General features: G+C 43.3%; 1 long non-coding RNA gene across 1 annotated transcript; it reads right to left on the bottom strand.

The window, feature by feature from the left end:
* Window positions 1-25,973: 25,973 nt before the first annotated feature.
* LOC145361595 (uncharacterized) lies at window positions 25,974-65,026 on the bottom strand. The gene is made up of 3 exons (XR_013889849.1): window positions 64,926-65,026; window positions 62,274-62,356; window positions 25,974-26,617 (listed from the first exon to the last, which is right to left on the bottom strand). It is a non-coding gene; the product is annotated as an uncharacterized LOC145361595 (long non-coding RNA).
* Window positions 65,027-72,089: the final 7,063 nt, after the last annotated feature.

The following is a 72,089-nucleotide window of genomic DNA, read 5'->3' as shown; positions in this document are numbered from 1 at the left end:
GTGTCAGTGATAAGGAAGTCTAGCAATGTGGGGCCACTATGCATGTGCTAATCTCCGCTCCAATAAATCGGCGCATGCACGATGGTTCGCTCAAAGCTATGCTGCCGGCGTCTCATATGGGAATACGCCCCGCCTCCTGTTTTCCAGAGTGCATCATGCTAGGGCACTCTGCAGTATTCAGGGTGTGGGAAATTCATTCTGAAACTTCTGCTAAAAAATTGGGAGTTGTTCCAGTTTTCACGCAAATTTGGCACTTAGACTTTTTTTGGGAGAATCACCCCCTAAAGGTCTGAGGATTGCAAGTGTTTTTGAAACCAGAAAAAAGTTGATGAAGATGGGGGGAAAAAATGGAATGTATGCTAGCTCAAAATATAGAAACAGATTGGAAAAATTTTTACAAACGCATAAAAGTAAGAGAGTAGCCAAAATGAATGTTATTTCCTAGGTAGAGACAGGAAAAAATAGCTTTGGGTTTGGAAAATGGCTGAAGCATTAAACAAACATTTTGGGTGGGATTTTCCAGTCTTCACTGCTCTGTGATGAAGGGTCACCATTGGTGGGACTGGAAGATGCCACCATTGGCTGTAAAACCCTGCCCTTTATGTCTGTATTCACAGTAAAAGAAACAAGTTAAATATTGAAAATAGAGTATAGCCTAGGGGCTTAGAAGAATGAGGAAATTAAGGATATTAATATCAGCAGGTAAAAAGTACTGGAAAGATTAAAGGGACTAAAATTCAACATATCTCTAGGACCTGTTAACCTACACCCTAAGGGCTCTAAAAGAAGTACCTGCAAAGATAATGGATGCTCTGTTTGTAACTTTCCAAAACTCCCAGCAGATTTGAAGTCTAGAAATGTCATTCTGTCATTCAGTAAGAGAGATAGAGAAAACAGGAAACTATGACCATTTAGTCTGACAATAATCATTGGAAAAGTGCTGCAATCTACTATTGAGGAACTCTTAACAATGCACTTAGAAAAGCATAGTATTTTAGAACAAGTCAGCAAGGTTTTACAGAAGGGAAACCCTTTGACATATCTATTAGAGATTTTTGAGGATGTAATTAGTAAGATAAAACCAGTAGATATAGCACATCTGAAAATGTATTCAATAAGATTCAACACAAAAGATCCATCCACACTTCCTGCTGCCTTGGGAGAGCAGCCAGCTTAATCAAGGACCCCACACACCCTGGATATACTCTCTTTCACCTCCTTCTGTCAGGAAAAAGGTACGATAGTCTGAAGGCATGCACTAACAGATTCAAGAACAGCTTCTTTGCTACCATTCGACTTTTGAATGGTCCTATCATATATTAAGCTGATCTTTCTCTTCACTCTACCTGTAACTGCAACAAAATATTCTGCACCGTATCCTTTTCCCCGATGTACTTCAAAAATAGCATGTTTTGCCCGAATAGCATGCAAGAAACATTGTATCCCAGTGAAAATATAGACAGGTTAATTGAGTTGGCAACAAGGTGGCAGATATGAGGAAGTGTGCAGTTATTCAATTTAGTTGTAAGAATAGAGAAGAGGAATATGTTTTGAAGGGTGCGAAGCTTGTAAATGTTGATATTCAAAGAGACATGGGTGTACTCATACAAGGATTGCATAAAAGTAAATAGGCAAGCAATAAGGAAAGTAAGTGGCATGTTGGCCCTTAATATAAAATGATTGGAGGATGAGAATAAATAAGTCTTGCTACAATTGTACAGGCCTTTGGTGAGACACATGGATTACTGTGTGCAGATTTGGTCTCCACATTTAAGAAGTATATATGCAAATTGGAGACAGTGCAGTGAAGGTTCACTAGATTGGTCGTTGGAATGAAGGGGATTGTGCTATACTGGGAGGCTGAGTAAACTGGATCTATATCCTCTGGAGTTTAGAAGAATGAGAGGCGATCTCATTGAAACATTCAGGATTTTGAAGGGGCTTGATAGGGTAGTGAGTATGACCATTTAGGACAGAGATGAGGAGTAGTTACTGCATTCACAGGGCTGTGAATCTTTGAAATTCTCTATCCCAGGGGGTTGCAGATATATTTGAGGCTGAAGTAAAACAATTTTTATTGCTTTATAGGATCAAGCGGCATGTGGAACAGATAGGAAAATGGAGTTAGAGCTGAAGATCAGCCATCATCACGATGAAAGGTGGTGGAGGCTTAACCAGCTGTTACGTCTTCTTCTGTTCCTATTTAAATGTTTTTACATTCTTACATTAACAAGAAATGACTGCACTCCATCCAGCTTGCCATCTACCACTCACCTGATAAAATGGTAACTGAGTTCTTGATTAATAATAGTAATCAATCTCGACCAATTAGTCCATTACAAAGCTATATATGAGGTGAGGAAAGCCCCAGCAGAGAGCTATGAGAATGATAGATCCAAAATCGCCAGTTCCCATCTGTCATGTCTCAAATTACTTTCTACTACACCCACATAACCCTGAAAGAAATGTGACAGAAGCAGTAGAGTTAGAAAATTCACTCCAGCTGTAAAAATATATGTTGAGAAATGAACACGCACCGTACAGCATTGTGGCTGCCAGGAGGCAGTTTGTAGGCCTTTTTACAATCTTACATTCTGCTCACCTTTATAAAGAGATTATGATGCCATTGAACAGGGGACTTGAAATCTTCCCTACAATAAAACAAAAGGCTTCAAGTGAGGAAAGGTGGTCTTCTCATGCCTTAAGTTACCTTTAATGAGTTAATGTGGCATACGCCACTTAATCTATGTACAACATGTTCCAATTGGTGGGAGGATAATACCGGGTGTTCAAGTTGTTCTCTTTGTTCAAGCTTAATCTATGTGCTAATTATGAATATATTTTCCGGCTGATTATTAATCATACTAATTCCCCCTATTTCACACTTGGGCTCAAAAAGCACTCAGACATTTAGTGGGAGCACTTTATACACTCACAGTGCCAGTCAGTAAAAGTCTTCCTGCATCTCAGCGATTCTGAGTTGCTTTAATTCGGTATGCATTTATTTTTGTATACACTGCTAAATTGCTTCTGGAATTAAATACCACTAATGCACTTTAATGGACAGAAGGTCGTTATTACTTATAATGTAGCCATCAAAGCAAAGCAAAGAAGTTTACTCTGCAATTGCTTCTCTCACACAATGTTAATTCTTATCAATTAAATTTGAAACTCAATCATTGTGGCAAGATGTCAGGGAAGAAAGTACGAAAGGGCAGCACAGTGCAACAATGGTTAGCACTGCTGCCTCACAGCACTAAGGACTTGGGTTCAATTCTGGCCTGGAGGTGACTGTCTGCATGTTCTCCCTGTGTCTGTGTGGGTTTCCTCCGGGTGCTCCAGCTTCCTCCCACACTCAAAAGATGTGTGGGTTAGGTTGATTGGTCACGCTAAATTGCACCTTACTGTCAGGGGGATTAGCAGGGTAAATATGTGGGGTTATGGGGTGAGGAAGATCCTGCTGCAGGCTAATGGCAGGCTACCCCCGCCACTGTTAACCAGCTGTGGAGAGGGTGGAAAACCATGCCCAATGTGAAAGGGCTCCTCAGTAAAAGACTGTCTTACTCCTTTAAACAAGCATTCAAGTTGATTACTCCACAACTGGGTCAATTTATTGAGGATTCTGAATAGACTGAGAACTTCCTCGAAGCTGCTCCCTATTCCTCACTGTACCTTTGCTGGGAGTGTCTCAGACATCCTGTTGATGTATGCAAATTGGGTTTCTGATATCCATCTGGCTAAGGTACAACTCTGAGAAAATTCCTGCCCATGTGCTGCCTTGGTAGTTAATGAATAGTTCAGCACCGTTACGATAAAACCTTCCTCGTGATGTTGTACACTCATACTTGCAGCAAAATAGATCTGTTTTTTAGATACAAATACAGCTGAATCTCCAAGAAAGTCTGCATGCTGTGGCTCAGTTGGTAGTCTCTGAGTCACAGAGTGGCATGGTGGCACAGTAGTTAACACTGCTGCCTCACAATGTTAGGGATCCGGGTTCACCTCCGGCCTTGGGTGTCTGTGTGGAGATTGAATGTCTCCCTGTGTCTGCGTGTGTTAACTGGTTTCCATTCACAGTCCAAAGATGTGCAGGTTAGGTGGATCAGCAATGCTAAATTGTCCCTTAGAATCCCAAAATGTGTCGGTAATTACATGAGGTTACAAAGATAAGGACTAAATAAGATGCTCTGTCAGAGAGTCAGTGGAGACTGAATGGGCTGACTGGCCTTCTTCTGTACTTTAGGGATTCTATGAACTATGACGGTCCTAGGTTTAAGTCCTACTGTAGGGTTTGGGTACAAAATGGTGGAATAGTGGTTAGCAATGCTGCCTCACAGCACCACAGACTCAGGCTTGATTCTGGCCTTGGGTGGCTGTCTGTGTGGAGTTTGCACATTCTCCCCATGTCTGCAAGGGTTTCCTCCAGGTGCTTTGGTTTCCTCCCATAGTCCAAAGATGTGCAGGTTAGGTGGATTGGCCATGTTAAATTGCCGCTTGGTGTTAGGAGGATTGGCAAGGTAAATACGAAAGGGGAGGGGGCAGGGATAGGCCCTGGGTGGGATTTTTGACGGTGTAGACTTGATGGGCTGAATGGCCTTCTTCTGCACTATAGTAATTCAATGATCTATGATTATGATTACAATCAAACCTGACACTCCAATGCTATATTCATGGAGCACTGCATTGTCAGAGGTATTGTCTTTCATCCGATCTACTTGCTTGGGTGAATCTAAAAGTTCTTATCGGCCACTTTCCAAAGGAAAGTAGAAAGAAACTTAAGCAAAGAGTAAAAAGGGCTAAAAAGGATTATGAAAAAGCATTGGCCAGCAGGATTAAGGAAAATCCCAAGGCTTTTTAGAGAAAGAGGTTAGCCAAGGAGAGGGTTGGCCCACTCAAGGACAAGGGAGGAAGAGGAGTGGAGCCAGAGGAAATGGGTGAGGTATTAAATGAGTACTTTGCATCAGTATTCACCAAAGAGAAGGACTTGGTGGATGATGAATCTCGGAAAGGATGTGTAGATAGTTTGAGTCATGTTGAGATCAAAAAGGAGGAGGCATTGGGGTTCTTGAGAAACATTAAGGTCCCCAGGACCTGATGGGATATACCCCAGAATACTGAGACAGACAAGGGAGAAAATTGCTGGGACCTTGAGAGAAATCTTTGTATCCTCACTGGCTACAGAGGAGGTCACAGTAAGAAGTCTCACAACACCAGGTTAAAGTTCAACAGGTTTACCTGATGGTAAATGCCACAAGCTTTCAGAAAGCTGTTCCTTCATCAGGTGAGTGGCCACCTTCATCAGCCATTCACTTGACAAAGGAACAGCATCCCAAAAGCTTGTGGCGTTTACAATCAAATAAACTTGTTGGACTTTAACTTGGTGTTGTTAGACTTCTTACTGTGCTTACCCCAGTCCAACACCAGCACCTCCACATCATGACTACAGTGGAGGTCCTAGAGGATTGGAGAATAGCCAATGTTGTTCCTTTGTTTAAGAAGGGGAGAAAGAATAATCCAGGTAATTACAGGCCAGTGAGCCTTACATCAGTGGTAGGGAAATTATTGGAGAGGATTCTTCGAGACAGGATTTATTCCCATTTGGAAGTAAGTGAACATATTAGTGAAAGGCAACATGGTTTTGTGAAGGGGAAGTTGTGTCTCGCAAACTTAATTGAGTTTTTCGAGGAAGTGAAGAAGATGATTGATGAGGGTTGGGCAGTAGATGTTGTCTACATGGATTTCAGAAAGTCCTTTGACAAGGTCCCTCATGGCAGACTAGTGCAGAAGCTGAAGTCGCATGGGATCAGAGGTGAGCTGGCAAGGTGGATACAAAACTGGCTCGGTCAAAGATGACAGAGGGTAGCAGTGGAAGGGTGTTTTTCTGAATGGAGGGTTGTGACCAGTGGGGTTCCTCAGGGATCAATGCTGGGATCTTTGCTATTTGTAATATATATAAATGATTTGGAGGAAAATGTAACTGGATTGATTAATAAGTTTACGGGTGACACAAAAGTTGGTGGATTTGCAGATAGCAATGAGGACCATCAGAAGATACAGCAGGATATAGATCAGTTGGACATTTGGGCGGATGATGACAGATGGAACTTAATCTGGTGAGATAATCATTTTTGGAAGGTCTAATACAGATAGGAAATATACAGTAAATGGCTCAACCCTTAGGAGTATTGATAGGCAAAGGGATCTGGGTGCACAATTACACAGGTCACTGAAAATGGCAATGCAGGTGGAGAAGGCAGTCAAGAAGGCATACGGCATGCTTGCCTTCATTGGCAGGGGCATTGCGTTTAAAAATTTCCAAGTCATGTTGCAGCTTTATTGAACCTTAGTAAGGCCGCACTTGAAATAAAGTGTTCAATTCTGGCCACCACACTACCAGAAGGATGTGGAGGCTTTGGAGAGGGTACAGAAAAGATTTACCAGGATGTTGCCTGGTATGAGGGGCATTAACTATGAGGAGAGGTTGGAGAGATTTGGTTTGTTCTCACTAGAGTGACGGAGGTTGAGGGGAGACCTGACAGAAGTCTACAAGATTATGAGAGGCATGGACAGAGTGGATAGTCAAAAGCTTTTTCCTAGGGTGGAAGAGTCAATTACTAGGGGCATAGGTTTAACGTATGAGGGGCAAGGTTTAAGGGAGATGTACGAGGCAGGTTTTTTACACTGAGAGTAGTAGGTGCCTGGAGCTCGTTGTCAGAGGAGGTCATGGAAGCAGATATGGTAGTGACTTTTAAGGGCATCTTGACAAGTACATGAATACAAGGGAATTGAGGGATATGGTCCCCGGAAAGGTAGGCGATTTTAGTTAAGTCGGACAGCATGATCAGTGCAGATTGGAGGGCTGAAGGGCCTGCTCCTGTGTTGTAATTTTCTTCGTTCTTTGAGAGTAGGAGATTTTCCCTGTTGTCCTGATCAGTATTTATCTCTCAAACATCACAAAAGGAAATCTGATTATCCAGTCCTTGTCACGTTTTTTTTTGTAGTAGTTTGCTGTGTGCATATTAGCTGCCTTGCTTCCTGCATTGCAACAGTGACGACACTTATTATCGTTTTTTTTAATTTTATTTATTAGTATCACAAGTAGGCTTACAGTAACACTGCAATACTGTGAAAATCCCCTAGTTGCCACACTTTGGCGCCTGTCTGAATACACAGAGGGAGAATTTAGTATGGCCAAAGCACCTAATCAGCATGTCTTTCAGACTGTGGGAAGAAACAGGAGCACCCGGAGGAAAGCCACGCAAACCCAGGGAGAAGGTGCGATCTCCACACAGACAATGACCCAAGCCGGGAATCCGAACTCGGGTCCCTGGTGCTATGAAGTAGCAATGCTAACCACTGAGCCACAATGCCTCCCTTCAAAAGTACTTAATTGGCTTTGAGCAGTCTAGTGGTTGTGAAAAGCATTATGTGCATGAAAGTTTTCTTTTTCCTGTCCTTTAAGTGTGTATCATGCTTAGGAGAATATAACACAGGATTAACAATTGAGTTTCTACTGTTGGAATGTAATCTCTAGTGTGGCAGTAATGCTCACAGATTCATTTTAAAAACCACCAAATAACAAACAATCCGCCTGCTATCTTCAGACTCAGATCCAGTTGAACCACCAGAACTGGCATATAGAGAGTCAATTCATCCATAGGATTGCACCATTCTTGGCACGACACTTGAGATTAAACAGTGGTTGCTTCGCTGCCTCACGTTTCACTAGCTTTGGACCATTAGTCTCCCCTCAGGGAAACCACTTTTATTGTCAGAATTTTTCTTTGCCTAGGTTCTCCTGAGCAGTCAGTGTAAATTGCGAGAAGGTTGGTGGAAAACTCCATGCAGATGTGTAGATGAAGTTTTCACCAAAGATTATTGTGGTAGCGTCCATGTGACCTGCCCGGGGCCTACTGCTTGGAAACACGCCAACCTCAACCAATTGTAAGAAAGGGCGCAGATCCAGGGAGCAAGCAGCCCTCAGTGTGAGCCCAGAGTCAAGTATTAAAGACCTGTACTGTAGTTGCTGTTATTGTATATAATTTTACCTCATTGTTGTTTGAATAAACCATCTTGTGACTTAATCAGTCTCCTCATTCATGCTATTACAATTATGATGGTCGATTAGGCAAGCTGTTGGGGAAATTCTTGGTGGTAATGTGCGATGAAAATCTACCAGTTAAAAATCTATTGTCCTTCCAGGAACTCAAATTTGTATCTCCCCTTCAAACGAAACTTTTTCATATCGGCTCATCTGCGAATCATTTTCCAAAACTAATTGTTAAAAATCACCACGTAGACCCAGATTTTCACCATGAGGGAATGGCTCATTAGCTGTGAGATGGATAAAGATACCTGATTTAATGAGAAAAAAACCCGAAAGGATCCATTTTTTTTCTCATTGCCGTTTAAGATAATGGGCGGAATCTTCCCCCCAGTGCACAGAGTGCTGGCCAAGGTGGGAAAACCGGTGTGTAACTTGGAGGGGAACGTGTAGATGGTGGTGTTCCCAATGTCTGCTGCCATCATCCTTCTAGATGGTCAAGGTTACATGCTTGGAAGGAGCTATCAAAGAAGCCTCGGTGAGTTGCTGCAGCACGTCCTTATATACGCTATGCATCTGGAATGAATGGATGTTGAAGATGCTACATGGGGTGCCTGTTGGGGTGAATATTGGCCAGGGGTGTGACTGACCAATGTTACTGATTTAGCCCACCAAGTTCAGGTCTTCTGAGGCCTAGTAAGGCATAGTTAGGAAAATCAGCCCCTCCAATTACCAGTAATCTAGCTAATGATAATGTTTTTATAACCTTGACTCGTGTCATGTGGTGCTCAATCTCAAAGGCCAGTTGACAACTGGTAATTCTTTACCCACAGGAGATAAGTGAGTTTATAGTAACAATCAACATTGCCACTTGAACTTATGACATTTTAGCTTGCAGTGAAATGTAATTTATCTGCCTTCCGAACAACTGATCCACTCTTCCGATGGCTTGTGTTGTTTAGATTTTTGAGTTAATCTCCAATAACTTAGATTTTGCTAATTGCTAGTAAACATCCTGGTACATTGATGTGTTCAGGCACATATTCAATGTTCAGTTCAGTATAAAGGATTTTACATAAATCGGCAAATTTTAACATAAATCTGTGATCAGCAGCTGATATAAACATAACATCAGGGTAGTGCCCGAGGCTCAACCATCTTCTGTTGCTTCATCAATGACCTTCCTTTCATCATAAGGTCAAAAGTGGGGATATTCGCTGCACTATATTCAGTACTGTTCACAACACCGCAGATACTAAAGAAGTCCGTGTCATATGCAAGAGGACCTGGATAACATTCAGACTTACACTGACAAGCAACATTTGCGCCACATAAGTGTTAGGCAATGATCATTTCCAACAAAAGTGAATCTAACCATCTCCCCTCGACATTCAATGGCTGCAATTTCCACTACGGTTGGGTAGTTATCATTGACAAGAAAATGAACTAGAACAACCATATAAAAACAGTGGTCACAAGAGTAAGTCATGCCAATATTGTTCATGCCAATGAAGGTAAGCATGAATACTCCAGGTAATTACAGGCTGGTGAGCCTTACGTCAATGGTAAGGAAGTTACTGGAGAGGATTCTTCGAGACAGGATTTACTCCAACTTAGAAATAAGTGAACGCATTTGAGAGAGGCAACATGATTTGAGAAGGGGAGGTTGTGCCTCATTAAATTGATTGAGTTTTTCCAGGAGATGATGAAGATAATTGATGGGGCAGTGACGATTAGGGGATTTTCACAGTAACTTTATTACTTTGTTAATGTAAACCTACTTGTGACACCAATTAATAAATAAAAATAAAATAAACCTTGAAAGTAAGTATAGAACTGCTTAATTGGGGGGCAAAATGAGAACATGTAAATCCAGCTGTTTGGTGAAGGAAACTGTCAGAACTCTGGTTGACCATCATAGAATCCCTACAGTGCAGAAGGAGGCCATTTGGCCCATCAAGTTTGCATCATCTCTCTGAGAGAACATCCAACACACGTCCTCCCCTCTGCCTTATTCCCATAATCCCATTCATTTATCATGATGGGGTTATGGGAATACCCTTCATTATCCACTTAACCGACACATCTTGGGACACACTAAAGGACCTATTAGCATGGTAAATCCATCTAACCTGCACAGCATGGTGGCACAGTAGTTAGCCTTCCAGTGCCAGGGACCTGGGTTCAATTCTCAGTTTGGGTCACTGTCTGTGTGGAGTCAGCATATTCTCTCTGTGTCTGTATAGGTTTCCCCCAGGTGTTCTGGTTTCCTCCCACATTCTGAAAGACGTGCATGTTTGGTGCATTGGCCATGCTAAATTCTCCCTCAGTGTACCCGAACAGGCGCTGGAGTGTGGTGACTAGGGAATTTTCACAGTAACTTCATTGCAGTGTTAATGTAAGCCAACTTGTGACTAATAAATAATAAACAAAATAAGCCTTTAGACTGTGGGAGGAAATTGGAGCACCTGGAGGAAACCCACACAGACACAATGAGGACGTGCAAACTCCACACTCCCAAGGCCAGAATTGAACCCGGGTCCCTGACACTGGGAGGTAGCAGTGTTAAACAGTGTGTCACTGCGCCATCCACAAGGCAAAATGTTAGAGATTGAAATGGGACTGGCAGAGTGAACTATGTTACATGCTATGTTTCCAACAGATCTAAATAAGAATTAAATTTTAGATTAAATTTTAAGTTACATTCAGGTTTGAAGACTGCCAACAGATTTCTAAATTTTGATTTGTGCGAGCTGATGATAGGCTGCAGGTAATGTATAGCCAAGGCCGCGAGACAATGTCCTCACCATATTCTCAGTCTATCGGAATAAGTATAATGCGAGCAACTTTTATGTTTGAGCCTCACTATATGCAGCATGTCACAGCAGAAAGGCAAAGCTGCGAGACGTCATCTCGCGATGAGCAGTACATCTGGCTAGAATTGAATCTAATGGAGCTCCTGTCAGCATAGCTGGGAATGTGAAGCATAAACTTTCGTTCTCATGACATTACTCAGCTGAGCTGGCAGGGAAGGGAATAAATCATTTGCCTTTGTAACCAGAGCTTTTGGTTTACTGTAGTGAAGAGCTCTTGACATTGAAGGATGACCTAATCCCCACAATATCCTTGACATGAAGCTGGGGGAAAGGGACGGTAAAAGACTCAGGGCTCAGCACTTCAAGCATGATCACTCTTTGAGGACTTCTTTCCAAATGTTTGCAAACAAATCAATTATGACCGAGTTAATACTGAGAGGGGATCTAAATCTCTTCAGGAGATCAGTGTCAAATAATGAAGGGAATGATGCCTTTGTGAGAATGCTTTCTCTCAGGCCTCCTCTCAAGCACTCATTAACAAGGTAGCGGAGAGTCATCTTGCCTGTAATTGTGCCAATTCTAATTTAAAGGGTAATTACTTGCAGAGTTACATTGTTTCTAACAAGCTCCTCATTAAATTATGAATTTGCCGAATACTGCATGCCTTGAAAGTGGAACAATTATGGCACATCTGAACAGTCATTTGCGATCGTAGGCGAAAAGGGAATTTTAAAGTACAGATTAAGTTGCTCAGACATTGGCGTAAACCAAAGCAGGAATCTACTTTGGTGGTTCAATGCACCATGTGTGTGTAATTTTGAAGAGTAGGACCCTGCTTAATAATGATACAGGGCGGCATGGTGGCACAACTGTTAGAGCTGTTGCTTCAGTACCAGGGACCCAGGTTTAATTCCCAACTTGGGTCACTGTCTGTGTCTGCGTGGGTCTCCTCCGGGTGCTCGGGCTTCCTCCCACAGTCCAAAGGACATGCAGGTTAGATGCATTGGCAGTGCTCAGTTCTCCCTCAGTGTACCCCAACAGGCACTGGAGTGTGGCGACTAGGGGATTTTCACAGTAATTTCATTACGGTGTTGATGCAAGCCTACTTGTGTCACTAATAAACAAAAAAAGGTTAGGTTGACTGGCATGCTAAATTTCCCCCTTAGCGTCCAGGGTAAATATGTAGGGTTATGGATGAGAATGGGGTCTGGGTGGGATGATTGTGGGTGTAGGCTCAATGGACCGAATGGCGTTCTTTTGCACTGTCAGGATTCTATGATTTGGAGGTGATTCATAACCATTTTCTGCCGTGACTCAGTCACTGTACATGGCCTGGTTTTGTTATTGCTGCAATTCAGCTTGCAGCGAGGGTTGCATCATTCCCGATGTTGGGAAAGGCCCAAAGCACAAATAGACAGCTTTCCCAGAAAACAAATCTCCAGACGGAGCAGGTTATCCAGTGCAGCTCATCTGCTACTATATATTGCGATAGCATTTAACAGATAAGAATCTGAATAATCTTCAGTCAATCTTTCCTCCATTCCCCCACTCATATCCTGAAGCCAGCAGTTGTCCCATGCTCAGGCCAGAAGGCTATTCATCATCTGGGGGCTTAGATAGTGATCAGCAAGCTATTCCCGTCATCAGAGGCGGAACAGACTGAAAACATGGCTCAGCTATACACCTGGTTGTGAAGTGCTCACTGACCCATCAAGGATAACATTTATCATCTATTACAGCATCTTCCATTTTAGTTTGTGGCTCTGCATACTGTAGTACTTAGAATCATAGAATCACTATAGTGCAGGAGCAGGCCATTCGGCCCATCGAGTCTGCACCAAATCTCAGCCGGAGTGTCTTACCCAGGCCCTTTCCCTCTAATCCCACATATTTACCCCACTAATTTCCCCAAAATTGGGACACTCAAGGGGAAATTTAGCATGGCCAATCCACCTAACTCGCACATCTTTGGACTGTGGGTGGAAACTGGGACACCCGGGGGGAAACCCATGCAGACACGGGGAGAACATGCAAACTCCACACAGACAGTCACCCAAAGCCGGAATTGAACTCGGGTCCCTGGTGCTGTGAGGCAGCAGTGCTAACCACTGTGTCACTTGTTGAATCATGCCTGTTCATCATTGCTGCAGCAAAAATGGCAATCCCTAGAGCATTCGCCATTACAATCCAGGACTGCAATGCTACCTATTTCCCTATCATAAGCCGTTTGAACTCCAGTCAGAATTTGTGCCTACATAAGTTTTCGATCTTGTTGAGAAAACCTTTCTGGAATAATAATGATCAGACACAAACTTTGTGACAGTCGGGACTAGTCCCAAGGAAACCAAATTCATTTTTCTGACTAACATGCCACAATATGCTGTTTGTGATAAGCTCCGACTTATTTCAAATGCACTCTTAAGCTCATCGAATTGAATTCCTGCATGCCGGCTGTATTTCATATGCTCCGGGAAAAAAAAATTAGATTTATTTTAGAGAAATCATTTGAATCTGGGCTATTGATTCCTTTGTAGTACTAACATTAATGGTATCACTTTCCAGCTAATATATCAAAGGCACTTTTCCACCACACCGGAATAAAATAAATCACTCTGTAAACACTAAGTGGAAAGCGATTGAGACTGCGCGGTTCTCACAAGGGTTGAATATGCAAAAACTAAGCCTCAGCCAAAATGTTGCCTCTGTATCAACATAGCTTTCATAAGTGTTCCAATTTAAATTAAGTTCTTGCATTGTTAATGGAGCAAGAGCTGAAGGGCCTACTGGTTGCTTTTGTCTTAATTAAATGCCGTGTGTTTGACTAGATTACATATTTTATTCATTGTCTGTCACCACTTTCTTACACTTCAAACTACCCTTGACTGCATCTGGTTCCATTTTGTGTGGTCTTTTCACTACGGGGGAGAGACTATTTTTTTAACATCGCAACTGAAAATAATGTTACAAGAGGAAAAAAAAGTCAAACCCAGGCCTAGAATTTGTTGCAGATTTGCCTTCACAATGACTAATGGATGGTGCGTTGTGCAGTGTGGGAGGTTATTACTATTTGATAATCCATCTGTCTATTAATAAGCCAGAGTAAGTGCCTCTATTGTTGTCAGTCTACTGATTGCAAAATCTGTCGGCAAATAGGCTGTTGCGGGTGGCTGAGAGTTATTGTCCCCGCCTGACATTCAGCAGGTTTGGACTCGCTTTAATTTGATGATGTATCCCAGCCTTTTTACTATCAGTAGTATTTTGCTTTGCCCTTGCGCTGTGTCTGACTCCAACCCAGGAAACACGGGGTCTTCATCTTTATATAGGTAGATAGGTGAATACTTCTCTGTTAGTGTTTCGAGATTGCTGCTTTTGACATTATGGGAGGCTAATACTTGAAGGCGTTTTGGAGATTTATTGCTAAAATAACTCACTTGACCGTACCACATGAAACAAGATGACATTTTCAGTGTTGTTGAAAATGAATGTGTGAGGGATATTAGCTCAGGAAAAATGACTTTGCTTTGTGAAGTGAACATGTGTAAATAGCTCCTAGGCCAATCACGAATGGCCAATTTAACTAAGCGTTTAATCCTTTTGTGGCTTTTCTGTGCCCAGTAAAAATCAACCCACAATGATATGAAGACTTTAATTTGAGAAAGGTTTTGTCATTCCAAATGCTTAATTCTGTTTTGTTGTAATGAATTATCGTGCATAACTGTCTGGGAAACTGAGGACAGAAAAATCCAGCTTGTTTCTTCAGCCAGCTGTTTATTGTTTCCTCATACAATACAGTATTAGGGCAGCAAGGTAGCACAGCAGGTGGAACTCCAGCCTCACAATGGCAAGGACCCGGGTTCAGTTCTTGACTTGGGTGACCGTCTGTACGGAGTTTGCACGTTCTCCCTGTTTCTGAACAAAGAACAAAGAAAATTACAGCACAGGAACAGGCCCTTCGGCCCTCCAAGCCGGCACCGACCATGCTGCCCAACTGAACAAAAACATCCTACCCATCTGGGGACCATATCCCTCTATTCCCATCCTATTCATGTATTTATCAAGACATCTGCGTGGGTTTCCTCTGGCTGCTCTGGTTTTCTCCCATAGCCCCAAGAGGACACAGGTTTAGGGTGCTGGGGAGTAGGTACAGAGGAGATGTCAGGGGTAAGTTTTTCACTCAGAGTGTGGTGGGTGAGTGGAATCGGCTGCTGGCGGTGGTGGTGGAGGTGGATCCGATAGGGTCTTTGAAGAGACTTCTGGATGAGTATATGGGACTTAGTAGGATTGAGGGTTATAGGTAAGCCTAGTAGGTAGAGACGTTTGGCGCGACTTGTGGGCCGAAGGGCTTGTTTGTGCTGTAGTTTTTCTATGTTCAATGTTCTAGTCTGAATGACATGCAGATTAGATGCGTTGGCCACGCTAAATTCTTCCTCAGTGTACCTGAACAGGCGCCGGAGTATAACGACTAGGGGATTTTTACAGTAAGTTCATTGCATTGTTAACCTAAGCCTATTTGTGACACCAATGAATAAACTTAAACTTAGTATTGCCACCCAGTTGCAATTTCAGCTTCTTAACTCAGAGCTTCTCTATGAGTTTCAGTCACTATCCATTCACTAGAACATGCTAAGCGAGGTACTTGATTAATCAGCTATCTATCACATGTTGAGGTAGCTTCAGAACATTTCCTTACTCAACCTGGAATGGCTAAGCAAGTGGGCGAGGACCTGGCAGATGGAGTATAATGTTAGCAAGTGTGAGGTTATCCACTTTGGCAGAAATAATAGTAGGAAGGATTATTATTTAAAGGGAGAAAAGCTGCAGCATGCCACGGTGCAGAGGGACCTGGGGGTCCTTGTGCATGAGTCGCAAGAACCCAGTCTGCAGGTGCAGCAGGTGATCAAGAAGGCGAATGGGATGCTGGCCTTTAGAGCGAGGGGGATAGAATATAAAAGTAGGGAGGTCTTGCTGCAACTGTACAGGGCACTGGTGAGGCCGCAGCTGGAGTACTGTGTGCAGTTTTGGTCGTCGCACTTGCGCAAGGATATATTGGCCTTGGAGGGAGTGCAGGGGGGTTCACTAGGCTGATACCGGAGATGAGGGGGTTGGACTATGAAGAAAGACTAAACAGACTGGGTCTGTACTCGTTGGAGTTTAGAAGGCTGAGGGGGGATCTTATAGAGACGTATAAGATAATGAAGGGGATGGATAGGGTAGAGGTAGAGAGATTCTTCCCGCTCAGAAAGGATAGCAGGACTAGAGGGCACAGCCTTAAGATAAGGAGGGGCAGTTTAGATCAGAGTTGAGGAGGAACTTCTTCACTCAAAGGGTGGTGAACCTCTGGAATTCTCTGTCCGTTGAAGTGGTGGAGGCTGCCTCGCTAAATAAATTTAAGTCACGGGTAGATAGGTTTTTGACAGACAAGGGGATTAAGGGTTATGGGGAGAAAGCGGGAAAGTGGAACTGAGCCACTTCAGATCAGCCATGATCTTATTGAATGGCGGAGCAGGCTCGAAGGGCTAGATGGCCTACTCCTGCTCCTATTTCTTATGTTCTTATGTTCTTAATCCCACTCTTTGCAACATAGACCTGCTCATTTTCTGGTGGGCTTGTTGTAAAAATGCACTGCTAAATTACAAGGAATGCATTCAGGCTCTGACCTTTTCTGGAGGGAAAGTGACCTCTCCCTGTGATCATTTATGTTTAGAGATGGAGGCAGAAGGCGTCCAAAGTCTCTTTCTAGAAAGATCTGTGCAATCCCCACTAGATTGTAACTCCAAGCCAGCCCCAAGAGCAGCAAAAATTCAAAAAATTCCCATCTTTAAATTCTTCCTCATTCTGCAGAAGGCCTTCAAACAGGTTCTGTCTCCAGTTGGAGTCATTACTTAGCAGAACTGGGGAGCCAGCTACCTGCAGGCAAATGACCCCACAAACAGATGCTCACCAAGGGTCAGGGGAGCATCTCCATGGTGAGTATGAGCCTTCTGCTCTAATCAGACAACCTGAGGGCAAAAATGTTCAGCTAGTCAGAGTACTGATTTTTCAATTCAGCGCATTGACTCTTCCCATTTCAGAATGATTATCATAAAAGAAACAGCAACAATAGTTTGGAGAGGTGTGATATTTGACAGTAGCTAATTTGGGCCTCCTCAGCTAAGACATGCTACCGACTGTTGGCATGGAGGGATTGCAGGATGTGTTAGAAGCCAGAGTTGTAGGAAAGTAAAAATGCTCCAAGGGTTATAACGCTGAAGGCTTTGATTTGGTTTGATCTATTATTGTCACTTGTATTGGCATACAGTGAAAAATATTGTTTCTTGCGTGCTATACAGACAAAACATATTGTTCATAGAGAAAGAAACAAAAGAATGCAGGATGTAGTGTCACAGTCATAGCTAGTGTAGAAAAAGATCCATTTAATGCAATGTAAATCCATTCAAAAGTCTGACAGCAGCAGGAAAGAAGCTGTTCTTCAGTCGGTTGGTACATGACCTCAGACTTTTATATTTTTTTCCTGAAGGGAAAGAGAGAATGTCCAGGTTGTGTGGGGTCTTTAATTATGCTGGCTGCTTTGCCAAGGCAGTGGGAAGTGTAGACAGAGTCAATGGATGTTACAAAAACAGTGAGAATCAAAGTGACAAAGGAACTTGACTACGTGAATTTTAAATTTGACGCATTGCTGGCTTGACAAATGTTGTATTTAATTGTTCAATTGTTCAATGTTGGATCAGCCTTGATCCTAGTGAATGGCGGAGCAGATATGAGGGGCTGATGGCCGACTCCTGTTTCTATTTCTTATTGTCTTACAGAAAGATTTTTGATCAATAAGGGAATCAAGAGTTATGGCGAAAGAATAGGAAAGTGGGCGTGAGGAATGCCGGATCAGCCATGATCCTATTGACTGGTGGAGCAGACATGAGGGGCTGAATGGCCTACTTCTGTTCCTTTCCTTTATGGTTGATTACTTGTGTTTCTTCATGCTACACCATTCTGTGTGCTGTTAATCAAGCCTGGATATGGTTACAAAGAGATAGAAACTAAACTGTAAACAAGAAACTGTAAGCAGGAAAGTGGCAGATATTTGTAAGCATTGAATTAAAGCTCCTGTTCAGATGTAGGAACTGGTGTATCATCTCTGCATGTCTCCAAGGTATAAGTAACAAGACCCAGTATATGTTTGCAAGCACTAGGCTGATGGGTGAGCAGGACTTGGTGAAGGTTAGAATGTAAGCAGCAGGGTTCTGGATGAGGCCAATTTTATGGAAGGATTGAGAATGAAAACTTCTCATTAAAAACATGGATAGAGTTTCAGAAACTACTAGGCTAAGGCAAGAGTGGATAAGGGGACCTTAGAGATGCTGTCTTTGGAATTTGATTTGATTTGATTTATTATTGTCACTTGTATTAGCATACAGGGAAAAGCATTGTTTCTTGTGCACTATACAGACAAAGCATACCGTTCATAAAGAAGGAAACGAGAGAGTACACAATTTACTGTTACAGTAATTGGTAGGGTGTTGCGAAATATCAACTTAGTGCAAAGTAGGTCAATTCAAAAGTCTGAAGGCAGAAGGGAAGAAGCTGTTCTTGAGTCAGTTAGTACATGACCCCAGACTTTATACCTTTTCCCTGACAGAATAAGGTGGAAGAGAGAATGTCTGGTGTGTGTGGAGTTCTTAATTATGCTGGCTGCTTTGCCAAGGCAGAGGGAATTCTAGATAGAGTCAATGGATGGGAAATTGGTTTGTGTGATGGACTGGGCTTCATTTAATACCCTTTGTAGTTTCTTGCAGTCTTGGGCAGAGCGGGAGCCATACCAAGCAGTGATACAACCAGAAAGAATGCTTTCTATGGTGCATCAGTAAAAGGTGGCCAGAGTCATAGCTGACATGCCAAATTTCCTTAGTCTTCTGAGAAAGTAGAGGCACTGGTGGGCTTCCTTAACTAGGTTGTCAGCATGGGGGGACCTGGACAGATTGTTGGTAATTTGGACACCTAAAAACTTGAAGAATAGTGAGGATATGGGATTAAGAGTTTAGTTCAGCGTTACATAGGATGGAACTGTCAAGAAAAGTCAGATTCAAGTTGAGACAGTAGTTGTGGAGAGGAATGGAATTGGTAATGAGGGAGCAGAGTCTGTGGTGATGCTTGGAGGAAATGATTTTGGTTTCCAGAGAAGAAATTCCAGCTCATACTGAATTGGATATTGGGCAAGCAGGCTGATAACACAGAGGCAGAGGAAAGATCGTGAGAGGTGATGGTGAGTTGTGTGGCGTCTATATATATGCGGAATGTGAATGTCAGGTCTTCAGTGAGGGGTAGTATCGAGATGAGAAACAAAAGCAGATCGAGGATAGGCCTTTTGGGGATTTCAGAGGTAATAGTGCAATGGAGACCAGGTAATTACTTGCCTAAAACTGGCAAAGTAAGGAGTGGAACCAGACAAGAGCAGTCCCACACAGTTGGATAACAGAGAGGTGATAATCTGTATGAAAGAGAAAGAACATACATCTATGTAGCACGTTTCCCAACTTGTAATCACTATTGCAATGTAGGGAAATACAACAATCGATTTACATTCAATGATGTCTGAGAAACAGCAGTGACCTAATAATGATTAAAAAATCTCGGGGTGATTCTTCTAAAAAAATTGTAAGTGCCAACTCTGGAGTAACTCCTGCTGATTTTGCTTTGGCTCTGAGCACTGCAGGGTGCACTAGCATGAATCACTCTCAAAAATGAATGGGCAGGGCCTATTCCCACTGGAGAGGTTGGCAGCACAGTGCTGAGAGGGCCACTGTACATGCACCGATCTGTCATAGTGGAGGTTGGCACATGCACAGTAATCCCGCACTGCCGCCCTCCCGATCACCGGTCAGCCTGCCTGTTGGCCAGCCTCGTGACCCTAAATCACTGCCCCCTGACTCCCACTGCCCCCAATCACTGGCCTCCTGGACCTCTCTGGGAAAGCCCCATAACCCCCCCAACCCCGCACTGGCAGCCGCAACACCCCTCCCCACCCGGACGACCAGCTCTGACCACTTCCTTCCCTTCCTCTGCCAGTTATCCTCTGGCAGAGTGGGCAGCAGGACCACCCCCACCCCTAATAGACCCCGTACCAACTGGCGCCACACCCTTTGCACTGCCCAATGTCTGGTGGGCCAGGCTGGCACAGCCCAAGGGGCAGCCCCCTTTACTCCTGACCTCCGGAGGAGGGGGTGGCCAGGGGGGGTGGTGGGGGGGACGCGGGCTTTAATGGCCTCTGTTCTCAGGTTGGCCACCTGCTCCCCTTTATTGGAGGGGCTGCTGTAAACCCCACTGGAGGGAACCACTCCTGGCGGGGGAGGTGATGCTAGCGGGCCTGGAGACTTCATCCTGGGCCTACTAATGGGCAGGCTCGAAGGGCTAGATGGCCTACTCCTGCTCCTATTTCTTATGTTCTTATGTTCTTATGATAGGCAAATATGAATTTAAATATTCAAATCAGCTCTATGCTGATTTCTGGTGCCAAGCTAATTGCCCCAAAGATCTTGGAGCTAGATGGCACCCAGCAAGGAGCCCCCTCATCAGCCTCCACTAATGTCACCTGCCCCACTGCGCTGCTGGAGCAGCGCATCAAGCTGGGAGAATCGTCCCCTCTGATATTCACCAGGGAAGCAATTATTGAATGTAAGATGTTTGGGACTGGTCAGATAAACTACAATGGTCTCTTCTGGTTGTGTATATATCCCAGTATCCATTTGTGAATGTGTGCTCGTATAAAAACTTCTTATCGATCTGCTGCCTCTCTGAAATCATGTCAGGTTCCACATATACAGTTGACAACACCTATCTCTATCTCACAACCGCTCTTCTAATCTCTTCACCATCTCTAAATTCTCAGACTGCTTGTCTGACATTCGCGACAGGATAAAGAGTAATCTCCTCCAACCAAATATTAGTGAGACCCTAGCCGTTATCTTCAATCCTCATCACTCCATTTATTCATGCTATCATCAGGACCACTACTTCCCTCGCCTCAACATTTTTTTATTATTTGTTCATGGGATGTGCCGGCTGGACCAGCATCGTTAATATGGCATGACAGCACAGTGGTTAGCACTGCTGCCTCACAGCATCAGAGACCCGGATTCAATTCCCAGCTTGGGTCACGTTCTCCCCGTGTCTGTGTGGGTTTCCTCCGGGTGCTCCCGTTTCCTCCACAGTCCAAAAGGCATGCTGGCTATGGTGCATTGGCCATGCTAAATTGTCCCTCAGTGTACCTGAACAGGCATCGGAATGTGTTGACTTGGGGAATTTCACAGTAACTTCATCGCAGTGTTAATGTCAGCCTACTTGCAACAAACAAATAATTGCCTGTGAACTGCCTGTCAACTGAATGGTTTGCCAGACCATTTTTGAGGACATTTAACAGTCAACCACATTTTTGTGGATCTGGAGTCATGAGTAGGCCAGATCAGGTCAGGATGACAGATTTCCTTCCCTAAAGGGTATTAGTGAACCAGATTAGTTTTTGCAACAATCGACAATGTCCTCAGGATCATAATTGTACTTTTAATTCTAGATTATTTTACTAGATTCATATTTCACCTTCTGGCATGGAATGATTTGAACGGAAGTCCTCTGAGCATAACCCTGGGTCTTGGGATTACAAGTCCCATGACAATACCAGGATATCACTGCCTCCCTTCATATGACTCAGCTCATCTGCATCTTAAACCCTCGTTCATTGCCTTAAAATTACTATTCCAACACATTTCTGGCTAGCTTCCATTAAGCTAAGTTAATCCAATGATTTGCTGCACATATGCCAATTTGCATCAAGACCCATTTATCCAAATTCCCTGTGCTTGTGATCTACATTATCTCCCAGTCCAGGCAATGCCTCGATTTTGAAATTATAATCCTTGTTTTCAAGCTTTTCCATGGCCTTTCCTCCTCTTTATCTCTGCAACCACCTTCAGCAAGACAGCCTTCCAAGATCTTGTTCCTCCTCCAAGATCTTGACCTCTTGCACACCTATTTTAATTGGATCACCATTTGAATTTCCTCCTAAGACTGTCTGCCTCATTCTCTCTCTCTTTTTTTCTCTCGCTCTTTAAAAAGAAAGACTTGCATTTATGTAGCAATTTCACAGCCCCAGAACACTACAAAGTAGTTTACTACCAGCAGTGGCACAGTGCTTAGCACTGCTACCACACAGCACCACGGACCTGGGTTTGATTCCTGGCACAGGTCACTGTGTGGAGTCTGTGTGGGTTTTCCCCAGGTGCTCCGGTTTCCTCCCACAGTCTGAAAAATGTGCTGGTTAGCTACATTATCCATACTAAATTCACCCTCAGTGTACCCGAACAGATGCCGGAGTGTGGTGACGAGGGGATTTTCACAGTAACCTCATTGCAGTGTTAATGTAAGCCTACGTGTCACACTAGTAAATGAGCTAAATCTTTTTCTTTGGCAGAGTTGTCACTGTTGCAATGCAAGAAGCACAGCAGCCAATTTATGCACAGCAAGCTGCCCCAAACAGCCATGCAATTATGAGTAGTTAATCTGTTTTTCCTTAGTGATGTTGATTGAAGGGTAATTAGTGGCCAAGATACCAGAAATAGCTCCTGCACTCCTTTTCAGGGAGTGTTTATAGTGACCTGAGTGGGCAGAAGATTGTGGAGAATACAACAGGATATAGATAGGCTAGCACTGCTGCCTCACAGCACCAGGGACCCAGGTTCGATTCCCGGCTTGGGTCACTGTCTGTGCAGAGTCTGCACGTTCTCCCGTGTCTGCGTGGGTTTCCTCCAGGTGCTCTGGTTTCCTCTCACTGTCTATAAGAAGTGCAAGTTAGGTGCATTAGACATGCTAAATTCTCTCTCAGTGTACCCGAATAGGCAGCAAAGTGTGGCAACTAGGGGATTTTCACAGTAACTTTGTTGCAGTGTTAATGTAAGCCTACTTGTGACACGAATAAATAAACTTCAAGCTTTGAAAAGTCCACTGATATTGCACAGTTAAACTGCACCGTATACTTGTTTCAGCAATTATGCTTTGTTGAATGGACCTATTATATATTAAGCTGATCTTTCTCTTCACCCTATCTGTAACTGTAACACTATATACTGCACCTTCTCTCCTTCTCCCCTATGTAGTCTATGAGTTGTCTGGTGCATAAGAAAAAATACTTTTCATTGTACCCCAGTACATGTGACAATAATAAATCAAATCAAAATCAATCATTGTGGAAATGGTTTGCCTGCAACTTCCTTTTGAACAGTTACGTGGATTCATTTTCTCCCTACCGTTTATGACAAAGTTTCTGCATGACTACCTGGCCTGCCCCAGTGCTGGTTTTCTCTGACAACTTTTTCTGTTAAATTACTGTGTGAGTAAACAGTGCTGTGGGGCTTGGAGTCTCTCGCTCTTCTCTATGACTGTCACAATGGTTAATGGTGTTTGTACTTTTTGTCTGTCAGGCAAGTTTGATAGCACACTCGGATGAAACAACAGAATATTGTTTTTATTCATTCACAGGATGTGGACATGGCTGGTTAGGCCACCATTTATTGCTTATCCCTTGAGAAGGTGCTGGTGAGCTACTTTCTTGAAGTGCTACAGTCCATGTGGTGTTGGTACACTGACAGTGCTGTTAGGGTGGGATTTCCAGGATTTTGACCCAGTGATAGTGAAGAAATGGTGCTATGTTTCCAAATAGTCAGGAAGTTCCAGTTGGTGGCCTGTACACACACATTTCTGCTACACTTGTCCTTCCAGTTGGTGATTGTCTTGGGTTTGGAAGATGCAGTCTAGGGAGTCTTGGTGAGTTCCGACAGTGCAGTTATCAATTGTACACGTTGCTGCCTCTTTTCTTTGGTGATTTAGGGGTGGCACAGTGGTTAGCGCTGCTGCTCACAGCACCAGGAACCCAGGTTTGATTCTGGCCTTGGATGGCTGACTGTATGCTCACACATCCACCAGTGTCTCTGTTTTCTCTGGGTGCTCTGGTTTCCTCCTACAGACCAAAGATGTGCAGATTAGGTGGATTGACCATGTTTGATTGTCTCTTCGGGGGTCAAAGATATGAATATGAGGTGAATTGGCCATAGTAAATGCATGGGGTTACATGGGTTGTTGTGGGGGCTGGGGGGGGGGTGGGGTGGGGAGAGCTGGGAGGGGAAGTGGTAGTTGTGGGGGTGATCCTGGATAAGATGCACTTTCAGAAAGTTGGTACAGACGCAATGGGCTGAATGGTCTCCTTCTGCACTGCAGGGATTCTATGATGCCGGAGGGAGTGAACATTTGTGGATGGGGTGCCAATCAAATGGATTGCTTTGTCCTGGATGGTGTCAAGCTTCTGAAGCGTTCTTGGAGCTGCACTCATCCAGGCAAGTGGAGACTATTCTACCACAGTCCTGGCCTTGCAGATTGTGGACAGGCCTCAGGAAGTCAAGAGTTAAGTTACTTGCTACAGGATTCCTAATCTCTTACCTGCTTTTGTAGCCACAGTATTTACATGGCTGGTCCAGTTCAATTTCTGGTCATTAAATATTGATCCTAGGATTGTGGAGGCCCCAGGCTACAGGGAAGCAAAATGGGAAGGATTTGCAAGGAAGCAAGTCGGGGATCAGAAGCCAGAGTGCCAGTGGCTTACATTTTCCCTCTCCCTGAGACCCCACCCCCACCCCCGCCACCCCCCAGCTCCCCCAATCCCTTTCAAACACTGATTGCTTTTGACCAAAAGCCCTCCCCCAAACAGGTGACAAGCGACGCACGCAGGTTCACCTGCAGACAGGGCCTACTTGCAGCTGGGTTAATTCTTGTGGACGTGGGATGAGACAATTAAGTGATCATTCATTGACCACTTAAAGCCCTCAATTGGCAGTAGGGCTGGAAAGTCCCCCAGGGACCCTCCTGCCCAGAGCCTCATTCAGGTGGAGGTGGTAAAGTGGCACCACCATACTGCCTGAGTGCCCTTTCACTTCCAAGCTCAACATCAGCGAGAGTGCAAGATTCCACCCTGCGTGTGTTCTCAAGCTCTTCCCCGTCAACCTCCCATCGACAGTTTATGCCCGTGTGATGTTTGACAAAGAAGCGCAAACCTTTGAGGACGCTTGTGTACAAAACACACCTTTTACCTTTACAAAGGTAAAATACCGTGAATGCTTGAAATCTGCAGCTAGTGGTGTTCTGCAGGGATCAGTACTGAGACCTCTGTTGTTTGTAGTGTATATAAATGGTCTGACGGAAAATGTGGGTGGCCTGATCAGTAGGTTTGTGGAAGATTGGTGGAATTGCTAATAGTGCCGAGGATTGTCAGGGGATACAACTTGATATAGATTGATTGGAGACTTGGACACAGAAATGGCAGATGGAGTTTAATCAGGACAAACGCAAGGTGATGCATTTTGGAGGATCAAATTTATGTATGAATACATAAATTTATATATTATATATATATTCATGTGTCGAACTCTTTCTTAGGAATATTAACAAACAGAGGGATTTGGGTGTGCTGGTCCACAGTTCCCTAAAACTGGCAACACAGGTGGCCACGATGGTTAAGAAAGCATATGGCATGCTTGCTTTCATCAGCTGGGGCATTGAGTAGCTATATGGCACCTTGCAGCTATATAAAGCCTTGACTTGGCCACATTTGGAGCATTGCATGCAGTTCTGATCACCGCATTATTAGAAGGGCTTGGGAGCTTTGGAGAGAGAGCGCAAAAGAAAGTTCACCAGGATGTTGCGTGGTCTCGAGGACGTTAGCCATCAGGAAGAGATTGACTAAACTAGGATTGTTTTCCCGGAAAGACGAAGGTTGAGGGGAGACCTGATAGAGGTCGACAAAATTATAAGAGACATTGACAGGGTGGATGTCAGAGACTTTTTTCCCAGGATGAAAGTGTCAATTACAGGGGGAAAGAGGTTCAAGGCGAGAGGGGGAAAGTTTAAGGGAGATGCGCTGGGGATGTTTTTAAACGCAGTGGTGGGTGATTGGTATGCATTGCCACAGGATGTCGAGGAAGCAGGCACATTAGCAACATTTAAGAGGCATCTGGATGGGTACATGAATAGGGGGGAAATGGAGGGAAACAGACCGAGTAAGGGCGGAAGGTTTTCTTTTTAGTTAGGACACCATTATCGGCACAGGCTTGGAGGGCCGAAGGGCTTGTTCCTGAGCTGTATCCTTCTTTGTTACTTGAAAATGCTGGAAAGCAGTTGCTTCCAGGATTTTCTGCTGCTCTTCTGTTCTTATCTTTCTCTTGCTGAAGTTGTTTTTTGGTGAGAAGAACGTATCTCCGGGAGTGCTAGTAACTGTGTCTGGACTGCAGAATCTAAATGATTACGTTGGATCTTCATCTTGTTTGTGAGTCTGAAGCAGTGCTTTCAAAGAGGCTTTTGCTCCACGTTTTTTTCTCTGTATGGCATCCCGAGCAATGTAAACAACAAACAGTCTGACTGAGGCATAAAGAAAACTCACATTGGTGTGAAAACTGAGCCCCTTGTCTCAGTCAGATCCCATTACTTATCATGTGATAAAAGCATCCAAGGAAAACAGAATATCCTTTAATCAGGATGACACACATTTTCTGCACAGTTCTTAATATATTTCTCTTCAAAACACTGGTGCCTGCCAGTAAACCGAATGACTGAGCTCCTCATTTATCTTGCGGCTGAAGTCCACATCGAATCAATTCTTCTCTGTGTAGCAGGACCTTGTCTTTGTCCTGCATCGAAGATTACGTTCAACAATCTTCCGACCTTCTGACTGGAGTTCAAAGAACAAAGAAATTAGAACTTTGGGTGATTTTTTTTTTAATACAGGAAAGGTAATTGCTTACCGTTGAGAAGGGGCTTTTTTTTTGCATGGTTTGGTTTTAATTTGGTTTTGATGGAATTTATTGTTGCCATGGAAACTGAGAATAAAATGCATCGATAATTGACATTGATAACTCATCCTGCATTCAGTAGTGACCTTATTTCACAAAGATTCTGCCAATCAGTCCAACATGAGATGTACTGCTGCCTGTTTTTACCCTTCTGGCTGATGTATGTTTTCCAAGTGGGAAGCTAGGCTCAATCATGATTTTTTTACACTGTCTGACCTTTGGTGTATTTATTTTCTGCCATCTTAAAGCTACCTGAACTTCCTCAACATTATAGTTGGTGTTTCTGTGGTAAAGGAAGCTGCCATCTGCTCACAATGCCTCTGCCAGCGATGCACTGCCAACGGGCAGAATAAGCCAAAAGATCCGCAGCCTGACTGACACCCTGCCACCATAACTCTGCTGGGAGATGTGCCACAAATTAGTCTGATACCTGGGCCTGCCAGTTCTCACTGCTTTCCCCTGGTGTTTCTGTGAGACACTGTAGGGGAAGGAGCTAGGACCTGTTGCCTGTCCCAGACCAAAGCCAGTGATGCAGTTTACAGGCTGAGGGCAGGGAATCCCAGCCAGAAGTCATATAGGAACATCGGAGCACAGAAATCTAGGAATTCGGAACAGAAGTAGGCAAGTTCAACTCTTCAAGCCTGCTCCGCCATTTAATCAGATCGTGGCTGATCTCTCCCCAGTCTCAAATCCATCTCCCACCTGTTTCTCATTTCCCTTTATCCCTTTTTTGAAAATCAGAAATATGTCTATCTCCCTCTTGAAACCATTCAACGGTTCATACTTCACCGCATTATGGGGCAGCGAGTTCCACAAATTCACCACCCTCTGTGAGAAGTAGTTCCCCCTCATCTCAGTTTTAAATCTACTGTCTCGCAACCTTTACCTGTGACCACTTGATCTAGATTGCCCCACAAGGGGAAACATTTGACCTGCATTTACTTTATCAATCTCTTTTAAAATTTTATATACTTTGATCAGATCCCCTCTCATCCTCCCAAACTCTAGTGAGTACAAGCCCAAACATCCTACAAGGTGTGATCTAGACAATGGCACCCGGTGAGTTGAGTGAAAGTAATCATAATGAGCATTTCTATTTTAGTCGTGGGACCAACCTGGATTCCAAGCTCTCAAAGTGAAAAAAAATTTTTTAAAATGTTCCTCCCTTCCTCTCATAAAGGGTGGAGGGGCAAAGCGAGGAGTGGGGTGGAGGATGCATGGATAAGATGGGCACAGTAAGGAATTCCTCCTCACCACACAAACCTGTGTGGGTTCAATGCCAGAGATCTTAGGAGGTCAAGTCTTCTCATTATCTGTGGGAATTGATCCCACAGGTCTTTAGCTGCTCATCCCCAACCCCCATGGGGAGTACGATAGGATGAGAGAGGAATTGGCAAATGTAGATTGGGGGCGCAGGTTGGTCGGTAGGACTACTGAGGAACAGTGGAGGATCTTTAAGGGGATCTTTTTCGGTGCTCAGCAGAAATATATTCCAATGGTAAAGAAGGAACGTAGGAGAAGGGATAATCAGCTGTGGTTATTGAAGGAAATAAAGGAGAGTATTAAATTAAAAGCTGATGCGTTTAGAGTGGCTAAAAGTAGTGGACGAGTAGAAGATTGGGAGAGGTTTAAAAATCAACAAAGAATGACTAAGAAGTTGATAAAGAAAGGAAGGATAGACTATGAAGCTAAACTAGCACTAAATATATAAAAGGACAGTAAGAGTTTTTACAAATATATAAAGAGGAGGAGGCTAGCTAGAGTGAATGTTGGACCCTTAGAGGATGAGAGGGGGGATTTAGTGGTGGGAGATGAGGAAATGACTGAGGCCTTAAATAAGTTTTTTGCCTCGGTCTTCACGGAGGAGGACGCGAATAGTTTGCCGGATATTAAAGATAGAAGGATGGTAGGAGTTGAGGGCCTGAATGCGATTACTGTCACTAGAGAGGTAGTGCTTGATCGACGAGTGGGACTGATGGTGGACAAGTCCCCAGGACCGATGGAATGCATCCCAGGGTGCTGAAGGAAATGGCAGAGGTGATATTAGATGCCTTAGTGATTATTTACCAAACTTCGCTGGATTCCGGGGATGTGCCAGAAAATTGGAAAACGGCTAATGTTACGCTGCTGTTTGAAAAAGGTAGCAGGCAAAAGGCAGGGAATTATAGGCCGGTTAGTTTAACGTCTGTTGTTGGAAAAATGCTTGAATCTGTCATCAAAGAAGAAATAGTGAGGCACCGAGAGAAGAACTGTTTGATAGAGCAGACGCAGCACGGATTCGTTAAGGGGAAGTCGTGTTTGGCAAATTTATTGGAATTCTATGAGGATGTGACTAGTGCGGTAGACAGAGGGGAACCGGTAGATGTGGTGTTTCTCAATTTTCAACAGGCGTTTGAAAAGGTGCCGCACAAAGGGTTGCTTCAGAAGGCTAGGGGGCATGGAGTTGGAGGTAAGGTGTTAGTGTGGATAGAGGATTGGTTGTCTAATAGGAGGCAGAGAGTTGGTATCAATGGGTGCTATTCTGATTGGCGGTTGGTAACTAGTGGAGTGCCGCAGGGATCGGTGATGGGGCCTCAGCTATTTACCATTTATATAGATGATCTGGAGGAGGGGGCTGAGTGTAGGGTGACGAAATTTGCTGATGACACAAAGATAAGTGGAAAAGCAAATTGTGCGGAGGGTGTGGAAAGTCTGCAGAGGGATCTAGATAGGCTGAGCGAGTGGGCGAGGACCTGGCAGATAGAGAACAATGTTGGCAAGTGTGAGGTTATCCACTTTGGCAGGAATAATAGTAGGAGGGATTATTATTTAAAGGGAGAAAAGCTGCAGCATGCTACGGTGCAGAGGGACCTGGGGGTCTTTGTGCATGAGTCGCAAAAACCCAGTCTGCAGGTGCAGCAGGTGATCAAGAAGGCGAATGGGATGCTGGCCTTTATAGCGAGAGGGATAGAATATAAAAGCAGGGAGGTCTTGCTGCAACTGTACAGGGCACTAGTGAGGCCGCAGCTGGAGTACTGTGTGCAGTTTTGGTCACCACACTTGCACAAGGATATTTTGGCCTTGGAGGGAGTGCAGAGGAGGTTCACTAGGCTGATACCGGAGATGAGGAGGTTGGCCTATGAAGAGAGACTAAATAGACTGGGTCTGTACTTGTTGGAGTTTAGAAGGATGAGGGGGGATCTTATAGAGATGTATAAGATAATGAAGGGGACGGGTAGGGTAGAGGTAGAGAGATTCTTCCCGCTCAGAAAGGACAACAGGACTAGAGGGCACAGCCTCAAGATAAGGGGGGAGCAGTTTAGAACAGAGTTGAGGAACTTCTTCACCCAAAGGGTAGTGAATCTCTGGAATTCTCTGCCAGTTGAAGTGGTGGAGGCTACCTCGCTAAATAAGACACGGGTAGATAGGTTTTTGATAGGCAAGGGGATTAAGGGTTATGGGGAGAAAGCGGGAAAGTGGAACTGAGCCACTTCAGATCAGCCATGATCTTATTGAATGGTGGGGCAGGCTCGAAGGGCTAGATGGCCTACTCCTGCTCCTACTTCTTATGTTCTTATGTTCTTATAATGAGGGTATGACACACCTTGAACATTGTCAAATCTCGACATTATCCAACCTCATTTGGCAGAATCCATTGACTCTGTCTACACTTCCAGCTGCTTTGGAAAAGCAGCCAGCCTCCACGCACTCCGGACATTCTCTCTTCCACCTTCTTCCTTCGGGAGAAAGATACAAAAGTCTGAGGTCACATACCAACCGATTCAAGAACAGCTTCTTCCCTGCTGCTGTCAGACATTTGAATGGACCTACATCGCATTAAGTTGATCTTTCTCTCCATCCTAGCTATGACTATTACATTGCATTCTGCACTCTCTCCTTTCCTTCTTTAAGAATGGTATATTTTGTCTGTTTAGAGTGCAAGAAACAATACTTAGTGTACTAATACATGTGACAACAATAAATCAAATCAAATCAAACCAAGGAATGAGGTGGGTTGTGCTGAAAATAATGGAGCATGTACTCAAACAGGGTGTAAGCTGAACAAGCACCCCAGATCGATCCCATTCCCACTGATTGGCTTCAGTTCAAACCAGAACTTTTGTTTCCAGAAACATGAGGTACCCATTTTGAATTCTAGCGAACTACAGCAGAGAACATGAGAAGCCCCTAATCGCATTGATTCAAGATTTTTAGTTTCCCTTCCTTTGACTCGAACACAGTTTTCCATTAAAAATAAAGGCTTGGTTGTAACTATCGGAAAATTGTGATTATCATATGAGGGTTGCAACAATCATGTGAACCAACTGGCTCAGTGAGACTGGGCCTGTTCTCCCTGGAATACAGCCACAATGTACTCTTGTGAAACCTCATCCTTTTGCTTTTCAAGGTTACACCATTTTTTAAAATGTTGCAGCCATCCGTTTAACAATAACCCTGCTTCTAATATAGCCTGCATCAACAGAGTTGAGTAACAGGCTGTTGTGAATACTGACTGACATTAACAACTGAATGACCAGAACATGCATATTTATTAAGAAAATAACTATGCAGAAAGTCTGGAAAGTGGAGAAGCCATTTGGCCAAATGAATCTGTTTCTTTTAGTGTTTTATGTAAATTGGCCATTCAGCCCAATTGGATCACTGAACCTCCACACAAGCAGCAGTCTTAGTTCCCAGAAGCTTTATCCGCATTTCCCTTAGCCACCTTTCTAACATATTCTGAAATGCATGGGATCAAGTTCTCGCTCTCAAATTCGGAGTAAAGAATCCACAAATTTCCCAATGTGGCCTGATTTTCATTCCTGGGGTGTTGTGTTTACAATCATAGAATCCCTACGGTGCAGAAGGAGGGCATTCGGCCCGTCAAGTCTGCACCAACCACAATCCCACCCAGGTCCTATTCCCATAACCCCACATATTTACCCTGCTAATCATCTGATGCAAGGGTCAATTTGTTATGGCCAGGCAACCAAACCCGCACATCTTTGGACCGTGGGAGGAAACTGGAGCACCGGGAGGAAACCCATGCAGACATGAGGAGAATGTGCAAACTCTACACAGGTAATGACCCAAGGATGGAATTGAACCCAGGTCATTGGTGCTGTGAGGCAGCAGTGCTAACCGCTGTGCCACCATGCCGCCCAGTTTGGGTGTTTGGAGGTTTGGATGTTTAGAGGTGAGGGGAGAAGGGAACGGTGTAGGGGCCATAGTGGGATGGGTGTGTGGTTGTGCTAACTGGATTCAGACCTGCCACTCCCAGAAGGAATTTGGAGGCAGCCACTGACTGTCATGTGTGGATGCAGGTTGTTTAAAAGACCTGACTCAATGTTATCAGATTGCCTCAGTTGTGAAGGAAAAGCAGTGAAACTAAAAACAGCCCTCTTACCTCTTCACCCCCATACTCCCTATGCCCCATTCATGCCAACTTATTTCCTCTCCCACCCACTATGGCTCCTCATACCTTCAACGGCAGCTTCTTCCTCTCCAACCACACCCAGGGACTCTCATATTCTCCATAACAACTTAGTGCCAGCTCAAGTCAAACCATAAACTCACACTCATCCTCATAGCCCTTTACAGCCCCTGTGCCAACTTAGTGTCAACTCATACAAATCCCATGATGCCTACTCATCTCAATAGCCCTTTATAGCACCAATGCCAACTTAGTGTCAAATCATGTCAACCTACATCAATGCCAAGAGGTTGTTCTGGTGTAATCCTCCATGGATTACACCAGAACAACCTCACTGATAAAAGCCATTCAATATAATTAAATCCCTTCAAGTACTGAATCCCTTATAAAACAAGCATTTATATTTATGGCTCCACATGAAAGACAACTAACCTCTTGATAACCAACTGGAGCCATCGGTCAAACTGTGGATTTACGGGCTCTTATTGTGATAATGATAGGTTATGGAAGCTGTAAACAAGCAACTAAGTGGCAAGCACTGTTTTGTTTACAACTGTAGGCTCCATTGTTCTTTTTCCCAAAATGTAAAGGACCTGTGAGTTTTAAAAAACAATGACAGCTTGACAGCTCCACAGAGTTTATCCTCTTTTTACACAGATTCATATCTACTCTTAACAATCCCAAGGGATACCTGACTACCGCAGAACTCTGTTGGGTTCCGACATCTTCCTCAAACATCTAAAGCCCACAAGCCTGGCTTTGGAAATCCCACTAATGAAAACGTCTTCTGTTTGAAGGCAACTGTCCTTTTTTTAATGTGTCGCTATCTCTATGAACCATGCGGACTCGTGAAAAGCCTCCTGCATCCCCCACCCTAATTCCACCACCCCAGCATCCCCTCCACCGTCCTCTTCCAGCGAAATGCCGGGTTTGCGAGCATTGGGGCCCTGGCACCATTTTAGCTCAGGCATTTAATCTAACTCCAAATTCATTAGAAATGGATCAGTCATAAGAATTAGATGAGCAAATTTGCAAAGGTTTAACTTTTGAAGCTTGGAGACCTTCCAACTTTACCAAAATTCAAGCCACGTTCTCAAGCACAGACTGCAGGCTCACGGTCCTCTGTGCAGAAGAGGTTTCACCTGCTCCCTGTTCTGCATCTCCCTTATTTAGTTTTACTTTAATGTCCCAATCAGCCTTGACTCTCAATTTCATGTAATGTTCTGAATGTGAAAAATAACCACAGGTAGACCCTCAAAAATCAAATTATAAAGCCTTTGCATGATCGTGAAGGCAATCAGGATGTCAAGTGATCATTTTTTTGACGCTGCCAACAGTTGCTGCCTTTTCTTTCACAACCTGAGCCATAATGCTCAGAGGATTTTTTTCCATGTGTCTGTGCATGCCCTTCCATTCTTCCCAACTGTCCTTTTTAAAGGTGTTGATTGACAAAGTACTGAGTAAATATGATATCGCCTATTAAACATAAGGGAGGGGGGAAATAACAATTAAACTTTCACTTTTAATGAGATTAATGGTTCCATGCTTTAATCACAAGTCTGCAAAACTAAAGTAGGACTGGATTGTGAGCCCAAAATAACATGGTCTTTTTTTTGTTGAACAACTCTTTAAATATTTCTATTAAAATTTTAGCTGAACACTCTGCCATACCCAGCGAATGCATAGAAAGCCAGCTGCTCAAAGTTTTGAAAAATCCTCATCTGCATGTGGGAAACTTTTTTTCATTTATTAGTGTCACAAGTAGGGTTACATTACACTGCAATGAAGTTACTGTGAAAATCCCCTAGTCACCACAAGCTTGGGTACACTGAGGGAGAATTTAGCATGGCCAATGCATCTAACCAGCACGTTTTTTGGACTGTGGGAGGAAACTGGAGAACCCAGAGGAAACCCACGCTGATATGGAGAGAATGAGCAGACAGTGACCCAAGCTAGGAATCAAACCCAGGTCCCTGGCGCTGTGAGGCAATAGTCCTAACTGAGCCACCATGCTGCCCATTCTATTTGGTGAATGCATATAAAGCCAGCCGCTTAGAGTTTTGAAAAATCCTTGCCTACACTAGGGGAACATTTTGATGAAATTGCCCATGACCGTTTCATTCGCCCATGGACAAAAATAATTTATAAAATCAAATTAAATCACAAAATCATACACCAAGATAACTACATCTGGAAATCCCAGCCATGGTAGGGGAGAGAGATTGGAATCTGGGACAGGACAGCTGAATTTTCGGCCTATTTGGGTTACAAGGGAAGTTCTTTGGCCGAATTTCATGTCTGGGCATCATTTTCTAGGCAAGCTTAAGTCATTGTACTTGATTCTTCTGCGGGTTGAGAAATGTTGTGGAAGCAATAAAATACAATTCCTAATTGCTGAAAGAATTAACACAAGATAATCGGGACGTTGACTTTGGTTGTTTCCAGCACGCTGTCCTCCTACTCTCCATGGAGACTGAGGGGATTCTTTCAGTGCTTTTTTTCTGCAGCCTGACAAGTGCTGAGCATTGGAGCACAATTCCAAGTTTCCACTGGTCCAAAGGGTGCGTGCCCCCACTGTAGAGCAATATGGATGCCAGGACAGTTATTGAAATCATCCAGTTACAGGCTTCATGGTGAGACCAAAACGATGTGAATAAGAAAAGTATTACTGCACTCACTTTTGCCACATTTAATGAGTGATTCTCTCATGGCTAAATTCATGGAATCCCTACAGTGCAGAAGCAGGTCATTCGGCCCATCGAGCCTGCACCAACAACAATCCCACCCAGGCCCTATCCCAATAATCCCAGCTATTTGCTCTGCTAATTCCCTGGCACTAAGGGACAATTAAGCATGGCCAATCAACCTAACCCGCACAGTTTTACACTGAGAGAGGAAACCAGAGCACCCGAAGGGTACAAACCCGGGCAGAATGTACAAACTCGGCAGTGGCACAGTGGTTAGCACTGCTGCCTCACAGCGCCAGGGACCTGGGTTCAATTCTGACCTCAGGTGACTGTCTGTGTGGACAGTCACTTGAGGCCGGAATTGAGCCCAGGTCAATTCCAGCCTTGGGTAAATGGTCTTCTGCACTGTAGATTTCATGATTCCGCACAACCAGACACCCGAGTCTGGAATTGAACCCAGGTCCCTAGTGCTGTAAGGCAACAGTGCTCACCACTGTACCACCATGGAGTTTGAGCATTTTCCCCGAGACTGCATGGGCTCAATTTACTGTGAGGATGGAAGACTCATAGGCTGGAGTTTTACGTTCGATGTGGATAGCGAGAGTTGGAAAGTTACCTGACTCGACAACCCAGCCTTCAGAGAGAATACCTCAAAATGTGCAGATTTCCATTCTGGGGGAGCAGGGTATGTTTTCATAAAATTCATTCATTCATTGGATGTGGGTGTCAGAGCATTTTAAGTGACCACATTGTTGTGGTTCTAGAGTCACATGTGGGCCTGACCAGCTAAGGATGGCAGATTTCGTACCCTAAAGGACATTAGTGAAACAAATGGGTTTTTGATTTTTGATTTGATTTATTATTATCACATGTACTGAAATAGAATGAAAAGTATTGGTTCTTACGTGCTATACAGACAAAACAAACTGTTCATAGGGTACATAGGGTAGAAGGAAAGGAGATGATGCAGAATATAGTGTTACAGTCATAAGAAGATCAACTTAATGTAATAGAACATTGTCAGAGAATTTAAAAGAGGTAGTGCACAGTTTTAAAGATATAGAAAAAGAGTAAAAGATAAAATCAGGCCTGGGGACAGCTTGCAAGCAGTCACCTCATTTTGGTACTGGCTTGATTGGTGAATATCTTACAATGGTTTTATGGTTATCAGTAGACTTTTAATTCCAGATTTTTATTCAATATTCACCATTTATGCTGTTGGGATTTGAACCTGTTATCTCTGGGTTATTAGCCTAGTGACAATACCACTACACCACAACATCTCCATACAGGTACCCAGCCAGAGTTGGGCCCACTGCTTTCAGAAACAATTCAGTGACAGATACTGATGCTTATGAGGCATGCTGGTTAAAAGGCATGTCTGGTTTCTCTGGGACTGTTACCTTGGTGACTGTTGTCATGTGTCATTATATTTATGTTTACCAAAGAAAAACAACCAAATCATTTCAATAAGAGAGCCAGTCTCTATCCCTTTGCATTGTTGTTAATAGAACTGAACTTCCAAAAGTTAAACCTTTGCAAATTTGCTAATCTAATTTATCATGACTGATCAACTTCTAATGTATTTTGAGTTTGGTTAAACGAGTTTGCATTGATTGCCTTTAAAAGCCTATCTATCTGAGCATTATAGACAAGCAGGAAAAGGTCACAAAGACTAGACAGATCAGCAGACAAAATCTCAGCTAAAAGTGAATATAGGTGGCTGGAGGGTGTAAGCTGGAAAGCAATATTAGAAATAACACTTCACCTCCCACCTTGACGGCTCAACAAACCCTTCTGAGGCTCAGTTAGTGAGGCCACATATTCCAGAGTCACTCCACCATCCCAGGCTGATTCCCGGAGTCAGTCTTCTAAAGAGAGAGTGGAATCATTTAATGAGTCAAAGGACATGTGTTTGCAGCTCCTAAGGCAGAATGAAGGTATGTGTGTCATTGTATGACTGTGTAGGCATGGTGCATATATATGAATCTGTGTGTCAATGCGCATGTATGTCATTGTGTGAGTGAGTGTGTCATTTGTGTGTGTCATTGTGTGTGAATGAGTGTGTCATTGTATGTGTGAATGAGTGTGCCATTGTGTGTGTGTGTGCATGTGTCATCATGCGTGTGTGTCTTTGTGTGTGTGTGCGGCATTATGTGTCTGTGTCATTGTGTGTGTGTGTGATTATGTGTGTGTGTGTCATTGCATGTGTGAATGAGTGTGTCATCATGCGTGTGTGTCCTTGTGTGTGTGTGTGCGGCATTATGTGTCTGTGTCATTGTGTGTGTGTGTGTGTGTGTGCATGATTATGTGTGTGTCACTGCATGTGTGAATGAGTGTGTCATCATGCATGTGTGTCTTTGTGTGTGCGGCATTATGTGTCTGTGTCATTGTATATGTGTGTGTATCATTATGTGTGAGCATGTATGAATGTGGATGGAAGCCATGGTTTCAATGCAGCAAGTAAACTTCAGACTTCTAAAATAACAACAGAAGCTGCTGGAAAGACTCAGCAAGCCTGGCAGCGCAGTGAGAAATATCTGCAGAGGTTTTCTGGGATTTTCTGTTTTTATTTCAAATTTTCAGCATCTCCAGTGCTGCACTTTTCAGAGTTCGGATTTTATTTTATAGCTAATATAATGAATATCATTATTCTCTTTTTGATATGGTTGACAGAATAGGGTTAATTTGCTCATTCTTTATTAATATATTCTCTGTATGTACTGTTTCATGTGCTCATATCAAATGTTATGAAATTCATGCTGGCACTGTTAGCTTTATGGAAAGTCTTGAACTCTGAGGTCTCAGTAGAAGGAATCCGCTCAACTTGTGATTTAAGAAGAATGCTGCTTAAAAAATGTTTTCTTGTATTTAATGAAAAAGCATGTGTATGCAGTGGAAAGAAACAAGTAGATACATGAACTGAGTCAGTCACATATTTAATAAGTGCTGAGATTTATACATAATCAGATAAAATCTGAAGACTGAGGTGTGTACACATTTCTTAAAAATGGCAAGTTTTACAATTGGGCAATCTGTGTGCCAATGCCAGTAAGAAGCTCCTGTATTTAGCATGCAAACCAGATGTCCAGGTAGGTGCACAACTGATCAGGTACACATCTTCAATGAAGGATAGAGCTATAAACATGAATCTAGAGAAATCGAAGATAAAAAAAACAGGAATTTTCTCACCTTTGTTCCTGCCAAAATGACAGAACCATTTGCAGGCTAGGAACTTGCTGGAATCACCAATATGTTTTGCTGTGACTCTCTGCAATGTTCTCATCCTGTGGCTGGGTCCCCTGACCAAGACTGCAAGGAACTACAAAGAATTGTGAAGGTAACCTAGTTCATCACGCAACCCAGCCTCCCATCCATTGACTCCATTTACACTTGCCGCTGCCTTGGAAAAGCGGCCAGCATAATCAAGGAGCTCAAGCACCCTGGACATACTCTCTTCCACCTTCTTCCATCGGGAATAAGGTAAAAAAAAGTCTAAAAGCACAATTCAAGAGCAGCTTCTTCCCTGCTGCCATCAGACTTTTGAATGGACCTATCTTATATTAAGTTGATCTTTCCCCACACCCTAGCTATGACTGTAACACTGCATTCTGCACCTCTTCTTTCTTTCTCCCCTACATACTCTGTGAACAGTATGCTATGACTGTATAGCGTGCAAGAAATAATACTGTATACCAATACATGTGACAATAATAAATCAAACTAAGTCAAATCAAAGGTTGGATGACACTGGATCTGGTGTCAAAGGAAGGATTTCTAGTTAAAGGAACTCAGGTAGGTGATAGGTGTCTGGAACACACTGCCAGAGGTGGTGGTGGAGGCAAACACGATAGGGGCATTTAAAGGACTTTTAGATAAGTACATAAAAATGCAAGGAACAGAAGGATATGGACCAAGGGCAGGCAGGTGGAATTAACTTAATGTGGCGTTGGGTTCATGGGCCAGAGAGCTTGTTCGTGTGCTGTACTGTTCTATGTTATATGTTCTGAAGTCAACAATAGAAACTGGAACTGAGTAACTGAAATAACAAGCTTATACCTCTGAAAAGACGTCTGCTTCACAGACTGGCCTGCATCACAATGATTGGTCCAGCGAACGTCAATAATCTCAACTCATCATCTTTGAGATTGAAGGACAAGTGATGATTTTGAAGAGATAAAAAAAAACTCTTCACAAAGCAACATTGTTGAAAGGAGGGAATGATTCAGACACGGCAAATAAAAGAAAATACAATGTTATCACGAGAAAGCAGATTGTAATGAAAAATAAATGCTCCATTCACACACAAGAAGAATGAACTTTGGTTTCAGTCCTGACTGTTAGATAATACATCTTATATCTATACTGCAGCTTTCAGATCAATAGAATTGGCAAAATATTCCCATCCTGATTGGGCTTAGGGAATAAAATCTATGGGATGTTACTTTTGTGATGAAGGGTAAGTGAAGGATCTTTCAATGTTTTTAGATTTGCATTGTCATGCAGCTGAAGGCCAATCAGAATATTTTGCGTCTTCCCCTGAGTACTCAGAAATAACAATATATGTTTCAAATAGTCGTTTTGTATTACAGAATTTCAGTTTGGCTGAAAAATAGCACTCTTTCAAAGTTTTTCATGTTGGACTCATCAGGCCATTCTTGCGATTGTGTGGATGAGTGCAAGTCAAAAAGCTTCAAGAAAATGTTTTTTTTCAACATTCCCCAAAGTAATTTTCTTAATGAAACAGGTAAGCTGGTTGCCACAGAATAACTACACCCTCACTGCATAGTGAAATGTTAGGGGCTGCAGGTTTAAAACAAAAAGATATGTTTTTTTTCATTCATTTGTGAGACATGGGTGTCGCTGGTTGGCCAGCATTTATTGCCCACTCCTAGTAGCCCAAGAGCAGTTGAGAGTCAACCACATTGCTGTGATTCCGGAGTACATGTAGGCCAGACCAGGTAAGGATGGCAGATTTCCTTCTCTAAAGGACATTAGTGAGCCAGATGGGTTTTTCTGACAATCGGCAATGGTTTCATGGTCATCAGTAGATTCTTAATGCCAGATTTTTTTTATTGAATTCAAATTCCACCACTGTCATGGGACTGGCTCCTAAAAAAGTCAGGCCACTGCTTAAATATCTAACTCCCAATATGTTACAGAATAAGAACTCTCAATACCTTGGAGAATAAGTCAGCCTCACGAGTGGCATTTCTAAAAGCTGGAGCTTCTGATGAGGAGACCTGAATACGGCAGTTAGCAATGAGTAAGCTACTACGTAATATCCGACCGATAGCTATATGGCTGGCTCGTCACAAGCTGCCCCCTCTGTAAATCCTTCCAAAATACCAAGCACACCACTGATAAGGAAATTTGGAACTCAAGGTGCATCTTTCTACCCATTGACCATGAAAACGATGTTGCTGATGCTATGATGCTTTATATCCTGAAGGCTGGATATTAGAGCACTCACTTATACATGTAGGTTTCAGTGTTGAGTTGCACACTGCTGATGTGCAGTGTCTCTCGTACCATTCAAAGGTGTGTGTCTATGCTGTGGATGGGAGGATGATTTACCATGGGAGATTGGAACTCAGTCTGTTTGGTAGGTTCAGTTACTTAGGAGCAAAACCTGAGAATTATGCATGCAGTGAACATCAAGCAATAGAGTAAAGAAATGTCCCTCAGATGTGATTTATTCTGCAAGAAACTCTTGCTAGGTGATAATCGTATTTTGTTGTCTATTGTTGATTACCTTAAAGAAATATGTAGAATATAAAATCCTACAGTGCAGAAGGAGACTATTCAGCCTATCGACTCTGCATGAATCCTGCAAAGGCCCTATCCCATAACACCATGCATTTACTTTAGCTAGTTCCCTTGACACAAAGGGGCAATTTAGCATGACCAATATACCAACCATTTAAAAGACAAATTCAGACTTTTATAAACAAAAGGATAAACAGTAAATCTGATTATTTAGATATCCATTTTCCTCATGAGGATTGTAACAAAATTCAATCCAGGACTGAATCCAGCTATGTCAAACATATTTACTGGAACATTTCAACATTGAAACACACAGGGGGCTGGATGTTATATGCTCCCCAATGGGCATGTTTGTGTTTAATTCACTTATGGAATATGGACGTCACTGACTAGGCCACCATTTATTGTCTATCCACAGTGCCGTTCAGAAAGTGGTGGTGATCTGCCTTATCTTTTGTGCAGATGTGCTGGACTCCTCCATCACTGAGGATTTGATTTGATTTGATTTGATTTATTATTGTCACATGCATTAACATGCAGTGAAAAATATTGTTTCATGTGCGCTGTACAGACAAAGCATACCATTCATTGAGAAGGAAATGAGAGAGTGCAGAATGTAGTGTTATAGCTAGGGTGTAGAGAAAGATCAACTTAATGTGAGATAAGTCTATTCAGAAGTCTGATGGCAGCAGGGAAGAAGCTGTTCTTATGTTGTTTGGAATGTGACCTCAGGCTTTTGTGTCTTTTCCCTGGTGGGAGAATGCAGAAGAGAAAATGTCTGGGATGTGTGGGGTCCTTAATCATACTGGCTGTGAGATATGTAGACAGAGTCAATGGATGGGAGGCTGGTTTATGTGATGGATTGGGCTACATTCATGACTGGATATGGGAGGGCTGCAGAGCGTAGATCTGATCCACTGGTTGTGGGGGTCGCTTAGCTCTGTCTAGCACTTGCTGCTTATATTGTTTGGCATGTAATTGATCCTGTGCTGCAGTTCACCAGCTTCATTATAAGGAATGTATGAATTTGCTCCTGGCATGCCCTCCTGCACGTTTCATTGAATCAGGATTGATCCCCTGGTTTGATGATAATGGTAGAGTGGGGGATATACAGGGCCGTGAGGTTACGATTGTAGTTGAGTACAACTCTACTGATGCTGATGGTCCACAGTAACTCATGGATGCCTGGTCCTAAGTTAATAGATTTGTTTAAAGTCTATCCCATTTAGCACAGTGCAACACAACACATTGGAAGGTATTCTCAATTGAAGATGGAACTGTGCAGTGCCCTTTCCTACCGCTATTACAGTGGGCAAATACATCTGCAGCAGGCACGTTGGTGAGGACGAGGGGTCAAGTATGTTTTCCCTCTTGGTTCCCTTAGCAAATGCTGCAGTCTCAGTCTAGCAGTTACATCTCTTAAGATCCTGCCAGCTCGGCCTGTGGTACTTTTTGTGAGGAGGGGCTGGAGATGTACTTTGTGTAAGGGGATGTTGTTGGGGATGGGGTGGAGGGTGGTGAGGTGTAGTGGGGTGGTGGTGGGAGTGTTGATCAAGTTTCATTTGCTTCAGAGATAATAATCTTTCTAACTGCAGGCCAACTCCTATGCCATTCTCATTCAGGCTAAATAGTCACCCAATAGATCCAGGTTTGTTGACCTGAATAGTCGTATTAATGAACATTTATACATATACACTTTATGAATGGCTCCTGCTCTGATCAAGAGCACAAGAAACTACAATGGGTTGTGAACGAAGCCCAGTCTATCACTCAAACTAGCCTCCCATCCATTGACTCTGTCTACACTCCCCGCTGCGCAGTCAGCATAATTAAGGACATCACACACGCCAGACATGCCCTCTTCCACCTTCTTCCATCAGGAAAAAGACACGAATCGACTCAAGAACAGCTTCTTTCCTGCTGCCATCAGACTTTTGAATGGACCTACCTCGCATTAAGTTGATCTTTCTCTACACCCTAGCTATGACTGTAACACTACATTTTGCATTCTCTCCTATTCTTCTCTACAAATGGTATGCTTTGTCTGTACAGCGCACAAGAAACAATACTCTTCACTGTATACATGTGACAATAATAAATCAAATCAGAATCAAATCAAACCAAAATACTGAACGATTAACATTGACCATTTTTAGCAACTAAATAGTAAAATTTCATTGAATTTTTGAATCTGTACAGAAGGAGGCCATTTGGTCTGCATTGACAACTATCCCTCCCAGGCCATTTCCTCGTATCCCCATAAGAACATAAGAAATAGGAGCAGGAGTAGGCCAACTAGCCCTTCGAGCTATTTGCCCTGCTAATCCCCCTGATACTAAGGGGCAGTTTAGCATTGCCAATCAACCTAACCTGCATATTTTTGGAGTGTGGGAGGAAACCCACACAGAAACGGGGAGAATGTGAAAATTCCACCCAGACAGTTACCCAAGATTAGAATTGAACCTGGGTCCCTGAGATTGTGAGACGGCAGTGCTAACCACTGTGCTGCCGTGCCGCCCTACTTGAATCACATTTCAATCTCGTTCTCAGTCAGTTGTGGCACCAATTTAATATCTTTCAGTTTAATATTAAAATAGAGTGTACTAATTCTATTTGACAACTAGCTGGGACCTGTATGGCTTTTCTGCTCTAGGCAAAAGGTTCAGATAAATTTCTGAGATAGCAGCTGCCCAAGGAGGGTGTGTGGGAAAAATAGAGTCACTTGTTCTGTCATACGTCGGAGTGGCTTATTCTACTTTATTAAACAATGAATTATAAATCATCTCATAGTGTTAGATGCAAAGTTATTACATTTGCCCTGTGAATCCCTTCCATTATACACAGGCAACTCAACTTTTGCTAGTCTTTGTGTCAGAGCTCTGAAGACTAATATAAAGCTCATGTAACCTTGAGTGACAGATTGTTAGTAATGAACTATGGAGTATACATTTATTCAATAAGCAAGAATCAGCCGTGGTGATTTATGAATAAAAGCGAGACTCACAGTTATATGGTGCTTTTTATAACTGTTTAACAGCCTTACAACCAACAAAGTACCTTTGGAGTGTATACATTGTTATAATTTAGAAACTGGGGCTGAAAATTTGGGCAGAGCAAGATCCCACATATAGCAATGTGATAATTGGTGTGTAATGGGTTAATAGAGAAGACTAAGCTGGTGCAGTGGTTAGAACTGCTGCCTCACAGCTCCAGGGACCTGTGTTCAATTCTTGCTTTGTGTCACTGTGTGAAGTTTGCACATTCTCTCTGTGTCTGCAGGGAAGAATGCACAAAGTACATCTGTAGTCCTTCCTCACAAAAAGTACCACCAGGTGCTCCAGTTTCCACCCACCATCCAAAGATGTGTGGGTGAGGAGGATTGGGCAAGCTATATTGTCCCTTAATATCATGGGGATTAACATGGTAAATATGTGGGTTACGGAGATAGGGCCTGGGTGGGATTGTTGTTGGTGCAGGCTCGATGGGCCAAATGTGCTCCTTCTGCACTGCAGGGTGTGATGACTTTAGCTAAGCTAACGAGGTTGGCTTTCTAGAGTATGGACCACCTGAATTGATGGTTACATCAGGGACCCTCATGCTCCCTATTTAAAGCAGGGGTGTCAAACTCCCAGCCTGCATTCAGCAGGAAGCAACTGGAGAGCTGGCTGTGTATAGATATATGGTGTAAATAAAGTAGCTTGGTGATGGGACTTACGCCTCCCTGGAGTTATTACACAGGGATTCTATAATATCCTAATGAGTGATGTAGAGAATGATTTTTCTCTGACAGTCATGTGCTAGACTCAGTGGCCAGAATTCTCCGGTCTCGTATCTCTCACCACCGCTCCAGGGAGAGCAGAGAATTTGGCACACAGCAAATCTCCAGTCACAGCAGCAGGACTAGAGAATCCCAACCATGGACAAGATTGGAGAGTTCTGGCCAGAGGATGGGACACTCTATACTCAGGGAGAGACGTATCTCCTCGGTAACTGTCTTGTGTATAATGTCCAATGATCAGTTCAAAGCAAGTATCTGAATGAGACTATAGTCAATCTATGGAAGTTAGGTCACTCAGGCCAGAAGCCAGCAACCATGCCAAGAGTATACAAAGATGACCAGCTAATCTGTTTTTGCAATGTCTATTGAGGGATGAACCATATACTATGGATAATTCCCCCGTTCTTGTTCAAATGGTCCTGGGGGATGTTTTACATCTGTCGAAGATGTCAAATCAGTTTAACATCTCGTCTGAAAGACAGCACCTCTGACAACACAGCAATCCCTTGGTGAAATGACAGCCTTGATTTTTGTGCTCCAGACCTGAACTGGGCCTTGATCTCGGAACTTTGTGATTCATTGAAATCATAGAATCCCTACAGTGCAGGAGAGGCCCATTGAATCTGCATTGACTCTCCGACAGAACATCTTACCTAGGCACACTCCACTTAACCCCACGCATTTATCCCACTAATCTCCCTAACCTGCACAACTTGGGGCACTAAGGGGGCATTTAGCATGGCCAATCCACCTAACCTGCACACCTTTGGACTGTGAGGGGAAATTGGAGCACTCGGGGGAACCCCACACAGAAATATGGAGAACATGTAAACTCCACACAGGCAGTCACCCAAGGCCCTAATTGAACCTGGATCCCTAGTGCTGTGAGGCAGCAATGCTAACCATTGTGTCACCATGGTTGAAAGCCTCAAGTTTTTAGGTGTGCAGATCATCAACAATCCACGCTGACTTTCCACGCTGACTCTATAGTTAGAAAAGCTCACCTCTACTTTTTAAGACTAAGGAAATTTGGTATGTCCACTATGGCTGTTACCAATTTTTACCCAAGGCTGGAATCGAACCCCAGCCCCTCGTGCTGTGAGGCAGCAGAGCTAACCACTGTACTAAAATGCCACCCCATGAATCACAGGCTGAAGTACTGCTGGAAAGCCGCAGATGACATAAAGGTTGCTTATAAAAATAATTCTGTATTCCAGCAGTCATTCTATTTATGCAGCATGTGACTCAAAGTTGGAAGCATGTAATTTATTTAGAGGCATTACTCTCTGATGAATACTGTCCAAGTACAGGTTGGCTTGGTTCACTTTAGAAGGCTTTGCACTGCCTCTGAATTCTGTGGTCAAAACAGGTATAATTCATAATGAATACTTGGATTGCTGAGATGTTTAGTTATATTTCTTATTCACGTACAACTGCATGAGAGTTGCAGTAAAAAAGAAACCAGACTTATTGTTAAAACTTCAGCTGATACATGAGGTGAATAAGTTATTATTGCTTTCATTTCACAAAGCAGCCAAGATGATTTTAAAATGAAATTTCATTTCACATTTTAATCTTTCTACTGAAATTACCCTGTAGCCTAAAGATGACCTCATGAGTTTCATTTATGCTTCAATCTCACTGGGGTCTTGTGTGCACTGGTGATACAGTAGAGTTATAGTCATCGAGTTTTACAGCGTAAGAGGCCCTTCGGCCCATCATGTCCATGCCAGCCATCAAGCACCTATCTATTCTAATCCCGTTTTCCAGCACTTGGCCCACAGCCTTGTACGCTGTGGTCCCTACTGTTGAATCAGAAGCTCTGGGTTCGAGTCCCACCCAAGGACTTAATGGCCAAGGAAGGTGCATTCATAACGCGGCCAATCAGATTGTGTGTCAACCTGCAAGTCCTTCCAAACATGCCAACGGCTGGTGGTAAGAATGGGAGAGACTCCTGGTCAGCCATACTTGGTATGGAGTGGTGTCCCTCATGCTGTGACAACAGAGTGGCAACCTGTTCCAATGGTTACCAGCTATGGAAAAGGTCAAAGTCTGCCTTTGTGCACCACTAGGTGCAAGAAGAGAATTGGATTATCCAAGATGTTAGTTATTTGCTAATAGTGGGATCAGCTTTCAATATTAGCAACTGTTTCGTGAAAACTGGGTGCAGATTTGAAGTCTTGATTATGCATTCATGCAAAACATCTCCCAGCCATTGACTCTGTCTACACTACCCACTACCTCAGGAAAGCAGCCAGCAAAAGCACCCCGGCACCTCACAGACATAATCTCTTCCACCTTCTTCCGTCAGGAAAAAGATATAGAAGCTTGAGGACACGTACAACCGACTCAAGAACTGCTTCTTCCCTGCTGCTATCAGATCTTTGAATGGGCCTACCTTATATGGGGTGGCACAGTGGTTAGCACTACTGCCTCAGAGTGCCAGGGACCCAAGTTCGATTCCCCAGCTTGGGTCATTGTATGAAGCCTGCACGTTCTCCTTGTGTCTGTGTGGGTTTCCTTCAGGTGCTCTGGTTTCCTCCCACTGCCCAAAAGACAAGGTGGTTAGGTGTATTGGCCATGCTAAATTCTTCCTCAGTGTACCCCAACTGGAGCGTGGCGGCTAGGGGATTTTCACAGTGGGCCCTATTTTACCACTTTGATTCTAAGTACTGGGGGGACTTAAAACTGGGAGTCTTTCAGATCCGATTTTTAGACCCGTTTTCAGGAGCCTCCATATGCACGCTACCTGCAAAAATATCAGCGAGTCTGAATTGCAATGTACAAGCTGTGGGCAGGGCTTAACATGCCCAAAACACTGAGGCCCGATCGGCGCCTCCAATTGCGCATATGCAGAGAAGTGATAGAATGCTGCTCCCCTGCTATGTCCCTACCAGGCCAGATAATGCTTCCCCTGGTGCCATCCCCACAATATTACTGGCCCCCTTATCCCCTTGCCCCCTGCACCAACCAAATCGATTGTGGAACCCTCCTCCCCACTGATTTCAGGCCAAGTGATCCATCCTCCCCATTCCCCATCATGGTGGCACTGGACCCCCTCTTCCTCCCCACCACCACCCCCCACCACTCATCTCAGGAAGAGTGGCAATGAACTCCCCTCTTCCCCCCACTGATCTCAGGCAGTGTGGCAGCAGACCCCCTTCCCCCCAACTGAACTCAGGCACAGTAGCAGTGAACTCCCCTTTCCCCCACTGATCTCAGCATAGTAGCAGCAGAACCCGCTTCCCCCCCACTGATAACAGGCAGAGTGGCAGCGGACTCATATTCCCCTCCCACTGATCTGAAACAGAGTGAGAGCAGATCCCCCCTCCTCCGCACCACCCCCACCCCCCCCACCCCCCACCACTGATCGCAAGCGGAGAGCCATTAGACACTTACCTCCTCAATAACCCTCACTGATGGAGCATCCGCATCAGATTTCTATGGAGCATGTCTGTTTCGCTATGATTCCAGATGGGTAAATGTGCTGGGAAAGGGGGAAGTGCTGGTAAAGTTGGGTGTGCAGCTCATTAAGTCAATTTAAATACATGCAAGTGCATTTAAATGGCCTTTGTGCCCGTTTCAGGTGGGGCCCCAATTGCAGATATTTTTGGGCCTTGGTAAAGGGAGATCGTGCGCAGAGGCTGGCAGGATTGTGCTACTCCCCTCATTCCCAACTTTACCAAGCTTTCGCGCCCGAAAATGGGTGCAACAAATGGGTGTAAAATTGGGCCCAGTAACTTTATTGCAGTGTTTATGCAAACCTACTTGTGACACTAATAAACTTTTGAATATACTAGCTATGATTGTAACATTACATCCTGCACCCTCTCCTTTTCTATTTACCAGGATGTTGCCTGGTATGGAGGGCATTAGGTATGAGGAGAATTTGGAGAAACTTGGTCTGTTGTCACTGGAATGACAGAGGTTGAGGGGTGATGTAATAAAAGCCTACAAGATTAAGAGGGGCATGGACAGAATAACCAAAGGCTTTTTCCCAGGATGGAAGAGTCAATTACTAGGGGGCATAGGTTTAAGGTGCGAGGGGCAAGAATTAAAGGAGATATACGAGGCAAGTTTTTTACACAGAGGGTGGGGGGGTGCCTGGAACTTGCTGCTGGGCGAGGCAGTGGAAGCAGATATCATAATGACTTTCAAAGGCGTCTTGACAATTATATGAATAGGATGGGAATGGAGAGATATAGTCAAAAGGATAAGGGGTTTTAGTTCAGTCAGGCAGCATGGTCGATGCAGGCTTGGAAGGCCGAAGGGCCTGTTCCTGCGCTGTAATTTTCTTTGTTCATTCTTCTATGTACAGTATGCTTTGTATAGCACGCAAGAAACAATACTTTTCACTGTATACTAATGCATGTGACAATAATAAATAAAGAGATGTAGCAATACATGGGCAGATTAAGCTAAGGGACACCAGAGGCACATAGAGGCAATGATCACTTGGAAACTGCTACAGCTTTGCGAGAGATCCATGGAGGTACTAGTGAAAGTGTGAATGATTTAAAGTATGTGTGAATTTCGAGCACTGATGCTAAAATTTGTTGCATAAACAATTCCAGTCATCAAGTTATCACCGGCATATGAAACCAATTTTATCTTCCAGATATGTCAAAATATGCTCATTTCACATTTTAGTGGTTGCTATTTCATGAGTAAATATTGGGTATGCCCTCCCAACCAAAGTTTACCAGACTGAAAGCCTTTAATTATACAAGTCACCCCCCCTCCCCCGCCAACCTCACCATTAAACTATAATTAGGGCAGTGGTATGTCATATGTAGAGAGGTAAAAAAATTGGGCTAAGAAATGAGAAGTTATAATTTAGCAATACTTGAATGTTGGCACCATTCTCCCAAAATCTTTCTTTGTCAGATATAGTTTTCTTGCCTGCCATATATCTGATGGTCAAAAACTCAATGTAAAATATCCTAATTGTTCTCATTTGTGACCCACTGATGTATTAAGGGCACTGTCTTTACACCATCTTCAAATTACCAATGTCACAAGTAAGTTTACGTTAACACTGCAATTAAGCCACTGTGAAAGTCCCCTTGTTGCCACACTCTGGCACTTATTCTGGTACAGTAAGGGAGAATTTACCATGGCCAATTTGCCTAATCAGCACGTCTTTCAGACTTTGGGAGGAAACCAGAACAGCCAGAGGAAACTCATGCAGTCATGGGGAGAATGTGCAAACTCCACACAGACAGTAACCCAAGCCAGGAATCGAACCTGGATCCCTGGCACTGTGAGGCAGCAGTGCTAACCACTGAGTCACCATGCATAGAAGAGAATTTCTCATTTGTCTCAGTCTAATGACTTAAAAAGCACTTACTTGACATTTGCGGATGGAAATTTTCTTTCTCAGTCAAGATTCCATGTTCCTGAATTCACTACACAGGATTTAGGAAAATAATATGGTAGGGTTATTCTAATGTTTAAACTGACTGCCCACTGCATATCCACTGCACTCATCTAGTATATTACTAAGATGATTCTAAAATGAATGGACATTTATCCATTCAAGATTTTTTTAGCACCATTCCCTCTGAGACAGAGGATCGGAAATTCAAGACATACTTAAGATTTTTTTAAAGCCTTGGGCTGCAGGGCATTGCTGCCTCACAGCACCAGGGATCTGGGTTTGATTCCCATTTGGGTCACTGTCTGTGTGGGGTCTGCACGTTCTCCCCATATCTGTGTGAGTTTCCTCTGGGTGCTCCGGTTTTCTCCCACAATCTGAAAGACTTGCTGGTTAAGTGCATTGGCCATGCTAAATTCTTCCTCAGTCTATCCAAATAGGTGCTAGAGTGTAGCGACTAGGGGATTTTCATAGCAATTTCATTGCAGTGTTAATGTAATCCTACTTGTGACACTAAATAATAAATAAGTAAGTTCATTATTCATGCTCACTTATACCCTGATTATCAGGAGACCATCACACCTACAGAAGCGCAGCTGAGAGAAACCAGGCATGACAACTCCCAGGAACTGATTTTGGAATAAATGGATTCACAGCTACCTCAGGGAGGAATTCTGCACTTATTTAGGAAGCCTGGTGAAACCATCAAAGATCTATCCCTTTAACCACAGCTGAGACTTTTGGAGAAGGTGTAGGAAGATGTGTATAGAATAATATGGGAATAAGCAGTTGGGAAGGGGGTGGAGATGGGGTGATATGGCACAGTAGTTAGCACCACTGCCTTACAGCTCCATGGACCGGGGTTCGATTTCTGGCTTGGGTCAATATATGTGTAGAGTTTGCACATTCTCCCTGTGTCTGTGTGGGTTTCCTCCAGATGCTCCAGTTTCCCCCCACAGTGCAAAGATGTGCAGGTTAAGTGCATTGGCTATGCTAGATTGCCCTTCAGTGTCCTGGGATGTGTAGGTTAGAGGGATTAGCAGGGGAAATATGTGGGGCTATGGGGTTAAGGCCTGGATGGAATTGTTATTGATGCAAACTCAATGGCCTCCTTCTGCACTGTAGGGTTTCTATCATTCTACGAGTAAAAGGTTAACTCTAACAATAAGTCACTGAGCATATGCATGAGGAGCTAGGTTATTGCAATGTTACTCTTCGAGTGAGAATTAGTGAGGAGTACCTCAGAGAGGAGCTGTAACGATGTCCAAATGTTCTACAACCTTGTAAATAGTTAGTGATGCAAATAAAGTTATTTTGAACAGAAGAACATTGCGTCCAAGAAGATCTATTGTGGACACAGTAAGAAGTCTCACAACACCAGGTTAAAGTCCAATATGTTTATTTGGTAGCACAAGCTTTCGGAGCTCATGACTCACCTGATGAAAGTTCATGCTACCAAATAAACTTGTTGGACTTTAAATTGGTGTTGTGAGACTTCTTACAGTGCCCACCCCAGTCCACCGCCGGCATCTCCACATCAAGATCTATTGTAGGATTAAAAAAAGGGGCAAATTTTTCTGCTCTGCCTGTCATGGGAGTCGGAGTGGGTGAGGGACGGACCACGGATAGATCTGTTGACCTTTGGTGGGATTTTCTGGTTTCAGGCTGAACGCAGCCAGAAAATCCCACCCCAAAATTTTAAGAATGAAGGCCAGCAGCAATGAAGACAAGGCAATAAATATCCCAGTCAGAATGATCTGTGATTTGGAAGGGGGTTTGCAGCACCTGTGTTTCATGCATCAGCTGCCCTTGTCCTTTGAATGGTTGGAGGTTGCAGGTTTAGAAAGTGGTGCTGAAGAAAGTTTAGTGACTAAGGACAGTCCATTTGTGGATAGTGGAGAATGCAGCCACATTACGTGCTATAGATTATTACAGTTGTTCCTGTTGATGAGCTGCCAGTGCCCCCAAATGTATCAGCTTCTATTAAATGACAGCAGGAAAGTAATGATTTGTTTTTTGTTTTGTTCACTTTAATTTTCAGGTATCAGTTGAGGTTCAGTTGGTCAATTCTGATCTGAGTCGATGGCTGCGCGTTCATATACCGTGCCCAGATTTGAGCATAAGAAACAAGGTTAACACTCCTGTGTAATATTGAGGCACTGTCTGAAGTCCCGCCTGCTCTCTCTCTGGTGGATGTAATAGATCCCATGGCACTTTTTAGAGGAACACATTTTACTCCACTTTGTCTGTGTGGAGTTTGCATGTTCTCTCCTGTGTGGGTTTCCACCCACAGTCTGAAAGATGTGCTGATTAGGTGCATTAACCCAGACAGGCGTCAGAGTGTGGTGACTAGGGGAATGTCACAGTAACTTCATTGCAGTGTTAATGTATGCCTTACCTGTGACTAATAAATAAACTTTACTTTTACTTTACTTTTACCCCAGAGGGCATTATCCCTGGGTTAAACAGCAAGGGGTGTTATCCCTGGGGTGTTGGCCAACATGCATGCCTCAATCAGTAAGACAGATGATCTGGATATTTTTGCATTGCTGACGTTTGGAGGTTGCTGTGTGCAAACTGATTGCTGTGTTTCCTGCATTACAACAGTGATTGCACTTCAAACATACAACACTGGCTGTAAAGTATTCGGGAACATTCCGCGGTCATAAGAAGCATTATACAAATGCACATTGTGGAGTTTGTCTCCTTTATGGAGTGATTTGTTGAGGAGGTCACATGGTTATCAATCAGGGACCAGGGTGGGGGGGTCTGCCTGACAAGAGTGGGCTTCTGTATCAGTTCAATCCTGAAAATTGACTGGCAGCCATGAGGCTGCAAGCCTCTGCATTATAGTTACATGTAAATAAACGTCACAGTTGTTATTTATCTAACTGGTGGATGGGAATTATTACAAACGTCTTCCTTCTTGCAATCTCAGGAATGAAATTTGCTTCCTTTTTTTAAACTTTGAGCAGGCAGAAGATAAAAGCAAAATAATGAGGATGCTGGAAATACAAACAAAAACAGAAAAATGCTCAGTAGGTCTGGTGGTATCTGTGGAAAGGGAAAATAGAGTTAACATTTTGAGTCCATATGATTCATTTTCTTCTCTCCGCAGATGCTGCTAGCCCTGCTGAGTTTTTTCCAGCATTTTCTGTTTTTATTGCATGTAAGAAGTTTCATCTACAATCATCAATAAGCAGGTAGAAGCTGGTGTCAAATGGTACTTGATAGATACTGAGGAGCTCTGGAGAAGTCTGGCCACATTTATGTTTCTTTTAGGCTCAGACTGAGCGACTAGACCTTGATATGGGAAATCCCCATCTGAGATAACTATCAGGTCACATTATCACTTGAGGCTCCAGCTATATCACATTAGAGCTAAGCACACACAGCTTAATTCCTCCTCTTTTTCAGGTACTTGCAATCTAACTCTTTGACTTCAGTGTAAACACCATGATTTGTGTATATTACTCAGTATGGAAAGGGATGAGTCAGAGAAAAATATATGTATTATCTGGCTGCATGATGCTTGATATCGCAAGACCTGATTTTTTAGAATGGAGTCCACAATAGTTGATAAAAAGTCATCTCTGACCCTTCAGCATAATCTGGATTGTGCCAATGGATTTGATAGCAAAACTGAGTTCTTTCCCTGTCCTGCCCCATCCCATTTTTTTGATAGCTTTGATTAAATCTAGGCCTTGTTTTTGTTGTCTGATTATCTATGATAGAAAATAACCACTGCATCACCAGTGAGTGGCAAGGTGGCACAGTAGTTAGCACTGTTGCCTCATAGCGCCAGGGACCTGGTTTATTCTGATCTCAGGTGATTGTCTGCGGAGTTTGCCCATTCTCCCTCTGCCTGCATGTGTTTTGTCCGAGTGCTCTGGTTTCCTCTTTTAGTCCAAAGATATGCAAGATCGGTTGACTGGCCATGCCAAATTGCCCTTTAGTATCGAGGGAAATTAGCAGGCTAAATACAATGGGTTTGCAGGGATAGGGCCTGAGTAGGTTTGTTGTCAGTGCAGGCTCAATGGCTCGAATGGCTTCCTTCTGCAGTGTTCTATGATTCTATGAAAGCGTAACAATTATTCCATTCAAGGATTGTGATTCCATTTATATCAGAAATTGTCCTTGAAATCAAAAGATAGTCTTGCAGGGTCAGTGTGAAAAAAAGACGGAAATGTCAGGGACACCAGAATGTGTCACCATCTCAGGCTCTTTCCACTCAACACAGATTCAAGCTGGCTGCTGAACTCAAGCACATTATGTAGACTGATACACCAGCAGAGAACTGAGCGAGCAGTGCATTTGTTGGGCATTCTATCTTTTGGATGGGACATTACACTGAAGCTCTGTTTGCGGGTTCTGCTAGTTGAGCTGGATGTGAATGATTTGAATGATGAGAAATGAAGACCAGTGTATTCACTTTGGCAACATTCCTCCACTGACCCACATTGCCAAGAACAAATTACCTGGCCACTGAAGTCAGTGCAGATTTTGGGACTCGGCAGTGTACAAATTGATTGCCGTGTTTGCCCGTAAAACAACAATGGCTGCATTTCAAAAGCAATTAATTGAATACACTTCAGGACATTGTGAGTGTTTGATAAGACAAGCTCTTTCTTTTAACTCCTCAACATGCTCCAAGATCTCTTTTGAAATGCAAATATGTCAAATAGGATTTTGGAAATGGAGCTGATTAACTACGTTGGCTGATTTTATGCACATATTTCACTTTATTGCTGAGCTCTGAGTATGATTCAATTTGATCACACAAGAATGAGTACTAGGATGTGACAATGATGAAATGGATGTGGAGTCCATTATAAAGTGAAATAGGAATTGGCCTGTTCAGAGTGTGCTGAGCATTGTGGCGGCGGTGTTTAGCTCATTAAAAACGGAATGATGTACTTTTATTTAACTAGCAGAAATATAAAAAGTGGCAATGACAAACTAAACTGCTAAAGGGACATTACTGGGGCAATAAACTGTAAATAGTTCTTCCCCATATAAAAATCCGGCAATATGGTTTCAGTTATGAAAAAATAGCCATTTTGAGGAAAAGGTTGTTGTGAAAGGTGCTATAAAATAAAAGAACATGATCTACGATTTGCTCTATATAAACGCTTGCGCTAGCTATTGTACAGCGTAAGTGTAGAGCGACGGAGGATGAATAGAGTTTTGCTGGAATGCAGACTAAAAGGAGCTAGGTGAAATAATAATTTGATAAAAAAAACTCCACTGATTAATAGACCATTGATCGGCCTGTTTATAAGAGTAGGACAAAGATGAATGAAAATGTTAGTCGAGCACAAAGAAAAAAAATGTTCGGGAGCTTTTGGCCATTTGTCTAATGGCAGGTTCACCCTGATAAAGTAATGATATTTTTCTCACAATGGCCATTTTGATGGATTTGCAAGAAAACAATGCGCAATATCTATTTTCCCCCTTCGAACTGACCTAGTTTTTTTTGACAAGGTGTCTGCCTTTGTAGTGCGAGCACAGAAATAGTAGGGACGATTTAACTTGTAAGGCAATTAAGCATTATACTGCAGAGGATTGGGCTCAGAGTCAGAATGATAGGATTACTTAGAAACTGTCACAAATAAAGGGTTTCAACGGGGGATTTAGTCTGGTTAACTGAAACTCCGTAATGCAATTTGCTATGTATTGTAATGGGAAATAAAATAAAGAGATTTGCCTTGCTTGCACCTCACCAGAGTACTATAGAGTACAAATTTAATTTCAAGGGTCTTCTGTGATAATTTTAAATAATAAGTAAGAAATTAATATCTGCCAATAATGATTTGATTCTCACTTGTGTGTATCCTGATTTGGCATTTAATTAACTTGGAGAAACACCTTTGTTTTGTCACAATCAGTTGGCAGCTAAGATTAATCTTTGTTTTACGTATGCTAAAATTCAGACACCCTCTGCCATTAAATAGGAGAATGATCGACACGAAATGTGTATGATCTTGTTCAGTATTAATCTGTAATGATCACTTTCTAGCAGACCGTTAGCTGAATTTTAGAAAATCCACCAAATCTCCTATTCAATCTCACTGAATAATGCATACCCATTATTATGTAAATAAAACACTCAAGTCTATAATTTTCACCATGTCACCTTTGAATATTAATAATCGGCTATGCAGTCACATATTTACATAATTATCACCATGCATCCATCAGCATATCACTTATACTACACATCACAGTATCTCAAAGATCCCCTTGGAAATATCCTCAGCCAGTATCCGAAGTAGGTGATAATGAAGTCTTTAGCCTATCTGTCGGTGCGTGTTTCATTAGCAGTTTCTCAATCCCAGAGTTTGCCTCGCTATTTTCAGGCCAGCCCCAGCCCCACCTCCGAAGCAGCGATCACTGACAGTCCCTACGGCTTGTGTTTGCTGCTTCCACCTCCCTGCGTGGGTCAAGGTCAGTCTCTGGTCACTGTCTCACCTCTCCTCGGCACGTCGGGTCTCGCTTTCGATCTTCTCCCCTCACGGTTCAGCTTAAAACAACAATTATTTTCTTTTCCAATTTTCTTCCCAGAGAATCTCTGCCGCTTGCTGCCAGTTGCCAAGTTTCAAGTCGCATTTTTATTACCAGTGTAACGGTAACCATTTTTCAGTGACAAATCGATGACAGGGGAGAAAAAAACCTTACTTATGGCTGTTGTGTTTCAGTGTCAGTGATGTTTACACTAACTTTATGGTACTAATTGAAAAATGACTTGGTGCTAATATTCCTCCAGATGATATTAACACCCCAAATTCATGGTGTACAATGTTGGGTTAAATTACTGTGAGATGATTATGGTTGATGGATTAAAAGTATCCTTATAACAATGACTACAAGGTAGTATCGTTGATCAATGTAAGTAATCCTGCTAATACCAATGTTACTGGGTGTTTTTGACATCTGCACTGACTTGTTTGCTTGCAGGATTATAGTACCTCTAATAGGCTCAAGGCAATATACATTATACCAGATTTGTGTGTGGTGCTAGGTTGATTTTCCATTTTACAATGTATGTTGATATTGTACTGGGGCTTGATGATACATCATCAAAATAAGACAAATAGAAACATTACTGGTTTCCGTAATGCTTCCAACTATTTGCATTATATTACATTTCTGCATGTACCCAATAAACCCCCCCGGGATAAATTCCATTTGAAACATGGTGCAACAAAAGATCGTTGTTCATTTCTTTTCAACACATGAAATCTGAACCACATGATTATATTTAAGAAATGAAACATAAAGAACATTCTTGAGCTTTTCATATTAGAAGGGAAGGAGCCATTAATCTAGAAATTTCCAATCTGCATCATGAATTAGAATGAAGCACTGGTGTGCAGCAGGGAGAAATGTACACGAGGCACAGGACTGATTTTTAAATGGGCTGTCTAATTAAAGCAGATGAATGCACACCTTAGCCTCTATCCCCACTCCTGCCTTGCAGATTACAAAGGCATAGAGTCATAGAGATATACAGCATGGCAATAGGCCCTTCGGCCCAGCTTGCCCATGCCAACCATTTCCTAAATTGAGTCCCATTTGCTTGTTTTTATTTCATTTATTTACAGTTTATTTATGTGTGTCACAGGTAGGTCTACATTAACACTGCAGTGAAGATACTGTGAAAATCCATTAGTCGCCACACTCAGGCGCATGCACTGATGGAGGATTTATCATGGCCAATGCACCAAACCAGCACATCTTTCGGACTGTGGAAGGAAACCAGAGCATCCAAAGGAAACCCATGCAGACACGGGGAGAATGTGTAGACTCCGCACAGACACTGACCCAAGCCAGGAATCAAGCCTGAGTCCCTGGCGCTGTGAGGCAGTAGTGCTAAGCACTGTGCCATTGTGCCATTTTTGAACCATATCCCTCTTATCCTTTCCTATCCATGTAGCTGTCCAAATGTCTTTTAAATATTGGAACTGTACTGACCTCCACCACCTCCTCTGGCAGCTTTTTCCATATATGCACCCACCCTCTGTTGCCTCTCAGGTCCCTTTTAAATCTTTCCTCTCTCACCTTAAACCTATGCCCGCTAGTTTTGGACTCCCTTACCCTGGAGAGAAAAGCATGGCCGTTCACTTTACCTATGCCCCTTGTGATTTTATAAACCTCTATAAGGTCACCCTTCATCCTGCTAAGCTCCAGGGGGGGAAAAAAAACACCTGTTCAGCCTCAAAAGCAAAATATTATGAATGCTGGAAATCTGAAGTAAAAGCAAAAAGTATTGGAATACTTGCACCTGCTGTGCATTTTCAATATTATTCAATTGTTCAGCGGGTCAGGCAGCGGCTGTGGAGGGTGAAGCAGAATTAACTTCGATGACCTTTCATCAGAATTGGAAAATGGTTGCAGTAAAAGGATATAAGCCTAGGCAAAGTGAAAGAAAGGAGGAGATGGGAGGGAAGAACTCATGACACTTGCTGCGTTCATGCACTGTCAGATTTCACCAAGTGAACTCAAAGGAGAATTTGGCCCTCTTTTTGCTCGTGCATCATCCCTAGTGCTTGTTTCAACTTCATCTCCAAAACTCTTCTGGAGTAGCTTTTATCAATACAGCAGGTAACATACATGGAATGGATGCACTCACACTGCCCACATACTGAACCTGCTAGACTTTAACCTGGTGTTGTGAGACTTCTTACTGCACATACTGGACGCCTAAGTTCCTTTTTATGTCTGATCCAATTTCTAGCCATTTTCTAATCCTGCATAATTTGAGGGGAAGTGATGGCCTAATGGTATTATCACTAGATTATTAATCCAGAAACTCAGCTAATGTTCTGAGGATCTGGGTTCAAATCCCATCACGGCAGATGGTGGTGTTTGAATTCAATTAAAAATGTCTGGAATTAAGAACCTACTGATGACCATGAAACCATCTGGTTTACTGATGTCCTTTAACGAAGGAAATCTGCCCTCTTTACCTGGCCTGGCCTACATATGACTCCAGAGCCACAGCAATGGTGTGGACACTTCTACCGAAGTGTCTTAGCGGACCCTCTGGCAAGCTGGGTTAGCAAATGCAAATGGCCTTTGAAATTGGGTGGTGCAGGCCTCAAGTGATGGTTAGTGCCTCCTCAGAGATAAGGAACCGTGAGCTTTCTCAAAACTGGAAAATAGCTTCTTCTGTTCTGGGTCACAGACAGACATAGGTTTAATCTTTTTGGGGTCTAGTTCAGCCAACGTCCAGTTTTACAATTCAGAAATATGTATATAAAATCACAGAAACCCTTCAATACAGAAGAGGCCATTCAACTTACTGAGTGTGCACCGAATCTTTGATAAAGCTTCTTTCTCAGACCCTCTCCCCTGCCCTAGCCCACATAATCCACCCATTTCTCATGGCTAATCCATCTAATTTACACAACTTGGGACATGAAGGGGCAACTTAGCACGGTCAATCCAGCTAACCTGCACACCTTGGACTGTGGGAAGAAAACAGAGCACCCGGAGGAAACCCATGCAAACAGGGAGAATGTGCAAACTCCACACTGACAGTCACCCAAGGCCAGAATTGAACACGGGGCTCTGGCACTGTGAGGCAGCAGTGCTAACCATTGTGCTACCGGACTGCCCGAAATATATAAAAAGGCAGTCGTTCAACATAGGTACCCAACTTGTCATTAAAAAACTGGAGTATATGATCAACATTTGATTAAATGTGCCTTGATATATCTGTGACTGGTGACTTCACTAGATCGTAGATAGAGAAGAAAGATTCCCTAGCTTTAGTTGAATCATCTAATCTCAGCCTGTGTGTGGAATGAACATAAGAACAGAAGAACTAGGAGCAGGAGTAGGCCATCTGGCCCCTCAAGCCTGCTCTGTCATTCAATAAGATCATGGCTGATCTTTTCGTGGACTCAGCTCCACTTACTCACCCACTCACCACAACCCTTAATTCCTTTACTGTTCAAACAATTGTCTATCCTTATCTTAGAAACATTCAATGAGGTAGCCTCAACTGCTTCACTGGGCAGGGAATTCCACAGATTGACAACCCTTTGTGTGAAGAAGTTCCTCCTCAACTCAGTCCTAAATCTGCTCCCCCTTTTTTTGAGGCCATGCCCCCTAGTTCTAGTTTCATCTGCCAGTGGAAACAGCCTTCCTGCTTCTATTTCATATATTCCCTTCATAATCTTCTATGTTTCTGCAAGATCTCCCCTCATTCTTCTGAATTGCAATGAGCATAGTCCCAATCTACTCAGTGTCTCCTCATAAGCCAACCCTCTCAACTCCAGAATCAATCTAGTGAATCTCCTCTGCACCCCCTCCCGTGCCAGTATATCCTTTCTCAAGTAAGGAGATCAAAACTGTACACAGTACTCCAGGTGTGACCTCACCAGCACTTTTCCAGCTGCAATGTAATAGCTGCCGTCGTTGGCCTTAGGACCTTTTAGCTCCTTCAATGAGCAAACAGCCTGAGCTTCCAATGCAAATGGCAGTTCAGAGACACCTGCTGAAGACTGTCCATGAATGGACGCTTGGAATAAGAAGCATCAAGCTCTTATCATCCCTGTCACAGATGACTAGCCTGCAACACTTTGCTCTGAATTCTGGGTGGATGTCAAATGGAGCTTAAGAACATAAGAACATAAGAACATAAGAAATAGGAGCAGGAGTAGGCCATCTGGCCCTTCGAGCCTGCCCCGCCATTCAATAAGATCATGGCTGATCTGTCGTGGCTCAGTTCCACTTTCCCGCCCTCTCCCCATAACCCTTAATCCCCTCTCTTATCAAAAACCCATCAACCCGCTTCTTAAAAATATTTAGCGAGGCAGCCTCCACCACTTCAACGGGCAGAGAATTCCAGAGATTCACCACCCTTTGAGTGAAGAAGTTCCTCCTCAACTCCGTTCTAAACCGCCCCCCCTTTATCTTGAGGCTGTGCCCCCTAGTCCTACTGTCTTTTTTGAGCGGGAAGAGTCTCTCCACCTCTATCCTATCCATCCCATTCATCATCTTATACGTCTCAATGAAATCTCCCCTCATTCTTCTAAACTCTAACAAGTACAAGCCTAGTTTATTCAGCCTCTCCTCATAGCTCAACCCCCTCAACTCCAGTATCAGCCTAGTAAACCTCCTCTGCACTCCCTCCAAGGCCAAAATATCCTTGCGCAGGTGCGGCGCCCAAAACTGCACACAGTACTCCAGCTGCGGCCTCACCAATGCCCTATACAGCTGCAGCAAGACCTCCCTACTTTTATATTCAATCCCCCTCGCTATGAAGGCCAGCATCCCATTCGCCTTCCTGACCATCTGCTGCACCTGCAGGCTGGGTTTTTGCGACTCATGCACAAGGACCCCGAGGTCCCTCTGCACCGTCGCCTGCTGCAGTTTTTCGCCACGTAAGTAATAGTCCTTCCTACCATTCTTCCTACCAAAGTGGACCACCTCACACTTGCCAACATTAAATTCCATTTGCCATTTCCTGGCCCATTCGCCCAGCCTATCTAGATCCTTCTGCAGACTCTCCACACCCTCCGCACAATTTGCCTTTCCCCCAATCTTGGTGTCATCAGCAAATTTCGACACCCTACACTCGGTTCCCTCCTCCAGGTCATCTATATAAATGGTAAATAGCTGAGGCCCCAGCACCGACCCCTGGGGCACCCCACTAGTCACCAACCGCCAATCCGAATAGCACCCATTGACCCCCACTCTCTGCCTCCTATTTGACAACCAATCCTCTATCCACGCTAACACCCTACCCCCAACTCCATGTCCTCTGACCTTCTGCAGTAACCCCTTGTGAGGTACCTTATCAAACGCCTTCTGAAAATCCAGAAAGACCACATCCACCGGCTCTCCTCTATCCACCGCCCTAGACACATCCTCATAGAACTCCAGTAAATTTGTCAGACACGACTTCCCTTTAATGAAACCGTGTTGCGTCTGCCCTATCAAGCAATTCCCTTCAAGATGCCTCGCAATTTCCTCCTTAATGACTGATTCTAACATTTTACCTACCACAGACGTTAAACTAACCGGCCTATAATTCCCCGCCTTTTGCCTGGCACCCTTCTTAAACAACGGCGTAACATTAGCCGTTTTCCAATCTTCCGGCACTTCCCCGGAATCCAGCGACGTCTGGAAAATAACCACCAAGGCATCCACTATAACCTCCGCCATTTCTTTCAGAACCCTCGGATGCATTCCATCCGGTCCTGGGGACTTGTCCACAATCAGCCCCTCCAGTCTGTCACGCACCACCTCTCTAGTAACAGTAATGTCATTAAGACCCTCCAGTCCTACCACCAGGGAAAAAAAAGTGAAGAAAATACAGGCATTATAAGTCTGAAACAAGATTTTACAAATTTGGTTGTCAATGAGGTATGGACGGCCATATCATAAGCCATGAGAAATAAGTAGAGGAGCGGTAAAAAATGGATAGCACAGGCTGACACAGGCATGGCGGGCCCCCTTCTGTGCTTTAATATTTTATGATTCAGTATAATTGTATTACCTGAGGACACCTGTTGCTTTTTACCTTGAGGACATCTCTTGCTGTTTACCCTGCAAGAATTTGATGATATTTTTCGTAGCACCCTGCGGGTAAGAATTCTTCTCATTATAGCATCAAGGTGCTTTTCATAAATATATCCTTTCTTCACTGCTTCTAGTATGTATCACAAGCACATGCAGAAGAAATGCCTAGGTGTCAAGTTGAAAATCTATCTCAGTTTCAACATTAGTCATTTTCCACCACAATAACAAGACGGAAGAAAATATCTAATTGTTGCGGAAACTCTCCAGGGTTTGCAAGCGACAACTAGAATAGTCTGCACAAAAATAGCTCTTTTGTTTTCCAATAATGTGGAGTTGTATAGATAATAAGGATGTAACATACTTAATCAAATCAACTAAGTTTAAAGTTTACTTATTAGTGTCATAAGTAGGCTTACATAAACACTGCAATGAAGTTACTGTGAAAATCCCCGAGTTGCCACACTCCGGCACCTGTTCGGGTACACTGAGGGAAAATTTAGTATGGCCAATGCATCTAATCCAGCATATCTTTTGGACTGGGGGGAAGAAACAGGAGCACCTGGAGGAAATCCATACAGACACGGGGAAAATGTGCAGACTCCACGCAGAGAGTGACCCAAGCCAGGAATTGAACCCTTGCCCCTGGCAGTACAATGAAGCAGCAGTGCTAACCACTTTGCCACGGTGCGACCATCTACTGAATTAACATTGTAGAGGAAACCTCCAGGGTGGGATTTTATGGCCTCGCTCGTTCCGAAACTGTAAAATTCCACCCGAGGTCAACGGATCTTCCCATTGTTTGCCCCTTGCCTGCTCCCATTTCCGTGGCAAGCAGGGTAATAAAATTCCAGCCAAAGTTATTGTGTGGCGGCCGGCCCCAATACCACCACCCCCCCCTGCCCCCCACCCCCCCACCACCACTGCATCCCTCCACCCGCCAAATCCCCTTTCCCCACCCTACCCAGGCTGTCCCTTCAACTGCTGAAGCATTCCCAGCATGCCGTGCACTTTGCAGCGACAGTGCCACACTAAAAAAAATCTAAATGAGTTGACCTTTCATGCAAATGCGAGGTCACCTCACCTGATAAGCAGTGGTCCCACCAGTGCTGTGCTGGGACCGCATTATTCACAGCATATCGACACATCGTCTCACATACATTAGGCAGGCCAGCGGAGCAGCTGGTGCCCGCTGAGCTGAATGTTCGCACAAGTCAGCATCTTTGGAAGGTGACAGGGGACAATTCAGAAAGGCCAACAAGAATTAGCAGTCATCTGGTCAACCGTAAACACCTCCATCCCAGTTCTGATTGATAGCTTCGGAGTACCATGATTAGAAAATGCATGATGAAATGTTTAATGTGAGATTAGAAATGGAAAGCTAAATGCAATATATGTAAGTAATTAGCCCTCGACTCACGAAGTACCGCTTTCTACTGTATATTAAAATGAATGTTCATCAGGCTAAAGGTCAAATTAAATGATTATTGGTATGCGAATTGCTTGATGCTGACTTTTTTTGCATATTTTTGTGCCTTGCTAGCTGACATTTTTTTCATAATTTAATTTTAACACAAATTAATCTGACACCTTCTGACACCTCATTCCTTCAAAGTTTAGTTACATACAAGGTGGTAATTTCTTTTACTGTTCAGGCAAATGCTTTATTCTGCACTGTGTGAAAAAAAACATTTATTTTTACTAAATTATGATTAATTATCTATCCTAACGTTACAATGACTAAAAAAGGACAGCTGCTGAATTGTGGGCTCTAGCACTTCTACATACCGTTTTGATTAAACAATAATTGGGGTAAATTATTTTCACCTTGGCCACAGGAGAGCTAATTTGGTGTTGGTGGGTGGGTGGCGGGAGTGGAAGAGAAATTTTGTTTCTTATGGAATCCATCCGATCTTTGCTCTGTTGATTTGCATCCGAGAAGCTACGGAAGGTTATGTGCGTAGCCCAGTCCGTTGCGCAAACTAGCCTCCCATCTATTGATTCCATCTATACTTCCCATTGTCTCGGAAAAGCAGCCAGCATAATCAAGGACCTCACGCATGCCAGACATACTGGTGGGAATTTCACCGCCCTGCCTGTCACAAAATTGGAGTGGGCGAAGAGCGGACAATGGAAATATCCATTGGCCTTGGGTGAGATTTTAAAGTATCAGGACAAGTGAGGCCGTAAAATTCCACCTACTCTGTTCCACCTTCTTCTGTCGGGAAAAAAAGACAAAGTCTTGGACCACATACCAACCAGTTTTAAGTTTATTTATTAGTATCACAAGTAGGCCTATGTTAACACTGTTATGAAGTTACTGTGAAAATTCTCTAGTCGCCACATTCCAGTGGCTGTTCAGGTGCATTGAGGGAGAATTCAGCATGGCCAATGCATTTAATCAGCACATCTTTCAGACTGTGGGAGGAAACCAGAGCACCCGGAGGAAATCTACATAGTCATGGGGAGAACGTACAGACACCACACAGACAGTGACCCAAGCTGGGAATCGAACCCAGGTCCCTGGCGCCGTGAGGCAGCAGTGGTAACCACTATGCAACTGTGCTGCCCATGCCAACCGACTCAGGAACAGCTTCTTCCCTGCTGCCACCAGACTTTTGAATGGACTTACCTTATATTAAGTTGCTCTTTCTCCAAACCCTAGCGATGACTGTAACACTATATTTTGCACCCTCTCCTTGCCTTCTATTCCATGTACTCGATGAATGGTATGATTTGCCTGTATAGAGCAGAATAAACAATATTTTTTATTGTAAAACAGTACATGTGACAATAATAAATCAATTGTGGTGAAGGTAAAAGTTTCATATGCACTATTTGTATCTTGTGTATGTCTCAGTGGGAGTCAGTGAGTAAAGGAACAAGTTCTTGGTGGGAGACGCTATGATTTCTTGTTGCCTTCTCTCATGATGCTTTTATATACAAGGCTGCCACTTTGGTCCCCTCTTTCTGAAATTGACCCATGTCTTGGACTCAAAACATGGGACTTGTTTCTGAGTCTGCAGGTACAGTCTGATATCTGCTTAGCACTTGTATTTAGAACTATTTTTAAACAGGTTACAGAATAGGCTCTTGCATTCATGCCCACGTGCCCCTCCATGCTCTGCTGTAATGTTCCAATTAAGCTCAGCACAAGCTAGGGGATCAGCATCTCATGTTCTAGTTGGGCACGTTGCAGTCCTCAGCACTCAACATTGAGTTTGGCAACTTTAAATTGTGATCTTTCTCCTCCATATAAAACTCCTCTTTTGAAATGTTATATTGCCTCAATTCAACATCATCCCTCACACCAGGCCATTTGTGTTTTGTTTTTAATGTTGCTACTTTTTGTTGCAATCACTCACAGCTACACTTCGATATCGAACACATTCTTCTCCATTCAGTTCTGACGAAGAGCCAAAAAGACTCGAAATGTTAACTCTGCTTTCCCTCCTCACAGATGCTGACAGATCTGCCGAGTTTTTTCACCATCCTCTCTTGTTTCAGATTCCAGTATCCGCAGTGTTTTGCCAATTGCAGAATAGGCAGGTTGTTCCAGGGCATGATTCCAACCACTCCCATTAAAGAGTCTAACACATGGATCGAGGTAGAAGCTAGAATCTTACCGCCATCCACATGGGGGCATTTTCCCACCCACTGCAGTGAATGGAGATTTGGCTGGCTGACAAATTCTCCAACTTCCCTGCAATGGGAGTGTGGCATGAATGGCCAATAAGATTGTACCCAGAGAGTACAAATCTAATAGCAAAACAATAGTCAAGGCTAAAGATTACAAAAATAATAAAAGGCCAAAACTAAAGTTTCTGTATCTGAATGAAGGTAGCATTTGAAACAAAACTGATGAAGTGAGAGAGCAAATGTAGCATTACAAAGACATGGCTGCAAGGTGACATAGATTGGGACCAAAATATTGAAAGGTACATGACTTTTAGGAATGGCAGAAAGCAAAATGTCAAGGTTGTCTTTTTTAATTAATGATTAAATAATGATTAAGTAATAAATATGAGAGAGAGAGTAGAGTAATATGTCACACAACACCAGGTTAAAGTCCACAAGTTTATTTGGTAGCACGAGCTTTTGGAGCGTTGCCCTTTCATCAGGTGCTAAACTCCAAACGTTCATGTTATCAAATAAACCTGTTGGACTTTAACCTGGTGTTGTGAGATTACTTACTGGGCCTATCCTAGTCCAATGCTGGCAACGCCACATTGCACTAAAGAGGGATGATTTAAGTTCAGGAAAGCAGAATGTAGAAGCAGTGTGGGTTGAGATAAGAAATGATAAAGGCAAGAAGTCACTTGTAGGAATGGTATACAGACTCCTGAATTGTAACTACACAGTAGGACAGAGTATAAAAGAAAAAAAAAGTGGCAACTTATCAGAAAGGCACATCATTGGGGATTTTAGTTTATATATAGACTGGAAAAATCAGATGGGCAAAGGTAGGCTAGATAAGGAATTCATAGAATTTTTTCAGGATAATTTCCGAGAACAGCATATTCTGGAGTCAACCAGGAAGCAGGTTATACTAGACCTGGCAGCAGCAATCATAACATGATTAAATTTTACATTCAGTTTGAGGGAAAGAAGAGTGGGCCCAAGACTAGTATGTTAAACTCAAATAATGGCAATTGTGAATGTATTAAATCAGAGCCAGCTAAAGTGAATTGACAAATGAAATTATGGATCAATCACTAGAGATGCAGTGGCAGACATTTAAAGGGATACTCTGGAAAACCCAGATTAGATACATTCCAATGGGAAAGAAACATTCTAAGGGGAGGACCTAACATACCTGGTTAACTAAAAAAGTAAAAGACAGTATCACGTTTAAATAAAAAGCATATAATTGTGCAAAGATGGGTGACAGGTCAGAAGATTGGAAAGACTATAAAGAACAGCAAAGAAAGGCAAAAAGATTATTAAGGAGGAAAAGATTAGAGTATGAGAGAAAGGTGGCAAGAAATACAAAGATAAGAGTTTCGACAGGTACGTAAATAATCACTCACTAATTATTGGTCTGATGGAAAGTGAATCAGGAGAAATAAAGAGATGACAGATGAATTAAACAGGTATTTTGCATCTGTCTTCAGTATAGAGTTTACAGATAGCAGCCCAGCAATTGCTGTAAATCAGGAATTGGAATGGAGTGAGGAAACCAGAAATATTACAATCATCAGGGAAATAGTACTGAGTAAATTGTTGGAGCTGCAGGCTGACAAATCCCCTGGTCCTGATGGACCTCATTCTGGGCTCTTAAAAGAAGTGGCTAGTGAGATTATTGATCATTGGTTTCAATTTTCCAAAATTCCCTGCATTCGGATAAGGTGCTATTAGATTGTAAAATAGGAAAATAGCCGATGTAACCCTTTTATTCAAAAAGGCAGGGAGACAGAAAGCAGGAAGCCACAAGCCAGTTAGCTTAGCATCTGCCACAGGGAAAATGCGAGAAGCTATTGTTAAAGATGTTATGGCAAGGCAAGTAGAAAAATTCAAGGCAATCAGGCAGAGTCTGATACCAGCTCTTTGACAACGTGATCCTCCATGAACTCTGACTTGATCTCAGGTGAAGCAGTCTCTATGGAAGATTCTTCATGAGCAGCAGGAGGTAAAGTGAGCAATAACTAAGGCCTGAATGCTGCTCAGTCACAAAGAGAACAGCTGATTCTTCCATAAAGAAACTTGAGAAGGTGCATTCATCAATGGGAAAGCTGAATCATTCTCTAGGGTCTCATAGAAGCATAGAAATTTAGAAGATAGGGGCAGGAGGAAGCCATTTGGCACTTTGAGCCTGCTCCGCCAATCACCATGATCATAGTCGATCGTCCAGCTCAATAGCCTAATCCTGCTTTCTCCCCATAACCTTTGATCCCATTCACCCCAAGTGCAAAGTCCAGCTGCCTCTGGAATATTCAATGTTTTGGCATCAACTACTTCTCGTGGTAATGAATTCCACAGGCTCACCACTCTTTGGGTGAAGAAATATCTCCTCATCTCCATTCTTAATGGTCTACCCTGAATCCTCAGACTGTGGCCTCTGGTTCTGGATTCTCCCACCATCAGGAATATCCTCCCTGCATCTACCCTGTCTAGTCCTGTTAGAATTTTATAAGCCACTATCTGATCCCCCTCATTCATCTGAACTCCAGCAAAAACAATCCTAACTTCGCCAATCTCTCCTCATATACCAGTCCTGCCATCCCCGGAATCAGCCTGGGAAACCTTCTTCACCCTCTAAGAGATCGAGGGATTCTTTATTGTTACTTCCATTTCAGGTCCAGTAAGTCTTCATGGGGAGGGTCACTGTCTGCAGCAGTGCCATCTGTATCTGAAAATGCTGGTCTTATTTCAGGAAGAACTGAAGGATTATAACTTCCTTGTCTGCCCTGGGTCTGGTGGATGGTATCTCTGTGAAAGAAAGAAGCTCACTGCTCAGTGTATAAACATCCTCAGCTCCTGATAGCTGAATCTCCACTGCATTTTCAACATAAAAAGTTCAAGATTGCTGAGTTAGTCATTCAAATATCATCTGGGTTTCTAGGATTCCTAGAAGTATGTCAACATCCCCACTCAATAAGGATGTATGTTGATTGTGAGGAATCGATGATCTGTCGTCCCTAAAAGAAACCAATAATCCTGCCTTTGATTTTAAAGTCTGTTCTGCCTGGACCTTGTAACTTGATGCCTGATGGATGAAGGGTCATTGGCAAAATCAAGGTCATCTGCGGATATGTCAACAGCTGTTCCAGTATCAATTTTAAAAGATGTATCAAACCTCGTTACTGACCAGTAGTCTGTATTAAAACTATCTATTTAAACAAGGGACTCTGTAGTTTTGTCTTTCTCTAGACTTTACATTTCTTGGAATGAATGGGCGGCATATTGGCAGAATTGTTAGCAGTGCTGCCTTACAATGTCAGAGACCTGGGTTCGATTCCCAGCTTGGGTCATTGTCCGTGTGGATGTTGCACATTCTCTGCATGTCTGTGTTGGTTTCTTCCGGGTGCTCCAGTTTCCTCTCATAGTCCAAAAGACATGCATGTTAGGTTCATTGGCCATGCTAAATTCTCCCTCAGTATACCCGAACAGTGGCCCGAGTGCGGTGACTAGAGGATTTTCACAGTAACTTCATTGCAATATGAATGTAAGCCTACTTGTGACACTAATAAGTAAGAAAAAGGATGTGTTTCGTAAAATCTTCCTGCTGTACAATTTTGATTAAAATTGTTTGATTTGCAGCAATGTTGGATGGCCAGTTTTGTTGGACTGGAGAATTTCCCTGCCCTGCCGTCCCATCCACCACCTTGCTAAGCAGTTTTGGCTTTGATGCTGGGTTTTTTTCACACCACGATGCAAGCATCTCAAAATGGCTGCTGGGGTGGAGTTTCCCACCCTTTCAGTTGGATTTGGTCGGTTTTTTGTATGAGTTATGTGAAGCATCAAAAAAAGCCACAAAAAACCCAGTGAAAATCTCAAGACTTGGCCTGCCTCACATATTGGATCGCTTGATCCAAAATCAGATCACCTTTGGCCTGCATAAAGTAGAGAGGTTTTCTCCTCTGAGACCAACAATAAATATTGTGATTAAGAGTTGGCTCATTCTTCCATATTTGTAAAAACTAGCTAGGTGCCATAAATCAGTTAGATATAATTTTACTGATTTCCCGATCATTTCGAGGGCTGGCTAAAACTCGTTTAGTTATACTCGACCTACTTCAGAAGGAATGGACTAACTTAAAACTTGGGATCTTTTTTCTGAAAAAACTGATGCTACTGAACCCTAATGGCATATCCATTCCTCTCATTCCTATGTGGGCCCTCGAGGCAGCCAAATGGGTGAGGCAAGTGAAGGGACTGATCACTCGGTATAGTCACCGTTGCCTGTATCCAGTATCCCTCCATCTTCACTGAAATTTATTGAGCTGCCCTCAAAGGTTTCTTCACCCTTTGGTTCCTTCGCTATCACTCTTTTCATTGATGCCTTCATGGCTGTCTCCATGACCATTCTATCTTGGACTCCAGGCATGGGACTTATTTCTTAAACAGACTGTGGACGTACTTGGGGCTGAATCCTCCAATCTCATCGCAGCTGGGATTCTCTGGTCCTGCTGCAGTGAACAGAGGTTTGGCAAAACACCAAATTCCTTGTTCTCACTGGCAGCAGTGGCAGGACATGAACAGCTAGAGAATTCTGGCTTTTATCTGCTCTACGTTTGTTTATTAGTACAACTTCTAAACAGAGCAGGCACATTGCTGCTTGGCAAGAGAGACTGTCTAACACATGATTACCTAATGTCAGTGGTACATGGAACAAGAACAAAGAACAAAGAAAAGTACAACACAGGAACAGCCCATTCAGCCCTCCAAGCCTGTTCCAATCCTGATGCCCTAACTAAACTAAATAAAAACCTTCTGCCCTTACTCGATCTGTATCTGTCTATTTCCTCCCTCTTCACGTACCCATCCAGATGCCTCTTGTATGTTGCCACCTCCTCTGGCAGTGCATTCCAGGCACCACCACTCTCTGCTAGTAAAGCTTCCCCCGCAACATCTCCCTTAAACTTTCCCCCTCTTACCTTGAACCAGTAATTGACACTTCCCCGCTGGGAAAAAGCCTCTGACTATCCACCCTGTCTATGCTTCTCATAATCTTGTAGGCCTCTATCAGGTCTCCCTTCAGCTTCTCTGTCTTTTCAATGAAAACAGTCCTAGTTTATTTAACCTCTCCTCATTACGAACCCTCAAAATTAAGCAACATCCTGTTGAATCTTCTTTTACTCTCTCCAAGACTTCCACATCCTTCTGGTAGTGTGGTCACCAGAACTGCATGCAATATTCCAAATGCAGCCTAACCAATGTTTTATTTAGCTGCAAAATGATTTCCCAACTCTTGAACTCAATGCCCCGGCTGATGAAGGCCAGCATCCCATATGCCTTCTTCATCACCTTGGCCACCTTTGTTGCCACTTTTAGGGAACTATGGAACTGCACACCCAGATCCCTCTGTATGTTAACCTAAAGGTTCTGCCATTTATTGTATAATTCACAGCTAAATTTGATGCTCAAAAATGCATCTGCATAATGATCTACATCATACATCAGCCTATCCCATCTATTAACCCTTCATACTACACCCTCCAATTAACTCAAAGACTTGTAATTTAATTTTGTCAAAGCTTTCACACATTGATTATGACATGAAACCTGAAATACATATAGCTGGGTAGCCGTTTGGTGCTGTAGAGCAATACATGTACAATAGGCAATATTTGCATCCCTGCATATTTCACTAACTATATTGTACACTGTCTGGTGTTCTAGGTAGGACATGTTTTTGCTCATCTGGGCTCCAGTGACTCTAGCATTAGCAATAAACAGAAGCCAAGACTGCAATACTGACTGGGTAGAAGAATTGTCAGAAGATTGGCCTCCAGTCAAAATGGCACATCATAGGATCCTACAGTGTTGAAGGAGGCCATTCGGCCCACCCAGTCTGCACCAACCACAATCCCAACCAGGCCTTATCCCCGTAACCCCATGCATTTGCCCTTGCTAGTCCCACTGACACGTAGGGGCAATTTAGCATGGCCAATCTACCGCACATCTTTAAAGTGTGGGAGGCAACCAGAGCATCCGGAGGAAATCCACGCAGACATGGAGAGAATGTGCAAACTCCAGTGGCCCAAACTGGGAATCAAAACCAGGTTCCTGATGCTGTGAGGCAACGCTGTGCCACCGTACCACCTCTCAAGGTCAAGACAAGGGATTTTTCCCA

This window comes from Carcharhinus amblyrhynchos, chromosome 2 (assembly GCF_965287045.1).
Source record: "Carcharhinus amblyrhynchos chromosome 2, sCarAmb.v2.hapA, whole genome shotgun sequence".
Taxonomy (NCBI): Eukaryota; Metazoa; Chordata; class Chondrichthyes; order Carcharhiniformes; family Carcharhinidae; genus Carcharhinus; species Carcharhinus amblyrhynchos.
Note: the sequence above shows the minus strand (reverse complement) of the source record. Positions and strands in the feature narration are given on the sequence as shown.